Genomic DNA, 72,089 nt, shown 5'->3' with positions numbered 1-72,089 from the left:
CTGATATCCTCCTGCATAAGATCAGATCACATTCGTTCCCAATCCGACAGTTTCTCCCTTCCATTCATAGAGTCCTAGTAGCTATTCCAACTATTTGGAAGGCCAAGGAGAGCGAGGCTCACCATATCATCCTCGGTAGTAGTTATTCCCACACTGCCAAGATCATCTCTACAGGTGGTGAGCTTGTTCAGATATGTGGAAATAGTATCGCCCTTTTCCATCTTGATACTTTGAAGCTTATCCTTGAGTGCCAATTTCCTCTAGTTGCTACTACTCTGGTAGAGGTCCTTCAAGTCTTCCACATTGAAAATGGAGTATCCTTCCCATGGAGACTCAAGACAATATGGTCTCAAACTCCCTCAAGGATGATCTGTCTCGCCTTCGCCACACACTTCTTCCACTCAACCAACTCTTGTGCATTAGTTGAAGCTGGTTTTGAGATTTCTTGATCAATGAATTCCTTCAAGCCATTATCTTCTAACACAACATCCATTCTATCTTTCCATGCTATGTAATTCGAGCTACCTTCCAAGGCATACTTGAGTCTCAAGCCATAGAACGCCATTGGCTAACCTTGAAGTATGATATGAATTCGATTTGCACCTGCAACCCTGAACTTAAAACTTCAAATTCTCTTCTCAGTATACTCTTCACAGCTCCGATACGATGTACAAAATATGTAATAGGTTAACCTGATAATGCAATATAAATCAAAGAAGAATACTATAACCTACTTCTACTATCAATTTGCGGAACCTTAAAGATAGAGTTGAACAATATAACTAGAAGAAGAAGAATCAATGGAACAATACACATGAAAATACTTTGGGGAAAGTCTCAGATAAAAACCCCACACTATTGTATTATCATACATGGTGGAAATACATAGGAATTATACAAAGCCTTATCTCTCACAGCTAGCTAGCTCTCAGTACAATCCTCACAAATGTTCATAGGAAATCTTGGCTTCTCTCCAGCCTTCCTCTTTGCCCTCCAAGCTCTTATTTCCTTGCGATGTTCCTTGTGGATGATTAGCCTATTACCAAGTGGAATAAAAAGCCTTGAAAATTGTGCAATCCTCAAGGATGAATCCTTGACTTCATGCATGAGTTTTCTCCATGAGAAAACACATGCAACTCATAGTACACTGTCCTTGAACATTAATCTCAACTGGGTCTTTCTAAGCATAGACATGCATGAGTTTTTGATGAGGGAATATTCAGTTAACTGGAGTAGCACTAGTTGAGTGCATTAATGCATTAATTGACTGTTAACTCACTATTAGTTCCTCAAATAGTTTGGAACTAATTTAACTAGACTTAACTCAGTAAATTGAGTTAACTAATTATAACTCAAATATAACTCAATCTTATCTCCTTAATTTAAGGGATAACTCTTGCATGACTTCAGAAAGACTTCTAACTTGAATTTCTCCAACTAATTAATTTAAAATAAATAAATCAATTATTTACAAGTAGCTGTTAAGACTAAATTTGATTTTAATTCACAATTTAATTCAAGGACAAATTAAATTGGAATATTCTTGTTGCCATATTTCAACATGTTGTTGAACTATAGTTGGGCATTGTAAGGCAAGAAGGCGCATTTCATCCATTTCATTGAGCTATTGCAGGTGTTGTTTTTGTGCCTCTGTAAGATCTAGTCTGACTTCATTAGTAGTTTTGAGAGCCTTGACTTCGAATTTGATCAGAAGGATAGGTTCCTTACCAAAAATGTGTTGATAAGGTGAAAATCCAGTAGTGTTGCACCAATTGATCTAATAGGACCATAAGGCTTTAGGAAGCTTGGAGGCCCAGTATTGGCGGTTTGTAGATACTGTCTTGGTTAAAAGTGCCTCCAAGACTTTGTTTGTGCTTTCCACCTACTCAATTGCTTGTGGATGGTAAGTTAACTCTATGTTTGATATGGTGTTTTTGTAAAGTGGCAGAAATTTTATGAGAAGTAAATTGTGATCCCCATCAATTACAAGCTCTCGAGGTAACCCATATCGAACAAACATTTCAAATAAAAAATTGATAACTACTTCTTTTGTGGCCCTTGAGAGTGCTACTTCTTCGACCCATTTGGTTACGTATTTTATACAGACTAAAATACATGTCTTCTGATTTGAAGGTGGATTAAAGGGACCTACAAATTCCATTGCCTATCTTTCAAACGATTCCAACACAATCTATGGTTGAAGGGGAATTTCATCAGCCTGGATAGGATGACCCGTCCTTTGAAAATTGATGCAGCTTTGGACATATTTTTTAGCGCTTTTAAATATTGTGGGCCATAAATAGCCCATCTGTAATAATTTGTGTCCATTTCTTTAATCGAAAAAATGACCTCCACAAGATTCATCATGACAAGCCTTGAGGATATCATAGATTTGATCTTCTCTAGTACATTTGCGAATTTGAAGATCCGCCCCTGCGTGGAAGAGGTAACCATCTATCCATGAAAATTGTATGCTACGTTGGATAATAATATTCTTATCCTAGGATGACAAATGTGATGGAAGTTTTCGAGCTTCCAGGTAATTTTCAACATCAGTAATTGCAACATCAGAATACCACAATGTTTTGATGGTCACAGAAAACAAATGTTCATTTGGGAATTGGTCTTCCATTGGTAGAGGGTCAGCCACAAATGGAATTCTTAACAAGAAATTTGGGACAAGGTTCTATTTTCCTTTTCGTTCCTTTATAGTAATGTTAAACTCCTGTAATGACAGTAACCATTGAGTTACTCTATCATCGGTAACGGGTTTGTTAGTTAAATACCAAATAGTAGAATAATCAATGTATAGAAAAACTGGGTATCGTGTTATAGAAGGACGAAATTTATTTATAACATAAACAACGACCATAAACTCTCTTTTTTTCACAGTATAGTTTAACTATGTAGGTGTGAGGTTTTTTCTAATGTAATAAATTGTGTAGGGTTTTTTATCCTCTTCTTGTCCAAGAACTGCTCCTATTGTTGTATCTGATGCATCTGATGATATATGGAATGGTAGGCTCCAATTTGGTCCCCACAACATAGGAGCAGTTGAAACCAAAATTTTCATATCTGTAAAATCAATATCGCATTTATCAGTCCACTCAAATTACACATGTCAAGTTAATGCATACAATGGTGTTGCGATTTCTGAAAAATGTGCTATGAAATGGTGATAGCAACTAGCATAACCAAGGGAAATACGTACCTTTATTGGTGTACAAGGGGTAGGGAGTTTAAGGACTACCTAGATCTTAGTTGGGTCTACCTAAATACCCACAACAAAGATAAAATTTTCTAGGACGACACCTTCTGTCATCATCATGTGGCATTTTTCATTACTAAGGCATATCATGGTAGCTATACATAGTGAAATTTTTTTTCCAGATTATGTAAAGTTTGATCAAAGTTATTACCATAAGGGGTGAAATAATACATATATAGTTCAATCCCTTGATTAATTAAATTAGAAAAAATGCTTAGAATTTCCCTTTGAAAAGTGGTTGGTGCATTGCAAAACCCAAATGGTAAGACTCTATATGTGACCGTTCCCCATGAATAGGTGAACGTAGTATTATCTTGGTATTTATGAGCAATATGGATTTGATTATATACACTAAATCCCTCCAGGAAGGAAAAATAAATCATTCCGGCAAGGGTATCATGGAATTTCTATAAAAATGGAAGAGGAAAACGATCCTTAAACGTGGCTTTATTTATTTCTTTATAATATACACAAATTCTCCATTTTCCATTCTTTTTAGGGACTACCACCAATGGTGAAACCCTCTAACTCTCAGAAATAGGAGATATAAAATTAACATCAAGGAGTATCTGGAGCTCCTATTTCACTATGTCCCTAAGATGTGGGTTTAATCTTCTTTGGGGTTGGAAAATGGCTCAGGAATCTTCCTCAATATAAATATGGTGTGTGTACAACTGTGGATCAATGCCCTTCATATCAGAATATTCCCAAGTGAAGGCTTGTTTATATTTCTGAAGAACTTGGACCAGTTTTTCATGTTGAAGGTCATCAAGACCGACATTAATATTAAAGGTATTTCCATGTTCAATTTCAACGGGGATGCTATTATGAACTGTAGTCACAGGTATATTCTCATTGTTCAAATCCTCTAGTGGATCTCCTTTGGCTTCATTGTCAAGTACAACTTTTAGCATCTAACATGTTGGGTTTCCTACAGTGGAAGGTTGGTTAATAAAGCCATTAATTATGTCATCCTCAGTCTGTCTTTTAAAGATAAGAGCTTTATCGATAGTAAGGGGAGAACATAAATTACCTTCCTGGTATTCAGGAGGAAACCATTTAAAATTGTCATTTGGTATGCTGGGCCTAGCGGGTGGGTATAGAATGAGATTCTTGATAGCATGCCCCTTAATGATGGTCATTATTCTCATTCGACACCCAATGTACGCATATACAATGGCAAGCCATGGTATGCCTAATATTAGAGGGTGTCCCTCTAACTTATTTTTAGGATTAAGGCCCAGAAAATCCACTAGGTATTCCTAGGAATCTACAGAAACAATAATATCATCTAAAGTTCCTTCTGGTTTCACTAGAGATATGTCGGCTATTTCCAACATGGTTGGATTCAGTTTAAACCTATTTATTCCAAGGAGGCCATAAGTTTCGAGTGTTGTAATATTTATAGAAGCTCCTAAGTTTGTTAAGGTGTTTGGGAAGTTATGCATCTGAATCTGAACAATGACTACAGGTTTGCAGGGCCATCATATTTGATAGGTATCTTTTTTCCTAGAATAAGATCATAGAGTTTCCCAAGAACATGGGCTGTAGGAGAATATTTTATTTTCCTTCCAGGCTTCTTAACACATATCTCTTTAATGGTTTTAGCATAGATAGGTATATCTATGATAGTCTATGGGAGAGGGATTTTGATACATAAAATTTTGCAGTTCCCCTATGAGATCCAAGTCAGTATGTGTAGGTGGTCTTATTATGGCTAGTCTCTAAGGGAATGGGGGAGAAACGTCTGTAATTATAATAAGCTCATTTTGTTTGGGTGGTTTACTAGGTGATTATGTTTAAGTAATAATTATAGTAGAAGGAGGTGTTCTGTCAAGGGCTTCTCCTTAGTAGGATTTTCATTTTCTGGTCGCTCTTGATTCTTTGGATGATCTTTTGGAAAGATAGTCCACCTAGATCTTAAACATAATTCATTACATTCCAAAGAGGAAGGACAATAATCCATAGTTTCAAATATTTCTAAAAATTTCGTAGGCCTATTATTTGAGTTTTTATTTTGTTGTGTAGGTAGCTAAGAGCGTAATGGAGGTGGGGCGTTGGGGGAAACTGAAGTGGGGGTTGTAGTGGTGGTTATGACCAAGGAATAATTCCCATCAATTGATTCATCATTTAAGTGGGGCGATGCCAATTCTGAGATCATATTGGCCCATAAGTAGATTGATTTTCACATTGTGGAGGGTATGGGATATTTGGTAAATGTTGCCATGAGGATGTGGGATACTATTGATTCAGCCGAGAAGGACCAAAAAATTTCTGGTTTTTCCAAGGTGATGAAGGGTATGGTTGTGGATGCCACACAATGCTACAATTTTGTTGACCCTACCAAGTTAATCCAGGAAACTGTTGTTGAGAATAGTGTCCACCAAAAATATAGAAGGTTATTGCATCATACCTAGGGGGCGGTTCCGCCATTATCGTCATTGTGACATGAAATATGTTGGATCTGGTTTCTCCTTATCTTGCTTGAATATATTTTTCAATCCAGGGGCATAGAGACAACGATCAATTAAGTGATATTTGGTACAGATAGTTCATATCTCGACTGTGTCCAACATACATTCTTTACGATTTTTCTTCTTCTGACAATGAGGACATAATATGGCTAATTCTCGCTTTGCTTAAGCTTGCTACAATTTTACTTGTAAAACATCCAATTGTTTTGTTATTGTACTTATAATATCAATTTTAAAATCTTCTAAAATATTACCAATTTATGCTTGTGTAACTCCTCCTCCTGCAACTCTGTTAGCTCTGCTGCTAGGATCACGAGTTCCAAGCTTAATCTGTGTACTCCCACATGAACGCTTGATACACAATTTTACAATATCGTCATATTGTTCTTTAGAAATATCACTATGCCCCATTAAATTAAACGTTTCTATCCATTCATCTTTCATACCTCTAATTAAATTGTTTTCAACACATCCTTAGGTAAAGTGGTATATGGTGATCTTTGTAAGTTGTATTGAAATATTTCAATGTATTCTTCTAAGGTTTCATATTCTTTTGATGTCATCTTGAATATTTCCTCCCTTAGATCTCTATATCAACAATAATCCTGGTATTTAGTGAGGAAAACATGTTTCATTTGATCCCATGAATTTATAGTACCACCCCCTAATCCCATAAACCATTGTAATGCTTCTCCATTTAAAGTAGAGGGAAACAATTTTAATTTTTTGGGTTAGTAGTATAATCATATCCTCGACATAAAACATCAAATTCAAACAAAAATGCATCATGATCTTCAAAGGCCATCCCATGAAAAATTGGGATGTTTTGAAGCGGGATATCCTGCATCAGTGCATTGGACTGTGGATCAGCGATGGGATATTATATGGTCGATGTTTGTGTTCCTGTTAGTGGGTTTTCCATTTGATTAAATATCTACCAATAAAATTTAGGAATCCTGTAGTCAGGAGGTACTAACATAAAAAGGTTGGTCTGATGATGGGGTTATGGGCCTTGACTGGGTCTTACAACACCAATCAAGTTAGTAATTTTGGTTTCTCTTCTCATAATGGGTGTCGCAAAAGATTTTTGATCAGAAGGTTGAGGGTATTTTTCACTTCTCTCACCTATTCCTTCCCTTAGGTTGCAAGAGTGCCCCTCACCCTTTCTAAAAGGATTGAGATGCATGTTAAGTGTTTCTTGGAAGATCTGCTCGGATCCTAAAGTTTTTATCGTGAATCTCACCATTAGCCGTAGTAGATGACTCTACTACCTAAGGGGAAATAATACTATAGCCCTCCCTGAATATTTTTCGGGGACCTACCGACGCTTGAGAATCTGCCTTTCGAATGATTTCGTCTATGAAGGTCGTTCTTCCAACGCCAACTTGACCTTGGATTTTGGTATTTTTCAGGGTAGATTTTTGATATATCTCTACGTAATTCCTGGTTTTAGGTTTATTTCTAGTCATACACACTAGGTAACCTAAATGTATCATCCAAGGATAGGCACCACCACAAGCCTTGTTTTTTTATGAGGGTGCATCCGCGGGTTCTAACCTTTTTTCTTTAATACCAACACTCAAGGATACAACTAGCACTCTCTTTGACAACCTCCCTGACAACAGTGCCAAAATGTTGAACCAAATAATTGTTCCTAAAGGAACAACTAGCTATTATACATTAGATTGTCAACCTAAGGTGTTGTCTATCTATTTCAAGGTTTTCTGCATATTTTATGTAAGAAAAATTCTGGTATGAATAATCACTATTGTCCTGATGGAAAGCGAAGCTACAATGATAAAAGAACCAATTCATAATGCAATTGAGAAAAATTCTTCTAAATAAAAAAAACCTTTCAAAGCATCAAATCATAAATACTTTCCATAGGAAACAACAAAGGAAAACTATAAAAAACTGAGCTATTACCTAAGGAACAACAACTACAAAATGAAAGAAACAACACTACAGAACTATATTACCGAAAGGAATTTTCTACAGTAAGAAACACAAAGTAATATTCCTATGATAATCTATGATAGACAACAATAGAGTAACAACGATCCTAAATTATCTAAAGTAAATCCAACTTTTCAACAACCAACTATAATTTCTATTCAAAACAAAGCATGTGATCTGTCAATTAATTTAACTAATAGGAAATTATAAATTGAGAATGATTATGTAAATAAATAACTGAAGAAAAAGAACTGAATGTAGATTTAATAGTATAGATGTAGACAATGTTGCTTCCAGGATCAGGCCCAAACCACTGGAATCAAACTATCTTATAAAAGGAATCAATACAACAAATTAACTATGGAGAATAAATTCTTTCATTGAATTACAAAAGATTGATTACACTCAATGTATTTTCAAGTTCATGACTTATGTCAAAAAACTACAACTCAACAACCTCTCTTGAGGCTTAATTCCTAGTCTTTATACTATGAATGTAGAAGATAAGAATAGTAAATCTATTTTTGCTAAAGAGAAATCCTGAGAACCATAAGATTCTCAAGATGCTCATTTTAAGTTACAAAAAGTGTTAATATTTCCTGGATAACAAGTCAGAAGATTGTCCTTAACAAATTTTCTCCAAATTGGAATCAACTCCATTAAGCTAGCCATAATTTAGTCATAACAACATCAAGTTATCCAGTATTCTATGATCACTCCAAGAAATAGTATCAGGTGCCATCTCATCACTAGATTCCTGTTCAAAATAAGGATCCAACCATGAGTAAATAACGCTTTTGTGATCGAATCAATTCATCAAAGAAATAGAATAATAGAAGTACATTAAATGCTCCTAGAATCTATATTACATAAATGATGATATCATAAATGCAAGAAAGGCTCAAAAAAATAATATGAAAACTAATAAATAAGGTAAGGAAATTATAACAATTATGAAGCCCAACACACCCGGTCATAGATTGGGCTTAACCAAATCTACCTTTCATCCAATCACCCCCATGCCATATTCCAAGCATGAATGTGGGATCTCATGGAACGAACCAAGAAAAACCAAACTAGGGCTTTGAGAGGCCAAACCACCTCAACCCTCAACTAATGATTCCACCTCATGGTCAGACATTATTGACACCAACCATATCATTCTCTACCCAAGTTGTACAGGGATCCAAGAACTAGTAACTCAACCCACATCCTTCCAAGGTTGTAGAACATTTGTCCAACCTATCTCCATGGACTAGTAACTCAACCCACCAAGGGCTTTAGAGCATTTTCCCCAACCTAGGCTCCAGGACTAGTAACTCAATCTAAGTTGTTCCAGGGTTTATAGAGCATTTGTTCCAACCCACAAGCATAAGAAATTATGAGCACCAACCAGAAAATAATCAAATGGAAAACCCACAACACCATGGATATCCAGGAAATGAAAGGCGAGGCTAGATATATTGTCAATCTAGGGAATCATCCATGCCAATGATATAACATAACTATATAATCACATGCATATACCATGCATCCATAAATCAGTAGGGAAATTACACATGCAACCTGTTACCTGCAAATCAATCTAGTAGTAGCTCTTGATCCACCTATTCCATTGCACTTTTATACTTTCCTTTAATTTCTTTCTCCAAATCCAAAGTATGCTCAAGTGCTCTAAGAATGCACCAAGAAGACTCTAAGTGTGCAAGAGTAGGAGAGAATGAATGAGAGAGCCAAAGACAAAACTAAAAAATAATATGAACTAATACTCATAAGCCTTTTCATCATTGAGGCCTATATTTTCTTCATTTTCCTACAATTTTCCTTCAATTTCCCTCTCATGAAAATCTGTGACCCTTCACCTTCCTTTTCTCCAATTTTCCTTTATTTTCATAAATAAATGCCAATTATTGCCACTCTACCTTTGCCAATTTCCATAGTCATTAATTAGTCACGAGTGATACCCATCACTATGTTTTACCCCAACATTCAATTTGGAATACGTGTCTGATGACCTTGGTTATTGTTTTTCTTACATGGAAAATCAACTAGGGGCTATTACAAACCCTTCCCCCTTGTGGGAACACAATACATGTGTTCTATGACACCTATGACCAACAAATCACTGAAAACAAAACATACTACCTATGGAGCTTTATAACCCATCTCATTGCAGTATTTAGAATGACCTCTGCTGAAAACAAAACAACATACTGCTTACTGGAGCTTTATAACATAAATCATTACGGTATTTACAATCACAACCACATATACTTATACACATTTTATTCAACCAACAAATAATCATATTATCTATGGAGCTTTATAACCATAACTTGATACAATATTTACAATAATATACACATATACATATGCACATTTTCTCCAACCAGCAAATAAAAGGATACAGTGCTTGTATCAATCACCAAGGGAATCTAGAGGCTCACACCTTCACCCTCAAAAGTAGTACTAGGATTCACCTCCTTCCCAAGAAGTCCAGAATCCATTGCTAATTTCAAACCTACATCCAATGTCTAACACTACAATCCTTATGCTACTTTTCCTCTTAGTGAAAAGTTATCGGCTCATTGTTCCAGGGCACACTCCCCATGTGCTTCTAATTCCATATGGAAATGCTAATGACAAAAAAAAGGTATTCCTCGACATTCCCTTCTCTACTACATATCCCCTTGGGAAATCCAGTAGCCCTCTTCTGTGAAGTCACACACATTTCATGTTCCCCTGGAATCCCGTTCTCTGTGTCAAAGTCCCTCGGGTGATCCATCCCTTGGGAAGGTTTCCTCGCATCAGAAGGTCCAAAACAAATCAAGGAATATCCATGCCTTAAACCCATCATACTAGTCATAGCATGCTCATGGAAATCAATGGACACTTGTTATAGACATTTTTGTGCCTTACAGCTCTAAGCATGAAATGTCCATAAACCAAGGGATCCAAAGTCCCTAAACATGTTGTTCTGACCCCTAAAGGAACAAGGTCAACAGACTACAACTTCTCCCAGAAGTCTCCACCAGAAACTGCTCAAAACCAGTCAAATCAGGATCATTTCAGAGGCTACACTAGCTAGCTGCGTTGCATAGCACCCAAATGCACTGCCTAGGTGCGTTGCAACACACTTGAATGCACTACCAGGGTGCGTTGAGCGGGAAATGACAAGTGGCAGTGTCATTCTGCGAGGTGGAAAGACAATGGAAGCTTCCAGAATCTTCTCCAATGACACTTGCCTCACTGAATTCGACCAAGGATGAGTAAGAGGCTCTCAGTCTCCAAGTGCAAGCAAGAACTGATAGTGAGAAGCCACTAGTCAAATCATGAGCTGACTCATCTTCCTTGCATACATCTATATATGGATCCCTCATCCAAGAGATCCAGAGGCTGGAATTTTGATATTGAAAAGAATTTCTGTTGGTATTGAGAGAGACAATTATACTATTGGGTGATTTATGCTTTGTTGGAGGTGAGGAAGGGACTTCTCTCTGCTGGGAGGGTGATGTTGGATTAGGACATCGGTTGTATCTCCTCCTGAACCTTTATTTTTCTATCAATAAAACTATCTGGGTTTTCTACTACATACTTGTGTTTCATTGATGATTGTTGCATTAGTATGTTTAGCTTATAATCTGATCCTAAGCTTTTTATGTACATGAACCTACGTCTTTGTGTAGTCTCTTTCTTCTTTGATCTTGCAGGTGTTGTGTTGCTGGGCAAGTGAAGGAGCAAGGGGTTAGAAGCTATCAAAGAGAAGAGGAACTGGGCCAAAGGAACTAGCGGAAGACAACGATTAGTTCATCCTTTCCTTCTTTGTTCATAGTTCATAAAGAAGAATACACAAGTAGTTACTTCTGTTTGTTTCTAAGGTATTGTCACACCTTAGTGGGATAGGGTCTTTCCGAATGGATACTTTTCCTGATAACAAAATGGCAACCATACTGGGGAAAATTGGGAAGAAAACTCAGATAACCCCACCTCGACCGGGGGGCATGGGTATATCATAGTCGCAGTTGACTATTTTACCAAATGGGCCGAGGCGATGCCTACATTAGATAATACTGGTGAAATAGCTGCCCTCTTCTTTTTCAATCATGTAGTCGCCAGATTCGGCGTGCCACAGGCTATAGTCACAGATCATGGATCGCATTTCCGCAATCACATGATGGTCGAATTAGCTGCCAAACTAGGGTTGTCTCACGACAACTCTACTCCATATTATCCGCAAGCCAACGGACAAGTTGAAGCGATCAACAAGGTCCTGAAACGCATGCTGCAAAGGATGATTGGAGTCCATAAAAGGAGATGGCATCTAATCTTGTACTCAGCTTTGTGGGCTTACCGAACATCGGTAAGGAATGCAACCAGGGTCACACCTTTCCAACTGGTATATGGCCTGGAAGCAGTCTTACCAGTCCAGTGTGAAATCTCGTCTCTCAAACTCGCAATTGATCTCCTCCCCGGAACTTCAGAAGAAGAGGCTCGTTTCTTGGAATTAATCCAATTGGATGAAACCCGTCGTGATGCCGCTCTAGCTAACGAAGCCCATAAGAAATGAGTCAAGGCGCAGTTCGACAAAAATGTCAAACCCTGTGTCTTCTCAGAAGGTGACTTGGTCTTGCTTTACGACCAAGAATCCGATAAATTGGGAGCAGGTAAATTTAAGTCTTTATGGATGGACCCCTATATTGTTAAAAGAGTATTATCAAAAGGATCCTACGAGTTAATGAATTATGACGGAATTCCACTGGCGCAACCCCGTAACGGGTTGTACCTCAAGCGTTACTATGCATAAATAGTAACCAATATGCTTTTGTTATATTTTTTTGTTTTCGCTAAAGGGTTTATCTTGGTTGAGTAATCCACTTTTTACACTTATTGCAGATGTCAAACCAATTGGAGACATGTGTTGGATATGCCGACGGAGCGATTCGTAGTTCACGGAACCTATCCTCCGCAGCCTGGGCCATTTTTGATCCAAGCGGCGAGTTAGTAAGTTTCAGAGGTGTATGTATTGGTCGATCAACGAACAACATCGCTGAGTATAGTGCATTGATAGAACTTCTCTCTGATGCCATCACACATGGTATACGCCGACTAATTGTCAGGCTAGACTCACAACTCGTAATACTACAACTCAATGGTATATATTCTGTCTGGAATCCAGCTATTTATCGCATGTTCCTAAGGGTTACGATTTTGGAAAGACAATTTGATCTTATTCAATACCAACATATTTCCAGAAACTTAAACACATTAACCGACTCATTAGAAAACTATGTGTTAGATAGACATTTGCAACAGTTATAAAAAGAAATACATCATCAATGTTTCACATGTGGATCATGTAGCTCAATCAAAATAAAACCCCGAAAATCAAAAATATATAGTTGTTTATAGTTTACATATGATGTTCTGTAACCAAGACAAAATCGGTCACATGACCCAAAAACTCAAAATGCTAGGGGGCACCCTAGTCTAATGATGCTCGTGATAGCAAGTCACGGCCTGTGCAATCATGCGTAAGAGACGAGTCCATCGTCTGGGCACACCAGTAGTATGCCACTGTAACTGCAAAGGTAGCTCATCGATCCTCACATCTGGAATGCCAAGAGTGAGGCTCTCTATCTTCTCATGCACAGCTGTAAGAGTCTCGGCCACATCAAGGTCACGAAGAATAGCCCTTCCGGCGGCCTCTCCTGCTGGAGCAATAGCCGGTACTCTCAAGCGAACTACTGGACGAACAGGACCAACATCTGCATGTACACATGAGTTTGATTAAAGTCTTGATAGAATAAAGCACAAGGACATTACAAAGAAAAACTATAAACAGTAATATGGTCAAGAATTTTACCAATAGCACCCCATTGCTCACCATCCGGCAGTACTAAATCTGGATCACCACGGAAGTCCATACCAGCATATGGATACTCGGCATAAACCATCTCCTGACGATCAAACCACCTGAAGAAGGTATCAGAAAATGAAATCTGAGATTGACCAGCGTGCCTAGACATATGGTCAACCCATCTCTGCATACGTGGCTCAGTAGGAGAAGGTAAGTCAAGCGCAATGTACTGCGGCTGTATCAGTGGTATCTTCTCCAAGGCAAAGGCAGTCAAGATAGAACCGTACCCAAAGTTCTTCAATCTCCCGTCCTTTATCTTGGTCAACTGTTCTTTCATCACAAGAAGTACTGCATCACACCAGTTGAACACCTTCGATTGGAGGCATTCCAAGGCATGCTGCATATAAGATCTGTTTGCTACATGAAGGGACGCACTACCGACCATCCTGCCAAAAGTAAACAAGATACTCCTAAGGGACCTGTCAGTGACATCACGGATGATGATCTTGCCGTATTTACTTGGCTGAGATCCTCCCCTACAATACCGGCGGATGTAATCTCTCACATAATCGCCTCCTCGAGCCGAACCTGACAAAGAGATGGGGGCACCCCGCCTCGACAAGCCAGTCACGAATTAGATGTCCACTGCAGTCAAGGGGATGGATTTTCCCCTAATCTGGAAAACTTGGTTGGTGGGATCCCAAGCATCGAGCAAATACTGCAGTAAGTTGATCTGTTGTCTCATGCTAGAAATGCGGAAGAACTTCAACAAGCCACAATTCCGCAGCGCGTCTACTGTAACTGGATCATGTAAGGCAATCATGTCCTCTTCTTCATGTTCATGTTCTCGCCATGTAAGAGTCATCTTGCTCCCAAATCTCTGCAAAAACAAACAAGAGAGGAGTTAGATCCTGATTTTGGTGAGAAACAGGCAAAAATTCCATCAAAAACTGTGCAACAAATTTCCTTTCTGCGCCCAACGTACCTAGACAATGTTCCACCTGCGTTGAAAGTCAAACTGCCTTCATACTGGCTAGCATTCAACGCAGGTTTCGATGTACTAAGGGTGCGTTGATGGGAGAACGAATCCCTCAAACCTCAGGGGCTCAGAAAAGCAGGAAATAAAGCACAGAATGCAAAATGGAAACCATGAAATGGAAGAGCTCAGGTTTAGCTCCTACCTGGTCCAGACGGCGCCGAGAATCGTCCACAGAATCTCCCGAAATCAACTGATGAAAATCGAGGGGGAAAAGCACCTCCAAAGCTCCAACAAACCAAGTTCAAATGAAATGGTAAAATGAGAGGTAAAAAACACTTTTAATTTGCTTTTACGTAGTTCAAAGCAAAATATTAGCGTTATAATCTCATTTTCAAGAAAATATTGTTTGTTTCTAACTAGTTTGATGAAGCAGTCGAAAATGCAGTACAAACTTTGAAAGAACAAAGCTATTCTTGGTAAAAAATCAAAGCAAGACCATCTGTTCGAGCAATTTTAGCACATAGTTCATGCTCGTTAAAAAATAAACATAAGACTGAGCAAATGTTTCCACCCACGTTTAAGCTCATTAAAAAATGAACTATTCCCCGGTAAAGAACCACCGTGAATGTAGTACTTCAGCCATTAAAGCCTTGGTCGTGTTTGCACCGTCACCTCCACTTTTCATTGGCCGATCATTCACCTCCATTTGATTATTTACCCATTTTGAGGAACATCTGCGAAGAGTGATTTCACTAGCCATCCTTGTGACACTGCCGTGATTGGAAAATTCCAAACCTTACCTGGAATCAGCTGCTACCCTGTTTATCACTCGTTCCTCAAAAGACGAGTCTTCTTTAAGCTCTTTTCATCTGACTCGTAAAATATGAAAAGATTGCCGAGTTTTGGCCTTCCAGCTCGTTAAAGCGACAGGAAGAGCTATCCCTCCTCTAGATTTTAATCTTTTTGGACCTGAGGGATTATTGCACAAAAAGATCGAGCGCTTGTTTAGTTCGGCTCGTTAAAACTATCGAAAATTCATCCCTTCTGTATTGTTTTATACTTTTTCGGACTTAAGGGATTAGATGACGAAAAAGGAATTTCGGAGTTAACTTTATGTACCTTTTCAGACTCTCTAAAAATGAAAAGGATCGAGTTATCTTTGTCGTTAGACTCGTTAAAAGCATTAATAGCGACAAACTTGTCTTTAGACGAGAACGAGTTTCACTATTGCTAGGCTCGTTAAAACATAGCGATGGGTTTGCCCGAAGGGAAAATTATAGAACAAGCATATGTTATCCTCCTCAAGCTTGACAAAAATAAAGAGGTATTGGTCAGCAATGACTGGGGAAAATTGGGAAGAAAACTCAGAGAACCTTTATTGGTAGCAAGTCGCTCTTGAACATGACACTTCCACTCCGTGCCCGAGTCGGGTTGGGTTGTTTCATTCACCGGTCACATCATACCATCCACATTTGGGGTAAATGCTACCAATCCATCACATAAGTGTCGCCGACATGTTCAAGAGAAGTCATTCAGAAGAAGTCACCCGTGTCCCATCCACTACCATACATTATACTTCATTCTTTCATGACCGCCATCCTGAACCATATATCATCAGATTTTTTTCACCTCCATCAAAATCATTTGCTCCGTTCCGTGTCATTGATGTGGGATTCATTAAGGCCCTCCTTTGACGGATCGCTTCTTGTTGACATCAGCTCATTATCGAAGAAGTTGATCTAGGAACACCCCATTCAGTACTTTGAAGCTTGCATGCCTCAATGGCAAGTTTCTCACTTCCGGCGACAGGTATACCTCAATGACCTTCGACCGAAAGATTTTGCGTGGTGTTCGACGCCAAGTCCTTTATTCACACCACGTGAATTGTATTGTAGTACCTTGAGGGTCATTATCATTATCGGTGATTCCTCTCGCGCTTGTTAACAGTTTACATTATTGACTGGTAATCAAGCGATGTCTTTCCATGTTCGACTTCAGAACAATTCTCACATGGATCGACTTGTACTTCGAGTAAAGATCGGACGAGATTGAAGACCCCGAATCTAGTTTCATCCATCCGGGCTGCGATATATATTCAGGAAAATAAAGACATTTGAAATGTACAACATTTCAGCACAGATAATCATCCTACCAAAAGGATGATGGCTCCATCAGAACCATCAGTCTACCATCAGACGATTGTCTGTCCTATGTACATAAAAATGAATTTATAAAGTTGAGCATGGGAATGCCCGCCTCAGCTAGATCATGAAATCAGTATGAATATAATGTATTGTATTGTATCTTATTACAGGTCACCTCCCAGCATTGAAAGAACTTCGGATCCTCCTAATAAAGCATTTCACCCGATAAACGGCCTCATACTTTAGGGGGCAACTGTTATAGACATTTTTGTGCCTTACAGCTCTAAGCATGAAATGTCCATAAACCAAGGGATCCAAAGTCCCTAAACATGTTGTTCCGACCCCTAAAGGAACAAGGTCAACAGACTATAGCTTCTCCCATAAGTTCTCCACCAGAAACTGCTCAGAACCAGTCAAATCAGGATCATTTCAGAGGCTACACTAGCTAGCTGCATTGCATAGCACCCAAATGCACTGCCTAGGTGCGTTGCAACGCACTTGAATGCACTACCAGGGTGCGTTGAGCAGGAAATGACAAGTGGCAGTGTCATTCTGCGAGGTGGAAAGACAATGGAAGCTTCCAGAATCTTCTCCAATGACACTTGCCTCAATGAATTCGACCAAGGATGAGTAAGAGGCTCTCAGTCTCCAAGTGGAAGGCTCTCAGTCTCCAAGTGGAAGGCTCTCAGTCTCCAAGTGGAAGCAAGAACTGACAGTGAGAAGCCACTAGTCAAATCATGAGCTGACTCATCTTCCTTGCATACATCTATATATGGATCCCTCATCCAAGAGATCCAGAGGCTGGAATTTTGATATTGCAAAGAATTGCTGTTGGTATTGAGAGAGACAATTATACTATTGGGTGATTTATGCTTTGTTGGAGGTGAGGAAGGGACTTCTCTCTGCTGGGAGGGTGATGCTGGATCAGGACATCGGTTGTATCTCCTCCTGAACCTTTATTTTTCTATCAATAAAACTATCTGGGTTTTCTCCTACATACTTGTGTTTCATTGATGATTTTTGCATTAGTATGTTTAGCTTATAATCTGATCCTAAGCTTTTTATGTACATGAACCTATGTCTTTGTGTAGTCTCTTTCTTCTTTGATCTTGCAGGTGTTGTGCTGCTGGGCAAGTGAAGGAGCAAGGGGTTGGAAGCTATCAAAGAGAAGAGGAACTGGGCCAAAGGAACTAGCGGAAGACAATGGTTAGTTCATCCTTTCCTTCTTTGTTCATAGTTCATAAAGAAGAATACACAAGTAGTTACTTCTGTTTGTTTCTAAGGTACTATCACACCTTAGTGGGATAGGGTCTTTCCGAATGGATACTTTTCATCTGACTCGTAAAATATGAAAAGATTGCCGAGTTTTGGCCTTCCAGCTCGTTAAAGCGACAGGAAGAGCTATCCCTCCTCTAGATTTTAATCTTTTTGGACCTGAGGGATTATTGCACAAAAATATCGAGCGCTTGTTTAGTTCGGCTCGTTAAAACTATCGAAAATTCATCCCTTCTGTATTGTTTTATACTTTTTCGGACTTAAGGGATTAGATGACGAAAAAGGAATTTCGGAGTTAACTTTACGTACCTTTTCAGACTCTCTAAAAATGAAAAGGACCGAGTTATCTTTGTCGTTAGACTCGTTAAAAGCATTAATAGCGACAAACTTGTCTTTAGACGAGAACGAGTTTCACTATCGCTAGGCTCGTTAAAACATAGCGATGGGTTTGCCCGAAGGGAAAATTATAGAACAAGCATATGTTATCCTCCTTAAGCTTGACAAAAATAAAGAGGTACTGGTCAGCAATGACTGGGGAAAATTGGGAAGAAAACTCAGAGAACCTTTATTGGTAGCAAGTCGCTCTTGAACATGACACTTCCACTCCGTGCCCGAGTTGGGTTGGGTTGTTTCATTCACCGGTCACATCACCATGGTCACATCATACCATCCACATTTGGGGTAAATGCTACCAATCCATCACATAAGTTTCGCCGACATGTTCAAGAGAAGTCATTCAGAAGAAGTCAACCGTGTCCCATCCACTACCATACATCATACTTCATTCTTTCATGACCGCCATCCTGAACCATATATCATCAGATTGTTTTCACCTCCATCAAAATCATTTGCTCCGTTCCGTGTCATTGATGTGGGATTCATTAAGGCCCTCCTTTGACGGATCGCTTCTTGTCGACATCAGCTCATTATCGAAGAAGTTGATCTAGGAACACCGCATTCAGTACTTTGAAGCTTGCATGCCTCAATGGCAAGTTTCTCACTTCCGACGACAGGTATACCTCAATGACCTTCGACCGAAATATTTTGCGTGTGTTCGACGCCAAGTCCTTTATTCACACCACGTGAATTGTACTGCAGTACCTAGAGGGTCATTATCATTATCGATGATTCCTCTTGCGCTTGTTAACAGTTTACATTATTCACTGGTAATCAAAAGATGTCTTTCCATGTTTGACTTCAGAACAATTCTCACATGGATCGACTTGTACTTCGAGTAAAGATCGGACGAGATTGAAGATCCCGGATCTAGTTTCATCCATCCGGGCTGCGATATATATTCAGGAAAATAAAGACATTGAAATGTACAGCATTGCAGCACAGATAATCATGCTACCAAAAGGATGATGGCTCCATCAGAACGATCAGTCTACCATCAGACGATTGTCTGTCCTATGTACATAAAAATGAATTTATAAAGCTGAGCATGGGAATGCCCACCTCAGCTAGATCATGAAATCAGTATGAATATAATGTATTGTATTGTATCTTATTACAGGTCACCTCCCAGCATTGAAAGAACTTCGGATCCTCCTAATAAAGCATTTCACCCAATAAAGGGCCTCATACTTTAGGGGGTAACTGTTATAGACATTTTTGTGCCTTACAGCTCTAAGCATGAAATGTCCATAAACCAAGGGATCCAAAGTCCCTAAACATGTTGTTCCGACCCCTAAAGGAGCAAGGTCAACATACTACAGCTTCTCCCAGAAGTTGTCCACCAGAAACTGCTCAGAACCAGTCAAATCAGGATCATTTCAGAGGCTACACTAGCTAGCTGCGTTGCATAGCACCCAAATGCACTGCCTAGGTGCGTTGCAACGCACTTGAATGCACTACCAGGGTGCGTTGAGCGAGAAATGACAAGTGGCAGTGTCATTCTGCGAGGTGGAAAGACAATGGAAGCTTCCAGAATCTTCTCCAATGACACTTGCCTCACTGAATTCGACCAAGGATGAGTAAGAGGCTCTCAGTCTCCAAGTGGAAGGCTCTCAGTCTCCAAGTGGAAGCAAGAATTGACAGTGAGAAGCCACTAGTCAAATCATGAGCTGACTCATCTTCCTTGCATACATCTATATATGGATCCCTCATCCAAGAGATCCAGAGGCTGGAATTTTGATATTGCAAAGAATTGTTGTTGGTATTGAGAGAGACAATTATACTATTGGGTGATTTATGCTTTGTTGGAGGTGAGGAAGGGACTTCTCTCTGCTGGGAGGGTGATGCTGGATCAGGACATCGGTTGTATCTCCTCCTGAACCTTTATTTTTCTATCAATAAAACTATCTGGGTTTTCTCCTACATACTTGTGTTTCATTGATGATTGTTGCATTAGTATGTTTAGCTTATAATCTGATCCTAAGCTTTTTATGTACATGAACCTATGTCTTTGTGTAGTCTCTTTCTTCTTTGATCTTGCAGGTGTTGTGCTGCTGGGCAAGTGAAGGAGCAAGGGGTTGGAAGCTATCAAAGAGAAGAGGAACTGGGCCAAAGGAACTAGCGGAAGACAACGGTTAGTTCATCCTTTCCTTCTTTGTTCATAGTTCATAAAGAAGAATACACAAGTAGTTACTTCTCTTTGTTTCTAAGGTACTGTCACACCTTAGTGGGATAGGGTCTTTCCGAATGGATACTTTTCCCGATAACAACACTATTGGGTACCAATGTCCTCCAGTGAACGTGATCCCGGAGTGCTTTACCAACATATTGTTGCATATTCCAATTCCTTTTGCTACTACTGCTAATTCTTGCAGTTAGTTCAACCACCCAAACTGGCCATTTCAAGCACATAATTTTCATTAGATTCAAAAGAAATGAAATAAATTCAAATTATACCTCATCAATTTCCCATCAATAAGGTACACCTGCAATTATGTTTACTTCATATCAAAACAAGGCAAACTAGATCTTTGATCAAATCATCATGTATAACATATCACATCCAGTTAGCTCAAAATGCAACCGTCATAAATCAAAATCATAGATCACATGTAACCATGAAAAATTAGAGTCATAGATCACATGCATAATAAAATACGGAGATTTATTTTTTAATCGGTTCTTTGATTCTACCTTTGTTCTTTGTCCTTTCCATACACACATCAGATTGGTTACCACACCCGACAAGGACCCAGTGCCTTCTCTTCAACCATGTACACATACATATAGTGTACAACACACACATACACCCACACATGGCATGCAACACTAGATAATACATGCACCTACACTCGACATACAACACAACACATACACTTACACACGGTGTACAACACAACACATACACCTACACTCAATGTACACCAAAACACATACATCTCCACCTGCTGTACAACATAATTCATTTACATATACAATGTACAACATAAAGAATACACATGTCATGATACAATGACTACACAATACCACATGTGCACAATGCAACGTGTACGGCATGTACGCAATACCACATGTACACAACGCCACCTGCACAATGTGTACACAACACCACATGTATACAACAACACCTACACAACATGTATGCAACACCACATATACACAACACCACCTGTGCAACGTGTAATCAGCACCACATGCACACAACACCAAATGCACACAGCACCACATGTACAACATGCACACAACACCATGTGTACACAACATTATATGTACACAACACCACATATACAACATGAACACAACACCATATGTACATAGCAATGTATATACAACATGTACACAACACCACATATACTACGTGTACATAGCACCATATGTACACAACAATGCATATACTACATGTACACAACACTTCATAAACAATATGTACACAACACCACATATGCAACATGCACACAACACCATATGTATATAGCACTGCATATGAAACATGTACACATCACCAGTAGTACACATCTGAAGATCACACTGTATCTACCAAGAAACCTTACTTCTAGTGTCTTTCCCATACCTTACTACATTCATCCACAATCCCAATTTTGGGTTTGTGGTTCTTTCCACTTATCCATGCTTGTCCCAACATGCCAGATATCACACTTCTTTCATTCAGCTTATGTATCCCTCAGCATAGCCTTTCCATAACATAAACATAGGCATAATTATAAGCATATAATATCAAATAATATCCACATGATACTAACCTCATATATTTGTCAGGGCTACTCTTCCCACCCAATCACTCCTAAAACGAAGAACCTCTTCATGCCATTCACCAGCATAAGAAATCATTCTTCCATAAGAATGATCCATGACAACCCTACTAGACAATGACAATGACACACACACACACACACACATACATGTAAACACTAACATAAAACAATCATGATCCCTGATGAACCTATCAAAAAATGACATACATACATATATATACATGTACAAGCATCAACATAATCATGATCACAACATAATTACCAAATATCATAAGGTCAAGGTTAAGAGAACTCCCTTTATATGTGCACAACATGCACAATATTGAGAACAATAGTTCCCAACATAGCCAAGGCATATAACACCTCAAATCCATTTAGTTTACCCTTCATTTTACCTTTCTCATATTTGTCCTACCGCCATCAATTTATCCCAATGGACCCAACCAATCCAAATGACTGTCATAATATTTTCTTCAATTTCCCTTATATGTGCATTCGGCTTCATTTGAGTATTACGTTACCTGTTGTGTTTCATTCCTCTCTTCATAAGCTCAATTAAATTTCTTCTTTCCCCAACCGACTCCCAATTCCCTCAAAACATACAAGACAGGAACAAGAGAAAACAAGAAGAAAACCATGAAAAAAAAAACATCAATACGACACCAAAAACAAAGTGCCATGGCCATGCACCATACATAAACAAAACTGCAAGTCAAATGCAACAAATCACAAAGCACTGAAAACAAAAAAACTTTCAACATACACCATGAATCAACCCCATGGGTTCCCAATGCTTCCAAGGGAAAGATCAACCTAAGGATTCTTCAATATTTCATGGTAGTCTCTTTTTCCATGTGATTCCCTACAACATATTGCCATAAACACATAATTGTCAGTGCATAACCAAATATCACAATATATTGGTTACCTTACCTTGTTGTGCCAAGCATGCTTCCTTGTAACTAGATATGCATATATATCATCTCTCAAGGGACTCGAATTCCTTAACGAATCCAACCATATCTAAAAACCAATTGTTTTACTTATCAAATACATGTTCATGAATATATCACATATCCACATAATGTCAAACAAAATCAAGGTTAAGACGACTTCTTTTATTCATGCAAAGCACACATTCATTTGGAATTATGGTTTCCAAACATAGTCCAGAGGAATTCTCACCCAATTCCTTTCTTTTACCCCCTTTTTTTTCTTGCTGCAATTGAGTATTATTATAAGTTATCACATCACCCAACTATTAGTTATATAAACAAATCAACTATTACCTTGCCATGCTAATATCATGCATATTTCCTTGAAATTGTTCACACATGTCAGTCACATATTCCAAAGATCAAGACATCATGTATGTTAATTTAAAATCATTCTTTACCAAGACTAACAACCATGACATAATCAATCGTTAACTCACATTCATTAGTGATATTACTACAACTAGCACCCACTTGCACTCAAGTGCATATTAGTTGTCTCAGTGCATATTGTGTTAGCACGACTATCTTAAAGCAAGATCATTCCTTCATGCAATCTTATAGAAACATACTCATATCATGCAATTAATCAAACATTCAGACAACCTATAAACATACCATGTTATATAAACCAAATAGATGGCATAATAAAACTCATACCTCAATGTATCTCAGGAGAGGTTATCACATATACACAAGTCAGTCCACATTAGTACAACACAATATCACAAGTATATCGACATACCTGAATATCATAACCATAAGCAATTGCACAGGCTAATCCAAATTAGCATAATACATAACAACATCAGGAGATTAACTGCAATGACCATAATCATCATGTGTATGGCTATAATGCATATAATAACAAGTTAACTACCATGCATGACTATATCACACATGTGCATATTATAACACTAATCAACTAGCATCTTTCATTCATGTAACCATAACATCAATAGAATGGAATGCATGCACATAACCATAATGCTTATAACAACCAATAACCAACATACCTGCATGCCCAACATATAAAATTGTATGACAATTTTCTCTTATGCCGAGGTCCAATATTGTAACCTCTCTCTGATGATCTGCACCTACTGATCCATCTTACCCAACATATCAACATCATAACATACCAACAACATCATGATGACACAAACTGCATAATCACCACCATGATGCATGCTTGACCTACTATGCATGCATAACCATAACCATTACAATGCATGCATAACAACATGCATTTATCCCATCTAGTCCAAGTGTTTGAACCTGGAAGATCTAATACCACCCTGTAACCCACCCCTCCCACATTTACCCAATTTCACAGGTTTGCTAGGGTAAATATGAGACAAATAATTTCTATGACATGACCTGACCTCCTAGATTCATTTACGTGGATTCAAAAAATAACCACATACTAACATCTTGCAGGGGATACAAGTCACTCAGGGCTGAACAACCACCCCAGGTGGCCAAACCCTGAGCTGGACCCCCTTTTTACACCCCGGGCCCACAACTTCACCCACAACAAAGTCTCCATGTGGTTGGAGGCCTCCAACTACATGCACAACACTGTATCCATGTGGTTTTAGCCCAATTTCTCTAGTTCTGAGGATGCGGTCCTAGGATCAGTGCCACCTTTTCAGGCCTACCTCCATACTACTGCCTAGAATTTTCTGAGACTTTCCATAATCATATCTAACATGCAAACAAAGTTAAATGTTCAATATCAACTCAAAACTTTGTTGGAAATAATACTGAGAGGGGGGGGGGGGGGTGAACCAGTGTTATCAAGTCAATTATTTTTCATTTCATAATCAGATTTGCATACACTACTTCAGTTAGTGAAAATGGCGTATATACGCAACTACAGTTAAGGAAACTCGCGTATAACTTTCAGAATTGTAATTTAATTTATTCTTCATATGTTGATCATTAATCTATGTGTCAGAACCATATAAACAGTAACCAGGAACAGTAAAATAGATCAGACAGTCACACACAAGAACACAAGATATAAGGTGGAAACCCAATGTGGGTGAAAACCACCGCTGCAACTCGTCTCTATCTTCTCTCAATTAAAAACTTCTTTTTACAATGTTTCTATACTGGTGCAGTCTTATACCAGTACGCAGGCTGCTACCTGTAGAAGGCTACAACCTTCTCTCGTTCTCCAGCTTCTCCTGGAAGGGAGCTACAACCCCCTTAGCTCTTGTACTAGCTGAGGTACTAGTATGTAGGTGCTGACCTACAGAAGGCTACAACCTTGAGTCTCTTTTGTTCTAGGGACCACGTTTCATAAATTTTCAGACTGGATCCATGAATAACATAAATCAAACATCAAGTATATCTGCATCAACCAATCTTATTTGTAAAAACGAGTACTGAATCAACCAATCACTTCTCAGAAAGCTGTAACCAGAATATAGTAACAGTAACCAAAACCAATCCTGAACCCAGAACACTGCAACAATGAACAGAAGTAGCTAAGACATATTTCATGAGACGTACGCTACTTCAATATGCAAAACCTGCATGCATACGCTGATGTATTAAGGCCAACTTGCGTATACGCTGTTTTGAATTAATGAACCTGTGTGTATACGTGCCTCTACTGTGCCGAACCTACGTACAGATCTATAAAAGATAATTTACCCTTTTCACTTATTCAGACATCAGTTAAACCCATATTATCAGATTTATAGATCAAGTCATGCACCAAATATAACATATCAAAATAACACAAAGATACTACTATTCAAGCCTTAAGATCTTGACCCATCAATAGAACTTATCCTTCTTCTAGCGCTCAAGTTCCTCCTTGATTCAGATCTAGCTATGCACCATTACCCAATGACCAGTATTCTAGATCTTGCAATTCATCAGATATTCAATGCTTGAGTCAATGCCTTTGCCCAATGATCTCCTTCCCCTTTTATAGTCTTAGGCCTTACTCAATACCATGGTCCAAAACCATTTATAACCAATACTAGGGACCCAATACCTGGGTTCATCACTTTGGACCCAATACCAAGGTCCAAAACCATAGGTCCAAATACCACGGACCCAAAACTTAGTTTTCCAACATGTACGCGCCTTTCCTTGCGTGAAAGTGCGTGTGGACGATATACGTACCTTTGTATATAGTGAACCTGTTGTTTGGTCAATTTAGAGTGTCCTAAATTTCTATATTAATTGTCAAACCGGGAGTCGTAAACTGTTGAAGTGTGGCGCACTATATGTGCAAGATAACCTATTTCTTACTTTTTGTCGTTTTTGATTTTTTATTTTGTTTTGGGGGTATTTATCTTCGTTTATCTCCTAATATGAAATGGAAATTCTAAAAGACAAGTATGGATATAAATGTTCAAGGCAATTATGTCTTTTATAATGGTTTCCAAAACTTTAAACTTCAGAAGGTCTTAGAACATGCTAATGATGAAATTAATTCCTAAACGAAAATGAAAATGTGCGACTATTCTAATAAAACAAACAGTGAACTATTGATCATGAAACCATTATCCCCACTTCTGTCTAAATACAAAAGAAATGAATTAAGCTACTGTACTCAAAGAAATCCAAAAAAATTGCAAGTAAAGTAAAGCTAAAATCAAATTACATCAATTCATATTCTGACCGCTCGCCAGTTAGTCTCACTATGGCTTTCGGAGGTAATCATCAACAACTTGAGCAATCTGATATCTAATTGCAGAAAAGTAAACTTAAAATAAAATCACATCAATTCATAGTCTGACCCCTCGCCAGTTAGTCTCGCTATGGCTTTCGGAGGTAATCATCAACAACTTGAGCAATCTGATATCTAATTGCAGAAAAATAAAACTAATATCAAATTACACACTCATACTTCAATCCCTTGCCATTAGTCTCACTATGGCTTTCAGAGGTAACTGACAATGATATGAGCAATTTAATATCTAAGCTAACTAATAAAGCCAATGAACAAAACTGAAATAAACAAAACAGAACTGGAATTAAAAGCTAAGAAAAGTAAGTCAGTAGAAAGACTGATTCCATGTCATTAGTCATTGTGAAAATTATATGCAAATGCCCGGAATGCCTACTGTAATCTGGAACATACACACTGATTAGCATTAACAACAATGTAAAGCATGTAAAATTATGAACAAGAATGAAACGTTAGTACCATAGTAAATGAAATATACATAAGTGAATAACTATGGCATAATAAACATAAAGAAACATAGCATGAAACTGTACAACAAATAAGAAACAAAGCCTCAACGTGTGCAAGGGCCCTCTGCACAACCTCGGGCAACAGCTATCAATCAAGAATTATGCTCAGAAACAGAGTCTTCTCATATATTCAGAACGCAGTCACAACAATGAAATTAGTGTCACGGCACAGTGGGCTTTTTAACAACAAAATTACATTCCAAAAGACTAACTCCTATGCGTATAGGAACGCATTATTTATAAAAAAAGGCTACATAACTATTTTCCTATAAACTACGCTGATAGAGGACACGTGAACAACAACGTCCATGGATCTAGCATCATGGCTTCCAAGATGATGCAATCTATTGAAATCGGCTTGTTGGATTTACATTGTGGGCAGCCTACAGGTGTCAGCTTGCCTCCAGAAATCTAGAAACAACCACGAAAATCTTTCACATGCTTGGAAACAGAGTCCTGTTGCCGTAGGACTCTTCTGTTTGACCACCGCTTGACCACCGTTGACCACAGCCTCCTCTGATGAATCTAACTAAGCCAATAGGACTCGGTCCATGTCCAAGTCATTTCCAACTTTCCCATGTGGCTTGATTTGCTTGAAGACACATGTAATGTAGACTTTAACAAAAACAGCTGCGGAAAGTTGAAGCAGCTGCGGAAAGTGACAAGATTCCGCAGCTCAATGAGTAAAAATCTAGTTCAAACAACAAACACAAAACATAGTTAAAAACCACTTTAAGTGCTCTTAATATGCAATGATGTTGATATCTTAGGAGGTCCAGGTGAATGGAAAAAGTATAGGAAGGTGTATAGGAAAGATGCATGTTCAGGGCTCAACATACCCCCACTATGAAGGTGTTGCATGTCCCCATGCAACCAAAATTTTGACCATCCTCTCTTCAATCCATATGCTCTGACACCTCCACCAGCACATCCAACCCTCTTCTCCTCTTCCTTGGTACTGCTAACATTCTAGGCTTCCTCATCAAGCATTTGAATTTGAGGCTGATAAGTGCTTTATTCAACCTCTTGCATTTCTTCTTCAATTTCCTGTTCTTTTTCTGCCACAGCCCCAGATGTAACATAGTGTTGTCATGAATGATCTTGTCCAATCTGCTTTGTTCCTTTAATGCTTCATTTTCATTTTTAATATGTCTATTTAAAACCTCCAATTCAAAGACTTATTGTTTCAACGATTGGACTAAAGCTTCTTGTGCTGTGTGAGGCTGAGTGGATGAAGTGCTTGGGCCTATGGCTGTCTTTTCCAAGGATTCTAGATAATCATACATCTCTTGTTGATTCGGGTCTATCTTGGGTGTAGTTTTCCTTGGGCTGACCCCAAAATCCTGTTGAGAAGGACTGATTTCCAAATCTGGCCGAGAAGGACTCATGTCAAAATCTGGCTGTGAAATGGAAGTATGGTGTGGGCTACGGTCAGGAGAGGTTGCTGGAGGCTACTCTGGTGTTTCCCCTCCCAAGTCAATAAAGTGGGGTCCTTTGGTTTGCACTGTCCTTAATTTCCCTTTTAGCCTGGAGCTTCTTCTTACATGCTGTGGACTAGTGTCTTTTTCCTCCCTACTCTATTTTTCTTTTCCTTTCTTCTTGGCTGCAGCTGACTGTTCCTGAAGGTGAACTAGTCTTTTAGACAATACTTGATGGTCTTCTTCTAAGGAAGGTTCTGGGGTTTGATGCACAACCTCAATGCTTCTTTTCTCTTTTGATTTTGTTGGCTTCTTACCCTCAGTCTTTTCCTTCCTCCTTTTAGATAGTCTTTCTTCTCTACTAGTTTCTTCAACTATGTTAGTAGGAGTACTTTGAATTTTATCACTTGTTCTCTTTCTTCTGCTTCTTCTTGATGTACTTCTTTCAGGGGCTTCTTGTGGATCTTGAAAGAAATTTCTGATTAGAAACTGCTCCCATGTGTCCTTCTTTCTTTAAATTGTTTGTATATCAAGTTTTTCACAAGGCCATCGTGATACAAGTGTGGTTCTACGTCCCCCAGATTCTTTTGGACGGTTATAGACATCTTTTTCAAACTGTTCAGTAAAAAGTATGGCAGATTGAGGGTTTGGTTTTCTAGGAAATTCATCAACAACCGGGTGTGATACATATACATTGATCCAAAACGTCCCTCATAGGTGATGAACTTTTGAATAATCAACAATAGACTGGCCCACTTCTCTTCTAAAGCATGGACATGAATTCCTCGTTTAAAAATAGTTACATCCATACCTGGATTTCGTAGGATAACCCTCCAAGCCTTCTCGTCAAAGCTCTTGTTCTTGAACTAGCGTTCACCCTCCTACGGAAGTTTTGTAGCAGCTGCTATGGATGCCTTTGTGACTGTAAACTTGAGGTCTCCAACTTCCACTTCGAGGCCATTAAAATACCTCGCAAAAGTCTTTGTAATATCCTTGTTGTAGCCCTTGAATTTTTGAAAAAACCGTAGCCACCTTGCCTTTTTCAATATGTTTTTCACTTGCGGGTATCCTTCCAAAAGCTTGGGCCCTTCTGGTTCTGCCCTCAACAATAGACCCATCCTTCCTTCTGTCTTTAAAATTCGTCTGCGTGAGTAAGGGTTTTAGTGGAGGTAGACGACTGAGTTATGGTGATGAACAGGGTTTATGGAGAAGAAAATAGTGACTGTAAATGGAAAACAGAGAACAGGTAGTGGAAGTGAATTCACAGAATGGAGTGGAGACTGATATGAACAAGGTGGAAATGCAACTGGGTCTTCAATAAAATAGTAGGGGAGTAAAGTGAACCTGGCAGAATTTTAAACTGAATGGCTGTGGAGTGGATGTAAATATGTTTATGAAATGGCTGCGGAAGTTGTGCGGTGGAGAGAAGCCATGATCAAATCAACCACGTCCCATAATTATAGGTGGAGTATCAAAGTACAGCTGAACATGAGTTGAAACCAGAGGTTTGATCATGAGGTCGTTTGAAAATAAATGCAAGGATTGTGGGGGAATCATATAGAGATTGTGGAATGATTATGGATTTATCAACGCCAATCATTGCATATGATGGAGCTATGGTTTTATAACTATGTAAAAATGTGCTTTGAATGCTATTTGAAATAATTTCTACTCATACCTTGAAATTCTTGCCACTTTTTGTCCATTAATCTTTGATCAATTGCTCCTTGTTCATGCTTTTAAGTGCCTCATGTCTTCATAATATGTCCTCGGTCATACTTGCATTTGATTTCATGATTATGTAACTAACATCTAACTGTCAATTTTTTTGAAAAATAGAGTGATGGTTGCAGAAACTGCTTCTGGCTGCAGAAATTGGGTTCAGCTGCGGAAATTGACACAACAATCATTTGACTGAATGGAGATGGATAGATGATAACTAACTGAATGAAAAATGGTCATGAAAAAAAACTTTTATTGGGGGAATGGAATGAAATGGATGAAATGGAGTGGAATAAAATGAAGTGGAGTGGAATGAAATAAAGTGGAGTGTCACAAAATTGTGAAATGACAGAGAGATTTTTCTTTTGGAAAATATAGGGCGTCAGGAGTTCTTGATTTTCGCCCTGTATTTTCTGTATAAGACTGTCAATCAATGATTGGTTTTCAGGCTTATACATTTTTTTTTTTTTAGAAACAGAAAGGAACAGAGGCTAGGCTGGTGGAGAGGAAGGATTCTTCTTCACCAACCTTATTGCAGAACTATCTTGAAACATTTTGACAAATTCCTCTTTTGAGAGTGGCTTATGATAGATCTTTAATCTGTGGCCATTCACAATAAGAGGAGTTTGATATTCATCAATGGTTTTGATTCTTACCACTCCATTGCTAAAGATTTTGTCAATCTCATATGGCCCAAGCCAATGAGTCTAAAATTTTCCTTTAAAATATTTAAACTTGGAATCAAATAGCAATGCCCAATCTCCTTCTTGAAACTTTTTCTCTTTGATGTATTTGTCATGCCACTTAGCTCTTTGATATTGAACTAGATCAGTTCTTAGAATTGCCTCTTGTCTGATCTCATCTAGCTCATTCAACTGCTCCATTCTGTGCTTTTAGGCTTCTGATAGATCCATCCCCAACTGAACTACCATCTTGAAATTTTTGACTTGGAACTCAATGGGGAGCAGGACTTCTTTCCCATAAACTAGTTCATAGGGAGAATGTCTTGTTGTATTTCTCCATGTAGTTCTGTAGGCCCATAAGGCTTCAGGAAGCCTTTCTACCCAATCTCTTCTGTGTAGATGAACAATTTTGGTGATGATGCCTTCAATAACTTTGTTTTTAGACTCCACTTGGCCATTTGCTTGTGGATGGTAAGGAGTAGATTTTATGTGCTTGATTTTGTATTCTTCCATCAGGTTCTCCACCAGGTTGGATGTGAATTGACTTCCCTGATTTGTCACAATTTCTCTTGGAACACCAAAGGGAGTAAAAATATCCTCATAAAGAAAATTAACAACTGAATTTTCAGTAGCAGAAAATAATGCTTTAGCTTCTACCCATTTAGTGACATAATCATTACATACCAATATATAATTTTTTTGTTTAGATGGTGGTTTAATAGGTCCAATGAAATCTAAAGCCCATTTTTCAAAGAGTTCAATGAGTACCTGTGGCTGCAATGGCATTTCATTTGAAAGGGTAGGTTTCCCTACTCTTTGGCAGCTGTCACACCTTTTGACATACTATTTTGCATTTTTGAAAAGGGATGGCCAATAATATCCCAAAGAGAGGATTTTATAGGCCGTCCTTTTGTCAGCAAAGTGTCTGCTGCATGGTTCATCATGACATGCTTTGAGGATATTAGGCATTTCATCTTCCCTAACACATCTTCTGATCACAAGATCTGGCCCTGTTTTAAAAAATTCGTTAGAAATCCATGAATAGTTTGAACTCTGCTGAATAATCTTTCTTCTTTCACCCAGAAATAAATGTGGAGGCAGTTTCCCTGTAACCAAATAGTTAGCTATATCTGCATGCCAAGGAGTCTCAGTAGTTACTGCAAATAAATATTCATCAGGAAACTTGTCCTCTACAAGGGAATCTTCTTTAGTATTCTGAATCCTAGACAAGAAATTAGCTACTGTATTTTTTTTCCTGGTCTATCCAACACAGTGATATTGAATTCCTGTAAAAGTAAGAGCCACCTTGTAACTCTGCCATTAGTAACGGGTTTTTTCATTAGATATCTAATCGCAGAATGATCAGTATGAATAAAAGTTTCATAGCCTATTATATAATGTCTAAACTTATTGATTGTATGAACAACAGCTAAGAACTCTTTTTCAGTTACAGTGTAGTTCAACTTAGTGGGAGTCAAATTTTTACTGGTATAGTAAATGGCATAAGGAACTAAATCCTTTTGACCCAACAAAGCCCCTAGATATGTATCTGAAGCATCTGTATAAATATGGAAAGGAAGTTTCCAATTTGGCCCTCTCAAGATGGGTGCTTCAGATATTCTTGTTTTCAAAGTTTCCAATGCTGATTGACAATCAGGATCCCATTTGAATTCATAGTCTTTTCTAAGCAATTTGAAGAGTGTAGATGCTATTTTAGTGAAGTTCCCCATAAATCTTATATAGTACCAGTAAATCCCAGAAAACTTCTAACATATTTTTGACAATTTGGAATAGGCAACTTGGAGATGACTTCAATTTTTGATCTATCAACTTTAATCCCATCCACTGAAATGTGATGTCCCAAAACAATACCTTCAGTAAACATCATAAAGCATTTTTCATGACTTAATGAAAGGTTTTTTTCTTTACATCTTATAAGGGATTTTTCCAAATTCTCTAATGCCTCTTCAAACGAATTACCATAAACTGTAAAATCATCCATACAATAATGGATTATATCAGAAAGGATTCCTAGTACTACTCTTTGGAATGTTGCAGGTGCATTACATAATCCAAAAGGAAGCACTCAATAAGAAAAAGTTCCCCATGGACAGGTAAATGTGGTCTTATCTTGATCTTCAGGTGCTACCTGAATTTGATTATAGCCACTAAAACCATCCAGAAATGAGAAGTACTTTTTGCCTGCTAATGTATCTAATACTTGATCAATAAAGGGCAAAGGAAAGTGATCCTTCAAAGTTGCTTTATTCAATTCCCTGTAATCAATGCATACCCTCCATTTACCATTCTTTTTAGGTACTATAACCAAAGGAGAAACCCATCGGCTATCTGAAATTGGATAAATGAAGTTAACATTGAGTGGTTTTTGGAGCTCTTCTTTCACTATCTCCCTAAGGTTTGGATTCATCATTCTCTGAGGTTGTCTGATTGGTTTACTATTTTCCTCGGTGTAGATGTGATGAATGCAAGTCTTAGGGTAAATACCTTTCATATCAGTATACTCCCATGCAAATGCAGTAGAATGTTTTTGAAAGATTTTGGTTAGCTCTTCCTGTTGTGACTTTTCCAAATTTTTATTGATATTCAATGTTTTACCTGGAAAAATCTCAATGGTGGAACTATCGAACTCTTCCATAGTGTAAAGAGACATTTGTCTTGATGATAAATACTCAATGTCAGAATCTAACTGAAATTGTGTGTGGTCATATTCTGAAGATGTTTCAAAATTTTCTAATGTGTTTATAATTTGACTATCTTCACTAATTTCAAAAATGGTAAAGACAAGTTTTATAGTGTCCTCATCATCGACCCATTCATTATCTCCTACTTCTGTAATTGATTTTGTTGGAGGATACAAATTGAACTTCTTTGTTGAATTACCATCAGAAATGTACATATCTCCAGATTTACAACTAATGAAAGCATCAGCTGTGGCTAGCCAAGGTCTTCCTAAGATGAGTGGGTGCCCTCCTAAATTACTCTTTGGAGTCAAAATCATGAAATCTACTGGATATTCCAAAGAATCTAAGGAGATTGAAATATCTTGTAATACACCATCTGGTTTGATTATTGATTTATTTGCAAGTTGCAGTAAGGTAGGTGTAAAAACAAGATTAGGAAGTTTAAGCTGTTCCATAGTCTGTCTACTCATAATGTTGATAGCAGCCCCTAAGTCAATTAAAGTATTTGGAATTTCTACCCCATTTATATGTGTCTTGACAATTGGACTACCGGGATCTACATACTTCTGCATGGTGATTTTTCCCATCATGATATCTGCAATTTTTCCTACCAGGTGGATTCTTCTTGTATCTCTTGGTTTCCTTCCTGGTCTTTTGAGACTCAACTCCTTTATTGTTTTTGCTAGAATAGGAATCTCTCTAATGGCTTGTAGCAAGGGAATCTTGATACAAACATTCTTTAATTCATCAAGGAAATCATATTCAGGCAACTAGATTTGTTTTTCCACCCCTTTGTCAATTTGTAATCTTTCAGGAAAAGAAGGTGTGGATGAAGATGCAGGTTGCTCAACTATAGGAGTTGTGGGGGTTGACTCTTTTTCTTTTTCTTTTTGAGTGTTTGGGTTTTGAAGAGATGCTTCAGAACCTTTATTGACTTTAAGAGAATCTTCCTCAGAAGTACTTTGCTTTTGAGCATCTATAGAAGGTTTTTCTAGAACTCTACCAGACCTAAGTTGTACATCATTAAGAGGAACAATAATATAGGTATGAAATTGTTGTCCTTCTACCATGTAAACATTCTGAGGATTTTTGTTATTAGGATTTGGCAATGGCTGGGCTGGTAGTTGATTTGTCTTTTGTTGGAATGGAAGAAAGAGTTGAGAATTTAGATTTTGTTGAGAAGGTTGTTGTTGTGGAAATGGCAATGAAAGTTGTGGGTTTTGATTTGGAAGTTGTGGAGCTTGTTGATTTTGAAAAGATGGAGGATATTGATAAAATTGAGCAAATCTCCCATAAGGATTTTGCATACCTTGTACCCATGATTGATATGGATTTTGAGGTTGGGACCAAGGTTGTTGCCAAGAATTCCAATTTGGCGGGGGTTGAAAGTTCATAGGGTTGTTAAACCCTTGATTTTGTTGCCCCTGCCAAGGTCTCCTTGAAACAAAACAGAGAGACTCTACTGAATTTGTATCTTCTTGAAAGACAGCTTTGAGCCTAGGAATTGAAGGACAATCCTTGGTCTCATGGCTTTCCGAGCAAATCATACATGTTTCTACAACTTTTTCATCCAAGGGGCATTCCCTTAGAGCATGTTTCTTCCTACATTTTGGACAAAAGATGGCCAAGGCTTCAGCTTCTGCTTTCTGCTTGTTTTGTATTTTAAGGGTGTCTAGTTGTTCACTAAGGCTCCCTAGAATATCAATTTTGAACTCATCAAGCATATTGCCAATCTTTACCCTACTTACTGATCCAGTTGCAGATTTGTTTTCTCTAATAAGAGAAGGATCTCTAGGCCCTTTTCTCATTTTAGATTTTCCCCTCGAGAGATGGACACATAGTTATGCTATGTCACGAAGTGGAAGTTGAGAAATATCTCCCTTTCCCATCATGTTTAAAATATCTATCCATTCATTTATAATGGCTTTTAATAGAAGGGCTTTCAAGGTCTCCTCATCTAAGTTACTCATTTTTACTCTTTTTAAGTTGTATTGAAATCTTTCAAGTAAATCCTCCAAGTTTTCATCTTCTTTTTGCACCATTTTGAATACCTCATCCTTATGGTTGGTGGGCATGCAATAGTCCAGGTATCTATCCAGAAATGTTTGTTTCATATCATTCCAAGTCCTAATAGATTGAGTGACTAATCCCATGAACCATTTCAAAGCAACTCCCTTCAATGTTGAAGGAAATAATTTAAGTTTTTGAGAGTCTTCCATATAGTCATAAGTTCGGCACATGACTTCAAACTCAAATAGAAATGTTTCAGGATCCTCACTTCGCAACCCATAAAAGTTTGGGAGGATAGATGGTGAGATGTTTTTCATTGTTGTATCAATTCCTCAGCAACTATAGGAAATCCAAATGAGTTATCTCCATCCCTATTTTCCCCATTGTTACCTCTATCTCCTCCATTGTTTCCTCCTCCTCTACCTCTACCTCTACCTCCTCCTCCAAATCCGTTTACTACTTCCTCTGTCATGATAGTTTCCTCAGAGTTTTCAGAGTCCTCTAGTTCTTCTATTAATGGCGAACGAGGAGGAATTTCTCCCTCTTCTTCTTCAGGTGATTCTACTTCTTTGATTACAATATGTTCCCCTGTAGAAGTGAAGAAAGGTTCTTTCCCTAGGTTATATTTGATGGATAGTGTGGGAGAGTCTCCTAATTCAACTGCTGCCCCTTGAATTCCAGGAATCCTAAGGCTGGGAGTGTGAGTTGGAGATGATGGAGGTGTATCTTTTCTATGCCTTGAAGTAGATGGAGTGGTAAAAATTGAACTCTTGGCCCTAGCTATAAACCTTCCCCTAGAATCTCTTGCTCTATGCATGTCATTTTTATTTTATTTTTTATCTTCAAGTCAGGCTAATAATTCTCTTTCTGATCTTCCAGATCACACTAGGTGCAAGAAGAGAGCATACTCAAGAAATTATTGAACTAATAACTCTCTTTTCTGATCCTCCAGATCACACTAGGTGCAAGAGGAGAGCATACTTTGAGAAGTTACCAACTTTTCCCTTCTTTGAATAGTTTTTTTTTTAAGAAATTGGCTACCTAGTTACACTTCCTCGACAACGGCGCCAAAATGTTTGGTCAATTTAGAGTGTCCTAAATTGCTATATTAATTGTCAATCCGGGAGTCGTAAATTGTTGAAGTGTGGCGCACTATATGTGAAAGATAACCTATTTCTTACTTTTTGTCGTTTTTGATTTTTTATTTTGTTTTGGGGTTTTTTATCTTTGTTTATCTCCTAATATGAAATGGAAATTCTAAAAGACAAGTATGGATATAAATGTTCAAGGCAATTATGTCCTTTATAATGGTTTCCAAAACTTCAAAATTCAGAAGGTCTTAGAACATGCTAATGATGAAATTAATTCCTAAAAGAAAATGAAAATGTGCCACTATTCTAATCAAACAAACAATGAACTATTGATCATGAAACCGTTATCCTTGCTACTGTCTAAATACAAAAGAAATGAATTAAGCTACTGCACTCAAAGAAATCCAAAAAAATTGCAAGTAAAGTAAAGCTAAAATTAAATTACATCAATTCATATTCTGACCCCTCGCCAGTTATTCTCGCTATGGCTTTCGGAGGTAATCATCAACAACTTAAGCAATCTGATATCTAATTGCAAAAAAGTAAACTTAAAATCAAATCACATCAATTCATAGTCTGACCCCTCGCCAGCTAATCTGGCTATGGCTTTCGGAGGTAATCATCAACAACTTGAGCAATCTAATATCTAATTGTAAAAAAATAAAACTAATATCAAATTACACACTCATACTTCAATCCCTCGCCATTAGTCTCGCTATGGCTTTCGGAGGTAACTGACAATGACATGAGCAATTTAATATCTAAGCTAACTAATAAAGCTAATGAACGAAACTGAAATAAACAAAACAGAATTGCTCGAACAGCAAATATCAAAACAAACCTAGTAAGTCGAGCAGCAAAGCACTTGAAAAAACCTTGAAATCAGATGAGACACTTGCTCGAACAGCATTAGTCATTACGCTGGTCAAATTAGTTAATGTCCATGCAAAACTGAACCTGGGAAAGCTGACCTTTACTCGTAATTAAAAGCTAAGAAAAGTACGTCAGCAGAAAGACTGATTCCATGTCACTGTGAAAATTATATGCAAATGCACTGTAATCTGGAACATACACACTGAACATCATTAATAGCAATGTAAAGCATGTAAAATTATGAACAAGAATGAAATGTTAGTACCATAGTAAATGAAATAACATAAGTGAATAACTATTGCATAATAAACATAAAGAAACACAACATGAAAGTGTACAGCAAATAAGAAACAAAACCTCGACTTGTGCAGGGGCCCTCTACACAACCTCGGGCAATAGCTATCAATCAAGAATTATGCTCAGAAACAGAGTCTTCTCATATATTTCAGAACGCAGTCACAACAACGAAACTAGTGTCACGGCACAGTGGGCTTTTTAACAGCAAAATTACATTCCAAAAGACTAACTCCTATGCGTATAGGAACGCATTATTTATAACAAAAGGCTACATAATTGTTTTCCTATAAACTACGCTGACAGAGGACACGTGAACGACAACGTCCATGGATCTAGCATCATGGCTGCCGAGATGATGCAATCTATTGAAAGCGGTTTGTTGGATTTACATCGTGGGTAGCCTACAGGTGCCAACGTGGCTCCAGAAATCTAGAAACGGCCACGAAAATCTTTCACGTGCTTGGAAACAGAGTCCTGTTGCCGTAGGGCTCTTCTGTTTGACCACCGCTTGACCACCGTTGACCGCGGCCTCCTCTGATGAATCCGATTGAGCCAATAGGACTCGGTCCATGTCCAAGTCATTTCCAACTTGCCCATGTGGCTCGATTTTCCTGAAGACACCTGTAATGTAGACTTTAACAAAAAAAACTACGAAAAGTTGAAGCAGTTGCGGAAAGTGACAAGATTCCGCAGCTCAATGAGTAAAAATCTAGTTCAAACAGCAGACACAAAACATAGTTAAAAACCACTTTAAGTGCTCTTAATATGCAATGATGTTGATATCTTAGGTGGTCCAGGTGAATGGAAAAAGTCTAGGAAGGTGTATAGGAGAGATGCAAGTTCAGGGCTCAACACCTGCATGTATACACTACTTGGTATATAGCGAACTTGCGTATATACGCCACTTGGTATATAGTGAACCTGCGTGTGTACACAACTTGGTATATAGTGAACCTGCGTATGTATGCGACTTGGTATATAGTGAACTTGCATATATACTTTTCTTTCTTCATTCTTTGTAGTCTGATCATCAATTATTTGTTACTGACTTGCTGCACTATGATCTGTCACCTGTGTGAGTTGCCATCAAGGACAACACTTATATCATAATGACAACAATCTCCCCCTTTGGACTTGATGGCAACCCCAAGTCACTCAAATTCATTCTCCCCCTTTGTCATCAAGGGAAAGGGGTTATGCTCCCCCTGAGTACATGCTGAATTCTCTACTCTACTGTGTTGTCCATGCTCCCCCTGACTGTAGGCAAGGTCTACAAGAAAGAACATGACTTTATACATCATGAATGACCTTCCTATCACCAAAGACTCATACATACATCCATCTCCCAACCAAGTGGGGATATACCAATATTGACTCATCCACCCAACCAAGTGGGGATACTCCAAAGGTTTACACATGATAAAACCAGAACATTACATCATCCATCCCAGGCATAGTGGGGAAACCAAAGTAGGCCATTACATGACCTTTATAAAATGAAATACATGACATAGAGATGAAATATATACAACAAGACTATGATAATCATCAACAACTATCATTAGAAGTATCTGTTAATCATCATCCAGACCAGCAACCATGATCTCCCTCTGCACCTGTTTCACCTGAAACCAGAAACACCTGTGAACTTAATCTAATATCTTCTAAGATAATGCCAATAATGCATTATTAGAAGTGTATATGCTCCCCCTGAATCTATGCCAGATGGTCTCCGTTATACCCATATTAGACTCTTTTCATCCTGAGTCTGTTCCCACTATTTTTCTTCAAACCAACATATACGTGACTGTACCCACAGAAACCGGCGTATATACACGGACACGCTTCATTAAACTCGCATACAACCACTGTTTTCTGAAACAGATAATTTGAAAAACAAGACGATGCATCAACTACTCCCACCTTCTATCTCAGGTATTCAAATGTCTCCCTGGGCAGTGGTTTGGTGAGTATATCAACAACTTGTTCTTTGGAGGGGACATACTCCAATTTTACCTTTTTGTTCAAGCACTTGTTCTCGGAGAAAATGATATTTGATAGGTATGTGCTTGGTATTCGAATGCATGACTGGATAATTTGAAACACTGATTGCACTTGTATTATAAAAAAAAATGGAGATAGGTGGAGTATAAGTGATTTGAATGTCTTGCAATGTTTGCATCATCCAAAGAAGTTGTGCGTAGCAAGAAGCAACAGCCACATATTCTGCTTTAGCTATAGATAATGCAATTGAACTTCGTTTCTTGTTGAACCAAGATACTAATCTAGAACCCATAAAGAATGCACCACCACTAGTGCTTTTTCTATCATCCACACTTCCTGCCCAATCTGCATCTGTATATGCATGAAGTGCGAGATCTGTATCTCTAGGATAGCATAAGCCATAGTTTTGAGTTCCTTGAAGATACTTGAAAATTCTCTTAACTTCCTGAAGATGAGTTTCCTTTGGATTTGCCTGAAATCTTCCAAATATTCCCACTGCATGCATGATGTATGGTCAGGTACCTGTTAGATAGAGCAGACTACCAATCATGGATCTATAGGTTGGTTGATGTACTGTTGCTGATTCATCATTTGCGTTGAGGTTGCATCCTATTACCATAGGGGTACATACTGGTTTCGAATCCTCCATCCCATATTTCTTCAAGATTTTCTTGAGGTACTTATTTTGTGATAGAAAAATACCGTCTTTGTTTTGTTGGACTTGTAAACCAAGAAAATATGTGAGCTCACCAAGCAGGGACATTTCAAATTCTTTTTGCATCACCAAGGCAAAGTTTTGACTCATGTCTTCTTCATTGCTACCAAAGATGATATCATCAACATACACAACAAGTATTAGCAACTTATTATTGTCAATTTTTATATATAGATTGCTATCTATGGATCCTTTTGTAAAACCTTGTTGATAGAGGTACTTATCCAAATGATAATACCAAGCCCTTGGAGCCTGTTTATGGCCATAGAGAGCCTTTTTAAGTCTGCATACAAGTGTTGGATCATTTCCAAGGATAAACCCATCTGGTTGCTCAATATACACTTCTTCTTCCAAGTCTCCATTCAAAAAGGCAGATTTCATGTCCATTTGATATACTTTGAACTTCTGAAAGCTAGAAAGAGCAAGAAAAATTCTTATCACTTCAAGTCTGGAAACTGGTGCAAAAGTTTCTTCAAAGTATATACCTTCTTGTTGAGCATACCCTTTGCAAACAAGTTTGGCCTTGTTTCTAATAACATCTCCATTCTCATTCAGCTTGTTTTTGAATATCAATTTTGTCCCTATGACATTCTTATCATTTGGTCTAGGAACCAACTCCCAAGTGTTATTCTTTTCAATCTGCTCAAGCTATTCATTCATGGCCTTGACCCAACATTCATCTTTGCATGCTTCACTTACATTTTGTGGTTCAGTGGAGGAGAGTAATGCTAGATAGCTTGAAGCTTCTGAAATAGTTCTTCTTGTTTGTACACCTGCCTCTTTCTATCCCAAAATTTGAGTCTCTAGATGATTCTCTTAGACATACCTAGATGGAGTCTTTTCTTCTACCCTTATTTATTCTTTTGGTTCCTCATAGGTTTCTTCTTTATCATTAGTTTGATTTGATGTTGAAAGATAGTCCTCATCATCTTCGAAATCTTTGGATTTTACCTACCTTGGAATGTTTCCTTCTTCATCAACCACTACATCAATACTTCAACAATTTTTCTAAGTCTTTTATTGTAACACTTATATCCTTTGCTTTGGGGAGAGTAACCAAGGAGAATGCCTTCATCTACTCTAGGTTCAAACTTGCCAAGGTTTTCATCAGTCCTTTTGATGTAACATTTGCTTCCAAAAATTTTGAAGTATTTTACCATAGGAGTCTTACCATACCAGAGTTCATGAGGAGTTTGACTGCTATTCACCCGAACATTTGTCTTGTTGAGAATAGTAACGGCAGAAAATGTAGCTTCATCCCAGAAGGTTGCAGGAGTTCCAGACTCATCAAGAATAGCACGAGCCATTTGTTGAATTGTTCTATTCATCCTTTCTACTACTCCATTTTGTTGAGGAGTCCTTGGAGTAGAGAATTTCCTTCTTATTCCATGTTCTTCACAAAAATCGAAAAATTCAACCGAGGTAAATTCCCCTCCTCAATTAGACCTGAAGCATTTGATTTTGCGATTTGATTTGTTTTCAACCAAGGCTTTGAATGATTTGAACTTTTTGAAAGCTTCGTCTTTATGCTTCATAAGTCCTATCCAACACATCCTAGAAAAATCGTCAATGAACAATATGAAGTATTCTTCTCCTCGAGGTGACCTTTTCCTGGATGGACCACATACATCTGTATGGACAAGTTCAAGTGGCTTACTTGCTGATCCTTCCTTCTCAGGGAAATTAGTTCTGGTTTGCTTACCAAACTGAGATGATTTGCATATTTTATTGTCTGGAATTCTGATGTTAGGGAGATCACGAATTGCGTGATATTTGCATGCTTTCTTTATCTGAGAGAAGCTTAGGTGCCCCATTCTTCTGTGCCATAGCCAGTGTTCATCATTCTTGCTTAGATAGCATTGTTGTTGTCATCCCTTGAGTATGTATAAATTATTTGGAGTTCTTATGCCTTTGATCACTGTTTCTCTTATATCAAGCTCATGAACAATACATCCATTTGATCGAAATATTACCTCATTTCCTTGATCACACATTTGACTGGCACTCAATAAATTATGTTTTAAGCCATCAACATACACAACATTTCTAGCTTTGACTTTTTCTTTCAAAATAACAGAACCTTTACCTTTTATGAATGCAGGGGTGTCATTTCCAAATGAGACCTTCCTTTCCTTTTCGAAGGCACTATATGACTGAAGTTTTTCTTTATCACCTGTCATATGTTTCAAGCATCCACTGTCGCTGTACCATTGATTTTCCTGTCCTTCTACATATAAGGCTATACCACATCTTTCTGGTTGTGGTTCTTTCTTTTTCCATGTTTTGGGATTCAATGAAGCTTTCTCCTTCTGAGTTGTTTGCCGAAACCTACTCTTGCATTTAGAATCTTCATGACCGAATTTGTTACAAATAGAACATTCTATTTCATTTTCAAGAGTAGAAAAGTTATTGTAGGTTCTTTTCATGATTCCATTCACACTCCTTTGATTTCATGCTTCTCTGGTCATGATGGTCTTGTAGGCAACACATTGAGTTGCTTTGTGTCCAAAATTATGACAAGAGAAACATTGGCCATTGAAGAAATTTCTGCGATTATCAAACCTTCCATCCAGGTGATTGTAGTTTCCATAGACATTCATTCTTGAGGCAAATTGAGAATGATTTACCTGCGGTTGGTTGTAGCTTCTGTTCATCCTTGAAGTAGATTGTCCTTGATGTACTTGGTGATCTCTGTTCACCCTTGAGGTAAATTGACCCTGATTTACCTGGTGATCTGTTTTATGCCTTTGTTGTTGATTGTCAACCTGTTCACTTCTCCTTGCTACATCAAGATAAATTTTGGAGGTGGATGGCTTCTGTGCTTGAGATGCTTCTTCAGTATATCCAATACTTGTTTTGATTAGTGGAGAAAGCTGCACTTTGATAATCTCATCTAAAATTTCAGATCCTTTAGCAAATCTAAGATTAAGAGCTTTTGTTTTCTCAATATTTTTTCTAAGTCCCACAATTTCACATTCTAACTTTTCATTGTGTTTTTCACTTTTAGCAAGTTGGAATGTCAGAGTATCTATGATCATACTCTTTTCTTCTAAACATATTTTAAGTTTAGAAATTTCTTCATAGAGATAATTTTCATCTATAGCATCCAAGAAATCATCATCTTCAAAAGCCATTGAAAGTCTATAATCATTACATTGTTCATCTTCATCACTAATTGAAAATCCATCACTGTCTTCATGCGTATAATAGCTCTTCTTACTTACATTCTGTTTTTTGTTCCATCTAACTGGTTCCTTACCTTTATCAAGCTTATCTTTATGAGGACACTTGGTTGCATAATGACCACTCTTCCACAGGAAAAGCATTTGAAAGGTAGCTTACCTCTAAATCTCCCAGAACCTCGTTGAAGGTTCTTGACAAAGTTTGATTCTTCCTCTCCTTCTAACATGTGTCTTGACTCATTGTAATCTCCTTTTCCTGAAGCTTTGAATGCTGCTTCTCTCTTGTCTAATGGTCCCCCTTTTCTCATTTCGAAAGAAGTTAGGATTCCGTGCAGCTGTGACATGGTAATACTCTGTAGATCTTGTTTTTCTTCTATGGCAGAGACTTTTGATTCAAACTTAGAAGACAAGGATATTAGAACCTTTTCAACCAAAGTAAATTCTTTTATCTCTTCACCCAAGTTTTTCATACGATTAACAATCTCATCTATACGTAAGAAATAATTAGCCACACTTTCATCATTGTACATTCTGAGATTTTCATATTGAATTATTAGAGTGTGTAGTTTTGCACGTTTTACTTGATCGTCTCCTTCATAGCTCAGAATGATCTTGTCCCACATTTCTTTTGCAGTTTTGAGCTGCATAACCTTGAAAAATTTTGATTGATATAAACTCCCTAATAGAGTATTGACAGCCTTTGCATTTGTTTCATACTGCTTCTTACCAGCCGTATTTGTAGGAGTTGCTGATGGAAATGTGTATCCTTCTTCCACGATATCCCAAACTTCTGTACCAAGAGATTGAAGATAGGGTGTGATTCTTACCTTCCAATAGATGAAGTTTCTCCCATCAAAAATTGGTGGCCTGATCGATGCCTCTTTTTTGTAGTTGCTCATTATGATAGATCTTCCTTCAAGTGATCAAGCTTCTTCTGAAGGACCTTCTCTGATTCCAATTGTTGGAAATAATACTGGGGGGGTGAATCAGTATTATCAAGTCAATTATTTTTCATTTCATAATCAGATTTGCATATGCTACTTCAGTTAGTGAAAACGACGTATATACATAACTACAGTTAAGGAAACTCGCGTATAACTTGTAGACTTGTAATTTAATTTATTCTTCAGATGTTAATCATTAATCTCTGTGTTAGAACCATATAAACAGTAACCAGGAACAGTAAAATAGATCAGAAAGTAACACACAAGAATGCAAGATATAAGGTGGAAACCCAATGTGGGTGAAAACCACCGCTACAATTCGTCTCTATCTTCTTTCAATTAGAAAATTATTTTTACAATGTTTCTGTACTGGTGCAGTCTTATATCAGTATGCAGGCTGCTACCTGCAGAAGGCTACAACCTTCTCTCGTTCTCTAGCTTGTCCTGGAAGGGAGCTACAACCCCCTTAGCTCTTGTACTAGCTGAGGTACTAGTACGTAGGTGCTGACCTACAGAAGGCTACAACCTTCTCTTTTCTTCTAGGGACCACGTTTCATAAATTTTTAGACTGGATCCATGAATAACATAAATCAAACATCAAGTATATCTGCATAAACCAATCTTCTTTGTACAAACCAGTACTGAATCAAGCAATCACTTCTCAGAAAGTTGTAACTAGAATACAGTAACAGTAACTAGAACCAATCCTAAACCTAGAACACTGCAACAATGAACAGAAGTAGCTAAAACATATTTCATGAGACGTACACTACTTCAATATGTAGAACCTGCATGCATACGCTGATGTATTAAGGCCAACCTGCGTATACACTATTTTGAATTAATGAACCTGCATGTATACGCACCTCTACTCTGCCGAACCTGCGTACAGATCTATACGAGATAATTTACCTTTTTCACTTATTCAGACATTAGTTAAACCCAGATTATCAGATTTATAGATCAAGTCATGCGCCAAATATAACAGATTAAAATAACACAAAGATACTACTATTCAAGCCTTAAGATCTTGACCCATCAATAGAACTTATCCTTCTTCTTGCGCTTAGGTTCCTCCTTTATTCAGATCCAGCTATGCACCATTACCCAATGACCAGTATTCTAGATCTTGCACTTCATCAGATATTCAATGCTTGATTCAATGCCTTTGCCCAATGATCTCCTTCCCCTTTTATAGTCTTAGGCCTTACTCAATACCATGGTACAAAACCATTTAGAACCAATACTAGGGACCCAATACTTGGGTTCATCACTTCGGATGCAATACCAAGGTCCAAAAACATAGGTCCAAATACCAAAGACCCAAAACTTAGTTTTCTAACATGTACACACCTTTCCTTGTGTGAAAGTGCGTGTGTACGATATATGCACCTTTGTATCTAGTGAACCTGTGTGTATACACCACTTGGTATATAGCGAACCTGCATATATACGTCACTTGGTATATGGTGAACCTGCGTGTGTACACGACTTGGTATATAGTGAACCTGCGTATGTACGCGACTTGGTATATAGTGAACTTGCGTATATACTTTTCTTCCTTAATTCTTTGTAGTATAATCATCAATTCTTTGCTACTGACCTGCTACACTATGATCTATCATCTGTGTGAGTTGCCATCAAGAACAACACTTGTATCATAACGCCAACAAACTTGACATAGATTGACCATAACATACTAGGAATTTCTTCAAACACATGGAAAGCATTTAAGCTATAGGTCATGAATACATATCTAATCATAAAAGTCTAAGATTCATCTAAGAATCACCGAGAAGGCCCTATACCCTCCCCATATAGCTCCAATAACACTTATTAGTGCATACATTCATCAACTAATCAATAAAAAAACAATTCATGACATGAGCCATAGAATATATACATCATATAAACAACATATAACCATAAAATAACCAGCATATAAAACATGGCAACCTAGCCCTAATGTCACCAACATATTGTCAACATTTATACATGAATCACAATAGAAGAATAGCTCTTATTAACATATAAAATTCCAACCAAGTCAGGGACTTCCATGTACCACCCAACCATAGAATGGTTTGAATCAAATATCTCTTTCAGACAATCAGGCCCACGCCATATTCCAAGCATGAATGTGGAATACCATGGAATAAACCAAGAAAAAAATAGGGCTTCTAGAGTCAAAACCACCTCAACCCTCGACCAATGATTCCACCTCGCAGTTGGACATCACTAGCACCAACCAGATTGGTCACTACCTAAGTTTTCCAAGGCTCGAGGAACTAGTAACTCAACCCACAATATTCTAGGGCTCTAGAAAAATTGTCCAACCTAGCTCCAGGGAATAGTAACTCAACCCACCAAGGGCTCTAAATCGTTTATCCCAACTAAAACTCCAAGACTAGTAACTCAACCCAAGTTGTTCTAAGGCTTCCAGATCATTTGTTCTGACCCACATCCATAAGGAATTGTGAGCACCAACCAAAAAACAATCAAGTGGAAAAACCCACAACACCATGGTTATCTAGGAAATGGAAAGGCAAGGCTAGAACCACTGCCAATCCAGGAAATACTCCATGCCAATGACTGAACATAACTAGATAAGCACATGCATATACCATACATCCATAAATCAACAAGGAAATCATGCATGCAACCTATTACCTGCAAAGCAATCTAGTCATAGTTTTTGATCCACTTGTTCCCTTACACTTTCCTTCTTTCCTTTTCCTTATTTCTCCAAATGCAATGTATGTATTGTTGGGTGTGTGTTATATTCTTTCCATTAATATCCCTATATTAGGTGGGCATACCTACCTATGGTTTTGTGCATGGGTTTTTCACATGGTTTTGGGCATGATGGTTTTATGCCCTTCGTATCTTGTAGATTCGAGGTAGGGAACTACGATTATGTTCTAATATAGGGTTAATGGATTCTTTGGTATGTATATATATGTATTGTAACATTAAAAGGAGTATAATGAAAAATCAATCTAGTAGTCTCGGTTTTGGGATCTAGGGGAAAATCTTTGCGTATATCTATTTTATGTTTTATGCTCTTTCCATTGTTTATGTTATGCTTTTTTAATAATTCATTTTAGGTAATTTCTATACAGGGTTAAAACCTTCATGCCCAAGTGAATGCTCCAAAAAAAATCTAAGTGTGAAAGAGTATGAGAGAATGAGAGAATGAATGAAAGGGCCAAATACTAAATTGCCAAAAGCTATGAACTGATCCTTAGAAGAATTTCTATCATTGAGGCCTCTATTTTCTTCATTTTCCTTCATTTTTCCTTCAATTTCCCTCTCATGAAAATCTTTGACCCTTCACCTTCCTTTTCTCCTATTTTCCTTTATTTTCATAACTAATTGTCAATTATTGCCACTTTGCCTTTTCCATTTTCCATATCCATTAATTAATCACTAGTGATAACCATTACTATGTTTTACCCAACATTTAACTTGGAATACGTGTCCCATGACCTTGGTTATTATTATTTTTACATGGAAAATAAAACGAGGGGTTGTTACATACAAGCAAATGAAATTGATTTGATTATGAATCATGACAAGAATACTTATAGTGTATTATTGCTCTAGTACTAAGATGATTCTCCTATTTATGATGTTATGCCATGAGGTTATACTAATATGTGGTTCAAATTGTTATGTGATGTCTGTTGATCAGTGGTTGTCATTGATGTCAACCCAAGCAACACCAGGGGCTACACCTATCTTGCATGGGAAATTTGACATGACAAATTACTCTATTATGAGTCAAGGATCTTTTATATGAATTCTACTCATCGATATGTTTCCATTGATATATGGCACGCCATGTAATTCTTCACGGTTTGAGATATATTCGTGTTTGAAGTTAGTAACCCCAGTTAGTGGGCTAAAACCCTATGGGATTGTGGCATGGAACTCATAATTGGTTGTGGTCATTGAATAGTAAATAATTAATAATGTTTTTTTTTCTCCTAAAATCCCTCCAACATTCACTTGTTGAGGACCCTCTCAACTCAAGACATTCATATAAATAGTGACCCTCATATCCTCCTCTAGTAGGGATTTTGTGGATTCAAATAGGTCATCGTGGAATTTTCACTATAAATTTCTTCTATGAAACTTTAGAAGCTGAAATTAAACCCCATTTGAGCCAAAATATTTATGAACATTGTAACTAAATTTCAGACCTTGGTTCGCTATATTTTCGGAGATATGATCTAAGGAAGTTAGGGTTTTTGCAGGCTCCCGAATTCCATGTCAAATAGGTGACGTTGGGAAAATCATAATAACTTTCTCTCCGAGAATTGGACTCAAATTTCATAAATCTTTACAAAAAGAGGACAGACTGTACTTTGTTGGATATTGTTTTCAGGGCTTAAGGTTGCAACAGTGACACGTGGAACTTCGTACAAATTCACTTTACTGAACTAGTCTATAACCAGGTCATCATGGGAGATTGGGCATAACTCTTTCTTGACGAATCCAATCTTGATCAAAACTATGTGGTTGGAAAGAGGAATCATAGGGCTACCACAGGACGAAATTCTAGACCTCGGACATCTGAAATTACATAGATACAACAAATTCAATATCGAGCTCCTAGAAGGCAAGAAAAAACATGCATTCAAGGATCACTACAATAAGCACCACACATCAACAGTCAAGGGTAAGTCTCCTAGAACAAGTTATGTATGATTAGTGTTTACATTTTAATTTTGAGTATCATCGCTGACATATGTTTTTGCAAGACAACATAAGTATATACAGGGTCTCAGATATATCTCTATGTCTTTATATGTCATAGTTAGTTTTGATACCACATTTCAGATGTCCTATTGTTGATACTACACATTTGATTCTACATATTCTTGTTGCTACACCAAGGCTGCTAAATCTATATGATGTTGTAGGTCCATGTTACTTGTCTTGACATAGTTGATAGAATGGTCCCTGTTGTTGTACTTAGAAATTGGTCCATCACAAGTCTAGGGTATGTCATCAGTTTTTATTTTATATATATTTAGGTCAGTTTTGGATATAGTCTTGCATAGAGTTTAGGTCTATATCTAGAGTGGGAGTATTTGTCTACTACTGCAACAAGTCAACAACAAAAGTGAGAAGCACACTTTAGGTATGCATTGTAATTTTAATTTGTATTTATTTAGTATTATGGACTTACATATGTTTTGTAAGCATAAGTAAGTTGAAGGGTATTTTGTTTTGTTTTGGGATTGGTTTTCCCGTGCTAATTTTGCATGCAAGTAGAAGAAGATTCAAGTACAACATTATGCAAGAATTCAAGAGCAGAAGTATCAAATCAAAGGAATCATTGCAGTGGGTCATCCTTGAAGGCATGATAGCCATCCAAATATCATGAAGTGTTGTTAAGGCCAAGAGTCATCATTGCAAAGTTGTAAAAGAGTCATTTATAAAAGAGTCATCATTGTAAAGATCGTGAAAGAGTCATTATGCCTAGAGTCGAAGAGGCAGTGTTGAGAGGTATAGGAGTCACTGTTGGGATGATGTCATGGTACGGTTGCAGGTCATAGAGTGATTGGGTATTTGGTCAAGTACACAAAAATTATTGTACATCTTATTGTATCATGGATTGTTTTCCCTGGTTTGGGAATCCACAGTCTTGTCTTATTTAAGTCATTATAGGGTGGTAGGGTGGTGCTAAGGCGAGTTGTGGCTCTCTAGGGTGTTGGGGCATCCATTCAATCGATTACTAAAGAAACCAAGGCATTGGGGCATCCTTCCAGTGGGAGTTAGAGAAGAATGCTTTTCTAGAATCCTAGGAAGTTGTTGCTTTGATTTCAATTGGGGATGAAGATTAAGTAATTTATTAGAAAAGTGTTCAGTGGTTTTTTACCCAAAGGGGGTTTTGAACCTAAAATTGTTGTGCCTACTATGTTCTTTTATTTCTTGTTATTACTTCTTAAACATTAATAATAATTGAAGATTAACTAATGCTCTGAAAATATTTAAAAGTGCTAATTGCTAAGGAATACTGATTCAACCCCCTCTCAGTATTTCCAACAATTTCATGATATATCTTTGATACAAATATGTTGATGTTATAACTAATGATGATTTGAAACATGTGGTTATTGCATGTAATTTTTATGACGTGCATGAGCATGCAAATTTTTTTACTATTCAAAATGTTGTGATAACAATGATGTTATGCTCCTATGATGGCATGCAAGAGTTGGCATGTGAATTATTTTCTACGATATTACGATATTATATCTAATGCATGGGTCTCATGTTGAGATGTGGTGATTGATAGGAATTTCACAAATGGGTTGAGAGGGCCGGTTTATTTGAAGATCTCAAGGGAGCCCATACCTACAAGGGATAATGTGTGAACCATATGGGTTGGGGACATGCTCAATCAACACTACATATGTCAATGTTATTTTGTCTTCTATATCTCTTGATGAATAGTTCTTGAAGTGCTATGGGACCATATTGAGGAAGTTTAGTGTTTGATATTGGATTGGGATGTGGAAGTCTAGAAGTGGTGTGTGGTCTTTGATTCTTAGGGTTGTGCACCATAGTGAGTTGTGAAGGGAGATGGATAAGCCTTGGGAGGTGCCCAGCGTCATTGAATACTAACACCTAATGCCTGTCTTGGGGTAGATGAGGTCTAAGCCTTATGGATATACTTGAGGCTATGGTATAGACCGATGATTCTATATGCCTAGTTCTGAAATTTAGGAAAGAGGCTTGAGATTGCTTTGGATTTCGCCAATGTTGTGATGTAACTTTTGATGCCTGATGGTATACTAGTTCAATAGAGGGTGTTGGGAAAACAAGGGGTAATAATAATAATAATAATAATAATAAATGAGACAATATTAATAAATGTAAATAAAATAGCAATAAAGAAGAAAGATAATATTAAATTTACAAAATAAAAAATAATAATAAAATATAGTAAAATTATTAAAACTACAAATAATGAAGAAAAAATAATAATAAAGAAATAAAATAACAAATAACAAAGAAAAAGATAATAATAAATATATTAAATATAAAAAGAAATAAAAGTTGACATGATGACACATGGATTGTGTACATGTGGATCCCTTTCCAATTCCCTTACCATTTTTGAAACTATTTTTTTATTTAAATAACAGAAAAGGGAGATGAGTGGCATTCATTCATTCTCTCATTCTTAGAGGAAGTAAATATTGTGAGACAAAGGGCATTGGCAGTAGTAAGTTGATTGAGGGCTTAGGGATGACAACTGCAAGAAATTTTGGTTGCATCTCATCTAAGGTTGGGTTGAGAGTCATCCCTAACATTTCGTTCCAGTAAGTGGGATCTAGATAGCGTGAAAAATTCATAATCACTAGTAAGCCTTATCATTGCTCCACAGGTATGTTCTTCTTTTCAAATATTTTTGAAAATCATATGGTAATTAATTGAGTAGATATGTTGATTGGTAATAACATGGTTGATGTATTTATTTTGCACATTTTAATTATGGTTTGTTATACTATGGTTGGATGTGAGAGGAAAGGTACAAAATAAGGGAGTGATAGAAGTCAAGAGAAAAGAGGGTAGAGTGGAGGAAGGGGATGAGTCAACAAAAGAAACATCGAGAAGGTAGTAGGACTAGGCCTACTACAAGCAACAAAGAAGACAGAGTGGATAATATGGACTTATGGTTTCAAAGTTGCAGAGCGAGAGGTTTTGAAACAAGTTTCCATATATTACTAATGACAAGTTGAGAAAACAATCCCTCAATATCAAAACCTTGGATAGGCCCAACCACTTTCAAATTGAATGGTTTCAATGTCTTAGATACCTCTACTAAAAGTAAGTTTTAGGAATAAATTTGAGACATAAATCTACTAATTTATTACCATCACAATTTTAACAAAATGTAATTTAACTTGTGCTTAAAGACATATCTCCCCAACTTAATTACAAAGCATATGGTTTTCTTGGTTGATTGACGTCATGAAGTATTGCCCAGTCTAGAATTTGACATGTTATTGGGCTTAGAAATACAAGGTGGTCATATTTCTGACACACACAAAATGGCAAGGCGCTTGAGTATAGCCTCTATAATTGAAATTCAGAAAGAGAAATCATTGAGGAGCTAGAGTTGACATACTCTTAAAACATGTTATGAATTTCCATATATTTTGATAGACCTTATTGTGACAATCTAACTAGATCGAGTGAAGGCACTTTATGAATCCATGCATGTTTCAAATCAAGACACTTAAAAATATACATATAACGCATTAAATAATTATCGAATAATTAATTTTTTTAGACAACTAGTAGTGTGAGGATTTTTGTTTTTATTTTTTAAAATTTTTTTATTTCTCACAATTTTATTTAAAACCACATAAAATCAATCCATTCATGTACATCCACCAATAAAAAAAAGGAATTCAAATTTAAAAAATTCAAAAATTAATTTTTAATTTTCAAAATAATAAATTTAATATTTAATTTTACAAAAACTTTAGTGGAATTTGTAAATTGTTTTTAAAAATTACAGAATAATTAAGAGTCAAATATTTTTTACCATAAATGAAAACAATAAGTATAAATAAAAAAAACCATATCTATTATTTAAAATATTTATTATATTCTAAGATCATATTACTAAGATCTTAACTAATTAAGATGAGGTTTATATTTAATTAAAAAATAAAGATATGGAACATAATTGTGTTTAGTTTCTACACTTGTAACACAATAATTGCAACCCAATTTCTTAAAGATTTATTGGTTTTCGAATTCCGACTCATTAATATGGATTTTTTTTGAGAAGATAATTTTAGATCCTAAATTTTCTTTAATGTTTATCTATACATTTTATAGTTGAAATAAACTTATCCCTAACCCTAGGTGTAAGGATGCTATGATAACCTATTCAAAACCTAATGAGGCCATAATTTAGCCATTCAAAGATCATTGTCATACAAATGTTACCACAAGTTGACCATTGTAGGGTTACAAGTGAATATTACATTACACTAACATCTCACATTAATTTTGAGTTGGGGTCATAAGAAGGAAGGTAGGAATTGTATATTACGCCACTCCTTGTATTAATGAGAAATTCCTTCAACCCAAGAATAGTACAAAATTTAACTTGTGTGGCCTCTGTCAAATACTTAATGAAGGTATCAACAATTTATTCCTTATTTTGTATCAACATGTTTGGCCCATTCTGATAAGGCTTGAAGAGTAGGTGGCCCATGGGATAGAGGTTCCTCACGGGAGAGGGGGGGTTGAGATGTCTCAACTCTTGCTAACTCGTAAGTGTTTGGTATATTTGGTTTGTTGGCTATTGAATATATTCTTGGTGTTATGGTGGCAATGACCTTGCCTAGATTACTTCAAAAATTTACTAATTCACTATGGTAAAAGAAAACAATTTATTTCTCATTCCAACAATATTTAATGTGGATGAATTTATTTTGTATCTAATATTGTATATAATATTTATGGAACACAACATATGCATACTTTAGGAATGGTGCATTTTTAATATTTTCTAATTATCACACTATAAACATAGATTCTCATTTTAAAGTCTGAGTTCATCCAAGAATGTATAAATATTTATTTCCTTCTAGCTATCAATGGACACACCTCTATACTCAACCTTTTTGGTAGAGAGAATAATTATAGACTATCTCTTGCTTGATCTATTAACTATATTTAGTGTAGATGTAGATTCAAGAGTGTCTAAATAATGCCTACATCTGACCCGTCTAGTAAGATTGCAAATATATCATTCAATTTTCTTTTAAATGGAGATGGTAAATGGAAATTGTGTGTGGACTATTGAATTTTAAATGTCATCACCATAAAATAATGGTATCCATTAGTATGTTTCGATGACCTAATAGATCAACTCTAGGTAGTTATGTAATTTAGTACGATTGTTATGAAGTTCAATTACCATCATTTATAGATAAATCTAGAAGATACATTGAAGGCAAATTTTAAAATGCACCAAGGATTACCTTAATGGGTGGTAATGCCATTAGATCTTATCATATTCCCCTATTCATAAGAATGATAAGTATAGTGCTCAGGTCATATATTTACTAATTTATGATCATGTACTTAGATGATATGATCATTTTAATTAAAACTTAAGAATTCCATTGTACTATTCATAAAGCATGTTTAGAGAAGGTTTTAATAGAGATTTTCTTTTAAACCTCCAAAAGAAATCTCCTTATAACAAGTGTGAATGCTTTTATAGGTGTTTTTTAATTTTCATAATGAGCAAAGGTTTTTCATCTAAAATTGGATCAACTAAAAGAACATTAAAGACCATGGTTAGGATTGCTAGAAGAAGACTAGAGAATAGAGTTAGGATCAACTAGAAGAAGACTATAGACTAGAGTTACGATCAAGTAGAAGAGTTGATTTTACCAAATCAATTATCTAAAAAAGAAGAAATAAATAAAACAAGAGATGATGAGGTTGACTATCATATTGATTAGACTTGGTTGACTAGTTTACATATGTTGACACCTAAAGTGAGAGATTAGTTAGATTAGATCAAAGACATGTATTGAATAATTGTTTGAAGCCTGATTAGTGATATTAGTATAGTTTGAAAGATGTCATTGATCAGGGTTATGCGGAATTATTTGACTGAGATGAGTCGATTGGATAATCAATATCGTTGTTTTAACAAGAAATGGAAAATATGTATTAATAAAAAGGATTGTAGCGAAATCTCAAAGTAGAGGTGTGTAAAAATATCTTCCTACTATAGAAGTACAGTTCAAAAGGCCAACCATGTTGATATAGATGTGACCATCTACTAGTATTTCCTAATAAAAAAATGTACAAAATTTTTTAGATGTAAAGAGATAGTAAAAAACATCTAATATCATAACTACTAAAGAGTACATATCTAGTTGTCCATCAAAGGCTAGTAAGGTCACCCACTATGTCTTTTATTATTTAGTTGCATCCTTGATACCTATTGTTGAAGGATGGACTAGGGAACTCAATCTCTAAGAGTTTGTCTTTGAAATCAATTATGCTTGGTGCTGAACAATGAATATGAGATGGAATGTGAATATCAATAAGGTGTTATGTTAGTATATTATTATTGATAATAGATCTTTCAATTTAAATAAAAATTCTAGAGTAGGCAATTACTTCTTTTGCTAGAGAAAAATTCACATTATTTTTTTTACCTTGAAATTTTTGTTGGTGTCTTGTTGTCCTAATTTGTAAGTGAGGGACCAAAATTAGAGCTCTAGATTATGAATATAGTCCTCATGCCTCTATAGATATTGGTGAGTTTCATGGATTTATTTGTATTCCATATATCCAGGCAAGGAGCCAATGGTTTGAGGTGTATGCCACTCAAGATGAGGGGAGAGATTCAATTTTTCAAGGAAAAAAAAAGGAGCGAATCCCAATTTATACCTAGGAAGTATTACACCTATGTTTTTTAGGCCCATCCCAAAACCAAACTAATAATAAAAAAACATCTAACTCAAGAATAGAGAAAAAAGTTGACAATCCTAATTCATACCCATGACCATATATACCTAAAATTAGTAGAACATTCCTGCAAATTGATTGCAATTTTGGAATGTCCAAGGGTAAAACAAAAGATAGTGCTAACAATGGGATTAATTCCTCTCGAGGAAGAGAGACATCCCTTGAAACTAGAGATTGCACATTTTAACTAGTGAATGAGGATTGGGTGCAAGAAGAGAGGGTTCCTATTGCAATGATGCCACAAATTTGGATAGATCATGATGGTTTGAATATGTTCCTATTAAGCCAAGGAGGGTCTACATAATTCTATTGTGTTGATGGAACATGAATGAAAAGTATTAATTAGAATACATGAGAGGAAAAACATGAAAATATCTATGGTTGGGAAGTCTTATTGAAGGTATGATTGCTATGTCGGGGATGAAGGCCATGAAATTTAGTAGTGTTGAGAAATCTAGGGGTGACAACATAGGATGATTTCTTGAACTTTCCTAAATTCTTGTGGTGTATTTTAACTTCACTTAATTAGCTTCTTCTTTCACTTGTTTATTATTAGTGTTTTCTTAATCAAACAACTACCTAACCATAAGAAGAATAATACTCTGGACACAAGATATAGGCAATCAACCAGGGCCAAAACCTCTCCAACTCTGAGAGGAAAACCCATAATAATTTTTCTTCTTATAGAATCTTCAATTGATGAATTTTGAGACCTAGACCCTTAACCAAACTCCTCCAAGACCAAGTCAAACTTTGCACTATTCTAAATAAGTCAACATAGTCAACTTTGTTGCAAATTCTCATTCTTTGACTTTGGCCATGCTACAAAAGACTGCTTGTCCTCCTGAAGTTCTCAGCTTCCTATAGCTTCCTGTAGTCTTCACACATGTGAAGTAAATAGGGAAATTTTATCCCTTCTCCTCTTTCACTTGACAAAACTATTTCTCTTCAAGAATTTGGTGTTCACTTTAGCATCACAATTATGATATTAGGCATGACTTTAATTCGATGAATCTTCTTTAGTGGATGCCCTAGCTTCAGCCTACACATATGAGAGTTTTTACCCAAAAACAGTGGTGAAACGATGCTTCTTCCTCTTTGCTTTTTATTCTCCTTTATTTTCTTACTTCTATGTTCTTAGACAAGTTTCTTGTCTGAGATACATCTCTCCGAAGGTGGTCAACTAGTCTTCTTTATATAGTCTTCTGGTCCCTTCAAAATAGGCTGACTTGTCCTAGCTTCTAGGTTGACTTTTCATGTTTGGAAGGCTAACTTGTTGCATACATTTTAAGTTGATATCAGAGGGTTTCTTGGATATATTTGACTCAAATAATTTTCTTACAATATATAACATGCCCAAATGGGTCTTCAATACATGACAATGACTCAATTGACTTTATGACAAACCTAGAAGCACTAAATGGGTGCTTGACTTAAAAATACATTTCCCTTGAGCATGAAACCCATGCCTCAAGAATAAAAATAATAAATTTATTTTTCTCTTTTCATTAAAATCATGATTACATATGTAATTATGAATGCCAAACCTAAGTTACATATTTCAACACTCCCTCTTAACTAGGGAGGTATTCATAACCAATACAATGTACTTGGAAATTCTCAATCTGAAGAATTCTCATAAGAAGAGTGAGATTGGTAACCAATCTGTTTAGCATTATAACAACCAGCATTGTCACATAGCAAGGCCTTGACTAACCACTCTATCTCTCCACAATATCAAAGCACAATGTTGGTGATCCCAATGATCAACAAACACCATCCTCATTGTCCCTCAAGGCACATACCCCACCTGGGTGTTCACAGGGTATGTCCTTACAAGACTATTCTTATCTTGGATTCCCAATTCTCAAATAATATTGGTCCTCTTCGACTACTCTTATCTTGGATTCCCTACCACATCCTCAAAGAGTATCAGTTGCCAGATCCTTACCCAATCCTCCATTCTTTATTCTCAAAGTGAATACAAGAATGATGTGTCTATCTTTCCCTCTCAACTGGGGAAGATATACCTATTCCTATAAAGAAATGCACCTATTACCATAAAGGGAATATACCCAATCTCCCTCTTATCCGAGGACTTGTCCAAGCTCCCTCTTAACTAAGGACTTGCTTCCAAGCTCCCTCTTAACTAGGGACTTGTTTCCAATAACAACTTCTTACGGTTTGGTGGATATCATGGGATTTTTAGTTGATTTTTGAGCTCCTCTCCTCAATTTCATGAATAAAATCTTTGTCATTCTATAGCCTTTCATCTTGTAGGGAATTAAACATCCATAACTTTCTTTCACGAGGCATGTTAGTCATGTCATCCTTCTTTTCATTAGAAAGTGATCTTCTAGTCCACATATAACTTTCCTTCACACAACTACCTCTTTTACGTCATACTGCCTTGAGGATCTTTCATACCAACACATGAGTGCTAGTTGTACATGACATATACAACTACTTTCCAGTAACCCTTTATTTACCCATCCATATGTTGTTTACAAATAAAAAATGAACATTAAAATCAAAATTACCTTTTGTGATGCCCATTCATCATCACATCTGCTACTAGATACATCAACATCTTGCATATTCATAAACACATCTCCAAGGCTTTCAATGTCAAGGGTATTCTTCTCTTTCAAAATTTATCAAGGTCTTCGTACCTTTCCCATGGAGATGTCATATCGTATTTATCAGATGTTGATTCCTTGTGACCATAGTTGCAACTTTCACGATATCTTCTTTCTTTCTTCACATATTTCTGCTCAATAACATCCATCCATAGTTCCTTCATCTTTGTCATGTTGGCATTATGATACAGGTGTTGTCCTTGATGGAAACTTACTCAGATGACAGTTCACAGTACAACAACAAAGGATTACAGATCAGACTCCAAAGAATGAAGAAAGAGAGGTATACATAGGTTCACTTTGTCCAAGTAGCATATACAAGCGAGTTAACAAAACAAAAGGAGTGTATAATGTATACACACACTTTCACAAGAGGAAAAGTGCGTACATGTTGGAAAACTAAGTTTTTGGTCTGACGTATTTGGTCCAAGGTATTTTGATCCAAGGTATTTGGTTTGAGGTATTAACCCTAGGTATTTGGTCCAATGTATTGGTCCTAAGTAGTTTTGGTCCATGGTATTGAGAAAGGCCTAAAAATATATAAGGAGGAGAAGATCATTAGGCCAAGGGTGTGCAAGTATTGAATATCTAATGAAGTGTGAGATCTAGTATGTAGGTTATCAGCTTATGGTGCTTTGCTTGATCTGAACCAAGGATGAACCGTAGTGGTTGATGAGGGATAAGATCTAATGATGGATTAGGATCTTAAGGCTTGAAATGAATTATCATTATGTGGTTTGATCATGTATAGTCTAGATCTGAATATTGACGCATGTGTTATTCAGTAAATGTTATGATCTGGGTATGATTGAAGTTTGGAATAGCTACAAAATTATGAATTAATATTTGCAGATATGTATGCTGGTTGGCTTTGATAAAAGTGCTTATACACACTGGTTCAACACATCTAAGTAGCGTATATAGTATGAAATATGATATGTGAATTTGCAGTTGAATCTGGCTGTTGTTGCAGAGTTCTTGGTTCTACTCTGTGTTCTAGTGACTGTGGTTTGGTGATAATATTCCGAATGTTCAGATTCGTTAATTGTGATTTTCTTCAGTGACGATGGGCTTTCAATGATTCAATTATGGGTGATTCAGAGATTGATGATTGAGTTTCAGTGATTGGTTGATGCAGATGTATTTGATAATTGTATTGCACTGGTAATTGATTTTGAGCTTCAATGTTGTTGATGGGTCCAATATGAAAATTGGATGAAATGAGGCTTTCATAAGTATTGTTGTGTACTAGGAGCATCCAGTCTGAAAATTTATGAAACGTGGTCCCTGGAAGAAGAAAGAAGGTCGTAGCCTTCTGTAGGTCGGTGCCTACGTACTAGTAAACATATCGGCTAGTACAAGAGCTAGGGGGTTGTATCTCCCTTCCAGTAGAAGCTGGATAATGAGAGAAGGTTGTAGCCTTCTCTAGGTGTGTGCCTGTGTACTGGTATGAGTCTGCACCAGTACAATGTTGTAAACATATTTTCTTATTATTAAAAGAAGATAGAGACAACAATAGTAGGTGGTTTTCACCCACATTGGGTTTCCACCTTAAATCTCGGTGTTCATGTGTGTTGCTTATGTGTGATGGTTCATTATGTTATTAACTGCACATGGTTATTGTTTAATGTTTAATAAAGTATTGATGCACAGATTAAAGATCAACATATGATGAATTAACTGAATCATAAGCTCACTAGATATGCGATGGTTGCCTTAGGAATGGTTGCATGCACACGCAAGTTCTCCTCACAGAAGTAGTGTATATAAATATGATTATGGAAATGAAAAATTTATTGATTTACTAATACTGATTCACCCCCCTCTCAGTATTATTTCCAACAATTGGTATCAAAGCAGGTCCTTCAGAAGAATCTTGATTGCTTGAAGGAATATCCATCAAGATGAATAATCACAAAAGCATGGGATCCATCAAACCACCAATCTTCGATGGAAGAAAATTTATTTATTGGAAAATAAGAACCACATCCTATCTACAATCTCTTGGAACAGATGTCTGGGAAATTTTGGAAGGAGGATATAACTTCCCAATAGCAATTCCTATAGACACGGCAGGTAGAAAGCAATATGAAACAAATTCCAAAGCTGTCACTATTTTATTGGGAAGTTTGTCACAATCAAAGTTTGTCAAAGTCATGCAGCTCAAATCAGCCAAAGAAATATGGGACAAAATTGTTCTGAGCTACGAAGGGGACTATTAGGTAAAACGTGCTAAGCTTCAAATTCTCAGAATTTAGTATGAAACTCTTAAGATGCATAGTGATGAAAGCATAGCTAGTTACTTCCTATGTATAGATGAGGCTGTCAATTGTATGAAGAATATGGGTGAAGAAATTAAGGAAGTTACATTAGTTGAGAAAGTTTTGAGATCCTTGCCTGCTAAATTTGAATCCAAAGTGTCTGCCATAGAAGAAAAATAGGATCTGCAGAATATCACTATGATGCAGCTTCACGAAATCTTAACTGCCTTGGATAAAAGGAGGACCATCAGATATGAGAGAAGCCACATTTAAAGCATCAACAAAGGGAAAAGAAAAAGAAAAACACAATGAATCAGGACACATTTCAGAAGAAGAAGATGAGGTAAATTTTGTCAAGAAGCTTCAATGGGGTTCTGGAAGGTTCAAAGGTAAGCTACCTTTCAAATGATTTTCTTGTGGTAGAGTTGGTCATTACGCTGCTAGATGCCCTCATGTCAAAGGAAAGATGTCTGCAGAAGGTAATAGAAGTTATTATACTCATGATGATAGTGATGGCTTGTCCAATAGTGATGAAGATGATCAAGAAATTAAACTACTCATGGCATATGAAAATAATGCCATAGAAAAAGAAGATTTCCTTAAAGAAATCAGTCAACTTAAAATCAGTTTGGCAGAAAAGGATACAGTCATAAACACAGTGACACATCAACTCATTGAAAAGGACAAACACAATGAAGCATTAGAATGTGAAGTAGTAAGTCTAAGAAAAGAACTTGAAAAGACAAAGACTTTGAATCTTAGATTTGCTAAAGGATCAAAAACGTTAGATGAAATCATCAAAGTTCAGTGTTCACCCATTATAAAGACTAGTCTTGGTTTTCATGAAGGTGAATCTAGCTCACAAGATGAGGTAGGGAACTTCAATGAAAAATCTGAAATGCTTAATAAGGAGATAAAAAGTCAATCCCATCAACAACCAAGGAAAGAAATTATTCAAAGAAATTATTTTACTCCTAACTGTGGAAGTGATAGTCGGTTATTTCCTTCAATGAATGATGTTGAATGTTTTATATTTCATAATTTTGGACATGTTGCAGCGATATGCGGAAGTAGAATGGTTCAAGACTGTCACACAGAAAGATCATCATGTTCCAGGTTCTTTAAGGGATATTTTTTTTCTTGCAATATGTTTGGTCACAAAGCTATTGATTGCAATAGAAGGAATATGAAACATGAAAGATATTATGTGTGTAACAAGTTTGGACATAAATTAAAGGATTGCAGGAGAAAATTTCGGACACCAAACCAAAAGGAGCATACATCATCACAATCCAAGGTATTGAAGAAGACAAAATTATTTTCAGAAAGATGTGGCATATCTCAGTCTACAGACATAACAAACCCAGGGGAAGCTGAAAGTGTAAAACTTTAGTATTCCATTTTTCATATGCAGTTATTATGAAGAGAAGTCGTGTGTATACGCGAGTTAGAAGATGCACAGTCACATATATGGTGTTTTGAGGAAAAAGCAGCAGGACAGACTCAGGAAAAGGAGTCTAATATGGTTTAGTCACTTATTTGCTCTATTTGATGATGGTTACAATTTGCTGATGATTTATAGAAATGTGTTGGTGATAAAAAGTTGATGTATATCTTATTAATGATGATACCTTGATAACTCTCACTAATATTTGCAATGATCAAATTTGACAAAGAACAATTGGCATAGGTTCAGGGGGAGCATATGCTTCTAATAATGCATTGTTGGAATTATCTTAGAAGATCTTGGTACAGATCTACATAAATTTTTTGATTTAGGTGACTCTTTTGATGATGGAAATATATAGGTTGTTGATCCTGATGCTGTTGATGGTGCAGATCATATATGGTGTATGATAGTTGCCGATGACTATCATGGTCTTGTTTAGATCGGTTGTCCTTGTTATAAATGTCATGTATATCATTTGATGTAAAGGTCATGAAAAGACCTAATTTGTAACCCCACTATGCATGAGAAGGATGATGTAATATTTTGTATGTCAGTCATGTACAAACATTTGGTATATCCCCACTTGGTTGGGTAGATGAGTCAAAATTGGTGTATCCCCACTTGGTTCGGAGATTGATGTATGTATGAGTCATTGGTGATAGGAAGGTCATACTCACTTAGTTGAAATATTTTTGCAAACTCTGGATGTGCTCAGGGGGAGCATGGACGGTTTAGTGCATCTCAGCATGTACAAAGGGGGAGCTCAATTAGATAATTCAACATGTACTCAGGGTGAGCATGGACAACATAATGTATATCAAAGGGGGAGAATATCTTGGTCCGCCCTTTGCCCTTGATGTCAAAAGGGGAGAGTGTCTTGGTGTTGTTGTTGCCATCAAGTCTAAAGGGGGAGATTGTTGGCATTATGATATAGGTGTTGTCCTTGATGGAAACTCACTTAGATGACATTTCACAGTACAACAGCAAAGGATTACAGATCAGACTCCAAAGAATTAAGAAAGAGAGGTATACACAGGTTCACTTTGTCCAAGTAGCATATACACGTGGGTTAACAGAATAAAAGGAGCGTATAACGTATACATGCACTTTCACAAGAGGAAAAGCACGTACATGTTGGAAAACTAAGTTTTTGGTCTGAGGTATTTGGTCCAAGGTATTTTGATCCAAGGTATTGGTCCTAAGTAGTTTTGGTCCATGGTATTGAGAAAGGCCTAAAACTATATAAGGAGGAGAAGATCATTGGGCCAAGGGTGTGCAAGTATTGAATATTTGATGAAGTATGAGATCTAGTATGCAGGTTATCGACTTATGGTGCTTTGATTGATCTTAACCAAGGATGAACCTTAGCGGTTGATGAGGGATAAGATCTAATGATGGATCAGGATCTTAAGGCTTGAAATTAATTATCATTATGTGGTTTGATCATGTATAGTCTAGATCTAAATACTGACGCATGTGTTATTATGTAAATGTTATGATTTGGGTATGACTGAAGTTTGGAATAGCTGTAAAATGATGAATTAATATTTGTAGATATGTACGCTGGTTGGATTTGATAAAAGCGCATATACACACTAGTTAAACACATCTAAGTAGTGTATACAATATGAAATATGATATGTGAAGTTGCAGTTGAATCTAGCTATTGTTGCAAAGTTCTTGGTTCTTCTCTCTGTTCTAGTGACTATATTTTGGTGACAGTATTCTGAATGTTCAAATTTATTGATTGTGATTTGCTGCAGTGACGATGGGATTTCAGTGATTCAGTTATGGGTGATTTAGAGATTGATGATTGAGTTTCAGTGATTGGTTGATGCAGATGTATTTAATAATTGTATTGCAGTGGTAATTGATTTTGAGCTTCAATGTTTTTGATGGGTCTAGTATGAAAATTGGATGAAATGAGGCCTTCATCTCCATTGCTGTGTACCAGGAGCATCCAGTCTGAAAATTTATGAAACGTGGTCCCTGGAAGAAGAAATAAGGTTGTAGCCTTCTGTAGGTCGACACCTATGTATTGGTAAACACATCGACTAGTACAAGAGCTAGGGGGTTGTAGCTCCCTTCCAGTAAAAGCTGGATAATGAAAGAAGGTTGTAGCCTTCTGTAAGTGTGTGCCTGCGTACTGGTATGAGTCTACACTAGTACAATGTTGTAAACAAATTTTCTTATTATTTAAAGAAGACAAAGATGACAACAATAGGTGGTTTTCACCCACATTGGGTTTCCACCTTAAATCTTGGTGTTGATGTGTGTTTCTTATGAGTGATGGTTCATTCTATTATTAAATGCACATGGTTATTGTTTAATGTTTAATAAAGTACTGATGCACAGATTAAAGATCAACATATGATGAATTTATTGAATCATAAGTTCACTAGATATACGTTGGTTTCCTTAAGAATAGTTGCGTGGACACGTGAGTTCTCCTCATAGAAGTAGCATATATAAATATGATTATGGAAATTAAAGAGTTATTGATTTACTAATACTGATTCACCCCCCCTCTCAGTATTATTTTTAGCATGTCAACCACCTAATATTCCATATGAGAACATATTATGTTGATTTCATCTTGTTAATATGTGAACCATGCATCTTTTTCAATGAAAGAGATTCCTTTTCTTTGATCATGCTCATGAGATAGAGCATTCATCCATGTTATCTACAACTATCTGATGACGTGACTCAATATTATCAAATACATGCATACAAACATCATTTCCTTTTTTTAGTCATGTAGACTTCCTTCGAAAACTTCGTTGATTGAAAGTACTTCAACCATCTTAACCTGTTGCACTCCTTTGTAATCATACCATCATCCCATGAATCCTATACAATATGGAATTCTTAGTGATACACTTGATTCTTCCAAGAGAGGTGAACCTTTTATTGAATATTCCAATGGAGGATCTTTCTTATCCTCATTCTTCAAATGCTCCTTCCTAATGATGATGATACATGATGAACTCCTTTTATTTTAGATGACTTTTCTTTTCCCATAACTACTGCTTATTCTTCCAATGAGTTTACCATGAGATGCTTCCTTCTAATGATTGCCATAGACTTCTATTTTAGCTATCTTATGATGAATATGTCATGAGATATTTCTTTCATCGTATGCTTTTGATATGATGCATCCTATCATACTTTATTGTGCATTATATCTGACTGTAATTCTTTAACCATGGTATAGGTATTCTACCTATTACTTCTTCTAGGTATCCATAATTACATCATGAATAGTGCCAAAGGGTTCATATAGCTCCCTTCTTCCATCATTCTTTTTGAAACAAAGGATCACCCAATCCATCTTTACTTCTTGCACATGTAGTATTTATTGAAAAGAACCCTATGCAAAGTATCCAATCCAAAACATAATGTCAAGTTATCTTTTTAGGGATTTTATGCAATCAAGAGATCATCTAGGGTTTCTTAAGTGCAACCTAGACCATATTATTTTATCTTCATGTCACTCTAGGGTTTATCCCATGTCCTAGAATCCCAACAAACCCTAGAGCTCAAATTATAGGGAACGACACTAGGATTTATTATTGCTAGGGTTTATTATGAGCCATATATAGTTTAAAATGAAAACCCTAGAGCCATAAATTCAACCCTTATGATGGACCCTTCAAAATAAAAAAAATATTATACGTACCTCATGGATACCTACTTGTAGTGCTCATTTATTTAGATTGTCATGTTTACTTTACAAAGATACTGTAATATTTAATGACCCTTTTCTACCTTCAACACTTTCCTTTCAATTGTTTGGTGTGGAGACTGATTATCTTCCTAATTGTTCAGAGATTCTTGTTTAAGTCGCATTGGATCCATGTTCCTAATGGGGCAGAAATGCCACCCATTCAATCATCCATAGGGGCGTCCAGGGGGGAAACGAAAATTTTATGAGCCCCCCTTGGAAGGGGTTCGGGGGCCGCACCCTTGAAGCTAGAAATAGATGAAAGTTTTCCTTGTAAAATATTGTAATTTCATAGTCAATTTGGGTCATTCATTAGGCAGATGATTTAATGGTATAAATTATATTAATTTAGTGTCTTTTTACCCTATAAGGCAACCTGTTGTTGGGAAAAGTATCCAATACGGAATGCCCCTATCCCACTCTAAGGTGTGATAGTGCCTTAGCAACAAACAAGGAAAACTATCTGAGTATTCTTCTTTATGAAATGCAAATGGAGAAGAAGGATGTAACTAACCAGTGTCTTCCGCTAGTTTGTTGATCCAATCTCTCTCTTTTGTTTGCTTCCCGCTGCCAGCTCCTTCACTGGTCCAGCTTCGTCAAGGTCCTGAAATATCACAAGAGAGGAAAACTACAAAAGCATAGATTCACATTCATAACTAGTTTAGGATTAGAATAAACTAAATATGCAAATATAACAAAACATCATTGGTATACAAGCATATAGGAGAAACTCAAATGGTTTTATTGATGAAGTAACAAGGTTCAGGAAGAGATACAACCAAGTGAGGCCCAATCCAGCATCACCTTCCCAGCAAAAGGAATCCCTTCTTCACCTCCTTCAAAGCAAATCACCCAATAGTTCTAATCTCAATCTCAAACCAACAGCAATTCTCTGCAAAATACCAAATTCCAGCCCCCTGAACCTCTGGGTGAGAGATCCATATATAGATGTGAGCAGAGAAGATGAGTCAGCTCATGTTTTGACTTGTGGCTTCTCTCTGTCAGTTCTTGCTTCCACTTGGAGGTTGAGAACCTCTTACTCATCACTAGTCGAATTCATTGAGGCAAGTGTCATTGAGGAAGATTCTGGAAGCTTCCAGTGCTTGGACACCTCGTTGAATGAACTTGCCATTTGGCATTTCTCGCTCAGCGCACCCTGGTAGTGCTTTCACCTGCGTTGCAGTGCACCTAGCCAGTGTAATCTCTGCATTTCAGCGCAGACAGCTAGTGGAGCTCTTGAATTGATCCTGAATTGACTGTTTCTGAGTGGTTTTTGGTGGAGAACTTCTGGGAGAAGCTGTCTTTGGTTGACCTTGTTCCTTTAGGGGTAGGAACAACTCATTTAGGGACTTTGGATCCCTTGGATTATGGACATTTCATGCTCAATGCTGTAAGGCACAAAAATGTCTATAACAGTTGCCCCCTAAAGTATGAGGCCATTTATTGGGTGAAATGCTTTATTAGGAGGATCCGAAGTTCTTCCAATGCTGGGAGGAGACCTGTAATAAGATACAATACAATACATTATTTTTCATACTGCTTTCATGATCTAGCTGAGGCAGGCATTCCCATGCTCAGCTTTATAAATTCATTTTTCTGTACATAGAACAGACAATCGTCTGATGGTAGACTGATGATTTTGATGAAATCATCATCCTTTTGGTAGGATGATTATCTGCTGCAATGTTGTACATGTCAATGTCTTTATTTTTCCTGAATATATATCGCAGCCCGGATGGATGAAACTAGATCCGGGGTCTTCAATCTCGTTCGATCTTCACTCTAAGTACAAGTCGATCCATGTGAGAAATGTTCTGAAGTCGAACATGGAAAGACATCGCTTGATTACCAGTCAATGATGTAAACTGTTAACAAGCGCGAGAGGAATCACCGATAATGATGATGACCCTCAAGGTACTGCAGTACAATTCACGTGGTGTGAATAAAGGACTTGGCGTCGAACACCACGCAAAATCTTTCGGTCGAAGGTCATTGATGTATACCTGTCGCCGGAAGTGAGAAACTTGCCATTGAGGCATGCAAGCTTCAAAGTACTGGAGGGGTTGTTCCTAGATCAACTTCTTGGATAGTGAGCTGATGTCGACAAGAAGCGATCCGTCAAAGGAGGGCCTTAATGTATCCCACATCAATGACACGGAACGGAGCAAATGATTTTGATGGAGGTGAAAACGATCTGATGATATATGGTTCAGGGTGGCGGTCATGAAAGGATGAAGGATAATGTATGGTAGTGGATGGGACACGGTTGACTTCTCTGGATGACTTCTCTTGAACATATCGGCGACACTTGTGTGATGGATTGGTAGCATTTACCCCAAAGGTGGATGGTATGGCGAGACCATGGTGATGTGACCGGTGAATGAAACAACCCAACCCGACTCAGGCACGGAGTGGAAGTGTCATGTTCAAGAGCGACTTGCTACCAATAAAGTTCTTTGAGTTCCTTCCCAATTTTCCCCAGTCATTTCTGACCAGTACCTCTTTATTTTTTTCAAGCTTGAGGAGGATAACATATGCTTGTTCTATAATTTACCCTTCGGGTAAACCCATCGCTATGTTTTAACGAGCCTAGCGATAGTGAAACTCGTTCTCGTCTAAAGACAAGTTTGTCGCTATTTAATGCTTTTAACGAGTCTAACGACAAAGATAACTCGGTCCTTTTCAATTTTAGAGAGTCTGAAAAGGTACGTAAAGGTAAATCCAAAGTTCCTTTTTCGTCATCTAATCCCTTAAGTCCGAAAAAGTATAAAACAATACAGAAGGGATGAGTTTTCGATAGTTTTAACGAGCCGAACAAAACAAGCGCTCGATCTTTTTGTGCAATAATCCCTCAGGTCCAAAAAGATTAAAATCTAGAGGAGGGATAGCAATTCCGGTCGCTTTAACGAGCTGGAAGGCCAAAACTCGACAATCTTTTCATATTTTACGAGTCAGATGAAAAGAGCTTAAAGAAGACTCGTCTTTTGAGGAACGATTGATAAACAGGGTAGCAGCAGATTCCAGGTAAGGCTTGGAATTTTCCAATCACGGCAATGTCACAAGGATGGCTAGTGAAATCACTCTTCGCAGTTGTTCCTCAAAATGGGTAAACAATCAAATGGAGGTGAATGATCAGCCAATGGAAAAGTGGAGGTGACGGTGCAAACACGACCAAGGCTTTAATGGCTGATAAATTTACATTCGTAGTGGTTATTTACTGGATAGTTCATTTTTTAATGAGCTTAAACGCGGGTTGAAACATTTGCTCGATCTTATGTTTATTTTTTAATGAGCATGAACTATGTGCTAAAACTGCTCAATCTTATGTTTATTTTTTAACGAGCATGAACTATGTGCTAAAACTGCTCGATTTTCCAGTCATATGATAAGAATGTCTCATGTAAGATGCTATTTTTTATGGAGCTTACATCTCACAAAGCTATGCCCTGAATCCTTTCTTTATGCAAGTTCGGAAACGACTAATCCTACGAGTTTAAAGGGTTAGACCTACAGGTTTAAAGGGAGGACCTAAAAATTTAAAAATAAATAGCGCCCCTTGCTTGCACTCAAAAAGGTTTGCATGCCCCCAGGCATAAAGTACGATTTCAAGGTTACCCCTCAATTTGCAGATAAAACATTTGTTTTACCAGGAAAGGCCTACCTCTTTCAGGTTACCCAAAGATTGTCTCATTTGCGAAGCAAACAAAACACTTCTTCGGCGATGTCTACCGAGATAAACAAAGGTGAGTGACCCTGTTCCGTCAAACACATAACTTTAACAAAAGAATCTTATTCTAGAACAACCCCTATTCCAATCACGGACGGGGTACAGACTAGTCATATTCTCCCGCGGAAACCTACCCTATACCCAAAGTTTTCTCTGCCCGAAGTAGACCAGGATGCATGCCCCCTGGGTTCCAGTCATATCCTTCTGAATCACTCGCACTCATCGGGAGGAAGGACTGGGGGTGGAGACATTTCTTGCGTGAAAAGACCATTTAGGGATGGTATATGACTATTTGCGATGCGTGATCCGGGAAATGAAAGCTGGTCTACGAGCTTGACCACTCTTCCTTCATGCGGAAAACACATTACTCTAAAGAGTGAGGAGACGATGGCTCCCATGCAATATATATAGTCTCGTCCAAGGAGTAGGTTATAATCCAAGGGTCCTTGAACGACCATGACGTTCATTTGAACTGTCTTCTTCCTCAATGTTATGGGCACATTGGGAAGAATCCCTAAAGGTCGACTGGTTCCTTTATCAAAACCCGTCAAATTTCTCATTTCAGGCAAAAGCGATGGCGAACCAAGCGCTTTCCAAGCAATAGAGGAAAGGATACTCACAGATGCCCCCTCATCAATGATGGTGCCAACCATGACCATTCTATATATTTGGACGATAATTCTGAATGGTATGCTTGCTGGTAGGCGGAGTCTGCCTAGTTGATTCGAGTCGAAGGAGACAACCAGGTTGCTTGGAGGTGGGACCGAGTAAACGGCCGGGTACGACCCTGATGAACTCCCTTCCTGTGGTAAAGGGACGGGCATATTAGCCTCATGTTCATTGGAGTCTGTGTTGATGAAGAGAATTTGGATGGTGTCATCTTTATTCTCCTCAGTGACTGTGTCATTCGAAGATAAAACCTCTGAAGGCAATACCGGGTCAACTGTCGCCTCGACCTTTTGACTTTTGTCTGGTACTAGTTCAGTTGGTTCATCTTCAACGACAGACGCTTCAGCCGACCACTTGAGCGGGCCGGCTGGATTCTCAACTAATGAAGGACTTGGCAGGAGTTTTTTGTATCGAGGAGGAAGTCGTGACGGTGAAACCGGACGATCTTCCAAAATCTTTTCGCCTCGTCTAAGAAGGGAGAACGGTGGATGGCATGATCGCCTTCACACAGTTTGCAGGGAGATCTAGTTCTCCCTCTTTGTCTTGGAGCTTCACTTTCGCTAGTTGACGGTGTACTTTCAACATGGCAATCAGAGGTTGACGACACCATATTGTGCAATCGAGGAGACCAGTCCCTCAGTATCTGGGGAATACAGGGACAATCTCTATGGAAGTGGTCTCCTCTGCATATGACACATGGCGATTTAGGCCCGGTCAGTGCTGTGTGTGGATTTTTGCTGGACGACACTTGTTTGCCCCCATGCGCTTTTGGCTCCTTCTTCTTCTTCTCTTTCTTCTTCTTCTCCTTTTTCTCCTTAGGAACTTGGTTTTTAGCTTTACTAGTTCCCTCAAGTGAAGAGGAAGGAGGAGAGGAAGAGTTAGAAGAGGTAGAAGGTTGGTGGGCAATTTTAGACTCGTCTAGCTGTCGATTCGATTGTTCAGGAATAGTGGTGTTCTGAACGACATTAGTTGAGAAGAGCCAGATCGGCAGGCCAATTGTCAGTCCTGGAAGCGATAATGTGGCCATATGGGGCGCACCAACATCTCCCCAAGAGGAGAAGGGACTAGGATTTCCACCAAGGGGAATTCCTTGGTTGGT

The sequence above is a fragment of the Pinus tabuliformis genome, chromosome Q (assembly GCF_031772625.1).
Source record: "Pinus tabuliformis cultivar Carrire ecotype Pingquan chromosome Q, CPIR1, whole genome shotgun sequence".
Lineage (NCBI taxonomy): Eukaryota > Viridiplantae > Streptophyta > Pinopsida > Pinales > Pinaceae > Pinus > Pinus tabuliformis.
This window is presented reverse-complemented; position numbering follows the sequence as displayed.